The following is a 68,275-nucleotide window of genomic DNA, read 5'->3' as shown; positions in this document are numbered from 1 at the left end:
CTTCTGTTAGTGATTCTGAGTTAAAGTTCTTGAGAAGAGGAAGATGCATGAAGTCTGGAGCAGAAGTGAGGAAGCCATGATTCTCAGCTCTTCTGTACCATCAGGAGACAGAGCTGCAGGGCAGCCTGGTGGCCTGAGCTCCAGCACTGCTTTCTCACTTCTGGCTCTGCCTGTGTGGAACAGCCCCAGTCAGACACATGTTTGATGTTAGTTACCTGCTGGGCAGCAGTGTGGACTCTGCTCAGCAGTGTGGACAAGGCCCCTTATCCTGGGTCCTCTTTGGTTTTCAGGATCACACAATTCCCTGCATGTTCCTGTGGCTCTTTGGGGTCCATCAGGCCACTTCTTCAGGCTTCAGAAGATCCCTCAGTAATTTTTTTCATATCATGTGGCCCTCTTCATGTCCAAGGAGTCTCCTAATTACATGATTTCTGTGGGAAGCATCTTGTTCCTCTAATAGGGGATGTTTCCTTCCTCCATCATGGCAGATGTAATACAGCAGCCACAGATGTGGGAAACCTCTTCCCTGGTTGCACTATTGAGAGGCTGTAATGACACTGCATTTGTTGTTTTGAATACTTCCATAATTGAGATAAGTACTTTTGCATATATTTGGCCCCTGTAAACGTTTTCTCTTACAGCTGGCTGCTCTAAATGATAAACCTACTATGTTTAATAGCTTTACATTTTTATATGAACTCTGCTATTTTCTGTTGTCACATGTTTTCTTCACGTGTATCCTGCTGAGAAACTGACTCACTAGTTTTAGCCATGTCTCAATTTGAAACAAATGAAAAGGGGAATTTATTCCCAATTATAGATTGAGAAAGGTTTGGACCTGGGCCCCTTTGCTGCAGTGCTTTCACCTGAACAGACATCTCCCTGGAACAACAGGTTACAGAGAAACTATATGGGAAACTAAAAATAACTGCACACATGAGCAGTTGGGGCAAATGACCAACAAGATACAAAATGAACAAAAACTCAGCTGCCACTTCTGAGGTGTTGGGGTCAAAAGCAAGGTCCTATGCATGATCCCTGCCCAGGATCCACAGGAGAGACCCACTAAGCCACTCTTAGGGCTGAACTCATGGACCCGCCCCCACCCTGACCCCTTTTAAGGGACCAGCCCACCACCCCTCCAAGATCCATCAAGGGCACCTGTTACTTGTCTTCACTCCCTCCTTCTGCAGCTGGAGTCCCAGTAATTCAGTCCCTTGCCTGAATTCTTCATCTGGCCTAGCAACTTCTGTTGAAGAGTCCAAGGACCTGAATCAGTAACAAAAATAAAAACATTGAGAAAATTGGTCAGAAAGAATATGGTTAAATATAGCACATACAAAGCAGATGTCAGCAACTAATTACATCTTCAAATATAAACTGGTTCTCCACTAGGAGTAATTCTGCCCCTGGGGGGTGGGGGGGACCTTGGCAGTGTCTAGAGACAATTTTGAACATCATGACTGACTGGGGAGGGGCTGCTACTGGAGCGTGACTAGGGGCTGGGATTGCTGCTCCACACCCTACAGTGCACAGGACACTCCCACCAAAAAGCAATCTGGTACCAAATGTTGAATCTAAGAAACCCTGGTGTATAAAAACTGAATCTTAAAAATAACATTGCAAATACTTTCTTGGCAGTCCAGTGGTTAAGACTCCCCACTTACAGCACTTCCAGTGCAGGGGAATGGGTTTAATACCTGGTTCAGGAACTGAGATCCCACATGCCCCATGCTGCAGAAGAATTTTAAAAAAGCATTGCAGGAAGAGAGGGGGGGAAAGCTGGAGGTGAATATGCACAGTAGGATTGTTAACAGCAGTTTTTAAACACATTTAAAAAGAAATCCTATGTACACATAGACTACAAGACAACATGTCAAATTAGAAATGGTCACCTCTAGGCAGGGAGGAGGAGGAATTATCTGTACTGTTTTACAAATGTGTGTGACAAATATGGCTGAAAGATAAAATGTGTAATACTTCTCTGCACTTCTTTGAGTTGTTTCATTAAAAAGCAAATATGTAAATGGTGTTTCATTGAGATTAAAGAATTACTTTGGATCTGAAAGAAAATCATTTCTCTGAAAATTCACAATAATAAGGGGACTCTCCTGGCGGTCCGACTCCACGCGTCCACTGCAGGTGGCACAAGTTCGATCGCTGGTATGGAAAATAAGGTCCCACGTGCTGTCCGGTGTGGCCACAAGAAAAAATAATATGATACCTAATGAATATCTGGGGTTTTTCTAGCGAGTCAATGGTAAAGAATCCACCTGCCAACGCAGGAGACCTGGATTCGATCCCTGGCTTGGGAAGATGCCCTGGAGAAGGAAATGGCAACCCACTCCAGTAGTCTTGCCTGGAGTATCCCGTGGACAGAGGAGTCTGGTGGGCTACAGTCCAAGGGGTCTCAAAGGGGAGGGACACGACTTAGTGACTAAACAATGAATGTCTGCTCCACATCGTGCATTACTTAAACAGGGTGTCTTGGTATCTGCTGTACTAAGCACTGGGGATAATTCTGAGTGGTAAATGCAGCCCCATTCAGTATAGAGTGTTGAGAAGCACCCCTGGCTTCCACCCACTAGATGGGTGTAGTTAGATGCCAGTAACACCCCACCCCCACCTGTCACGTGGGAGAAAATGTCTCCAGATAGTGTCAAGCCTGTGGGTGCAATGGGAAAAAATTGCCCCAGGGATGAGAAGTCACTGCTCTAGACCATTCATTTGATACTACTCTTTTCTCCAAAATACATGGTCAAAACTGCTGTCCTGCTGCCTGCACTTAAGGGGGTCTAAGACTTTAATATGAGGATGACCACCACGATGACGAACTGACACTATAAAGTGTTATACTTTACATCACACTCAGTACTTCCTAAATGCTGGTACTGTTATGTACGTTAGGCATACAAACTACAAGCATCTTATCTTTGTGGTTCCCAAGGAAATAGGACCTGAGTCCACGATGCCCTCCAGAGCCGACGTTAACACGTTTGCACGTGGCTTGCTTTGCTCTGAGCCAACGGAAACTACGCTGTATTTGCATCTCATCTACACGCACTCCTCCGAAATCCTAAAGTAGGTCCGATCCGGGTCCTACAGAGGATTAAACAGTCTCGCTCCCCCAACCAAAACCACGGGGGTCCACTCCCGTGCTACCAGCCTCCTACCGACCAGGACTCGGCAATTCTAACTTCTAACAACAGTTCTGTCCTTTGAACTGTGCCCCGCCCTTTGACGCATTCCCGGCGCAGCCTGCCATTCTTCCAGACTCGGCCGGAGCAGACACAGGGCCAGCTGGCCGGCGAAATTAAAAGCAGTAGCCGCCGCCGCCGAGTCCCAGAACCTGGCTCCTGCTTCCGGCTCCGGGGCTGCTGGTAGCGGGAAAAAAGGCCAGGCCCAGGGCTTGGGATAGGTGGAGCCTCAAGGGTGGGCGGGCTAACCTCGTCCTCCAATCGCCAAGCAGAGAAACTTGACTTGTGGGCAGTTCCTGACTGTGAGCTGTCATCTCAAATCACAGCTCACTGGGACGCGATAGGGCCCAGTGCCCGGCCCCGCCCCTCTCCGCCGCTGTGGGCGTGGTTATTACCGGAACGGTGCAGGGCGTCCTGCATTATCCCTGAGCGCACAGGTTACTCTGATAAGGAACGGTCACTAACAAAAGCAATAAATGTGTATTTCTCCGAACACTTTCTTCATGCTAACACACCCCTATAGAAAACATTCCCATTGTTGGAATGTTTCTTCCCCGAAAATCTATTTCTTCCAGACATGGGGTCATATTTTATTCGTTTCTCTACCTTTTCAGTTCAGTTCAGTTCAGTCGCTCAGTCGTGTCCAACCGCATGAATCGCAGCACGCCAGGCCTCCCTGTCCATCACCATCTCCCAGAGTTCACTCACACTCACGTCCATCGAGTTGGTGATGCCATCCAGCCATCTCATCCTCTGTTGTCCCCTTTTCCTCCTGCCCCCAATCCCTCCCAGCATCAGAGTCTTTTCCAATAAGTCAACTCTTCGCGTGAGGTAGCCAAAACACTGGAGTTTCAGCTTTAGCATCAATTCCTCCAGGGCTGATCTCCTTTAGAATGGACTGGTTGGATCTCCTTGCAGTCCAAGGGACTCTCAAGAGTCTTCTCCAACACCACAGTTCAAAAGCATCAGTTCTTCTGCGCTCAGCTTTCTTCACAGTCCAACTCTCACATCCATACATTACCACTGGAAAAACCATCAGATCAGATCAGATCAGATCAGTTGCTCAGTCGTGTCCGACTCTTTGCGACCCCATGAATCGCAGCACGCCAGGCCTCCCTGTCCATCACCAACTCCCGGAGTTCACCCAGACTCACGTCCATCGAGTCAGTGATGCCATCCAGCCATCTCATCCTCTGTCGTCCCCTTCTCCTCCTGCCCCCAATCCCTCCCAGCATCAGAGTCTTTTCCAATAAGTCAACTCTTCACATGAGGTGGCCAAAGTACTGGAGTTTCAGCTTTAGCATCATTCCTTCCAAAGAAATCCCAGGGCTGATCTCCTTCAGAATGAACTGGTTGGATCTCCTTGCCTTGACTAAACGGACCTTTGTTGGCAAAGTAATGTCTCTGCTTTTCAATATGCTATCTAGGTTGGTCATAACTTTTCTTCCAAGGAGTAAGCGTCTTTTAATTTCATGGCTGCAGTCACCATCTGTAGTGATTTTGAAGCCCCCCAAAATAAAGTCTGACACTGTTTCCACTGTTTCCCCATGTATTTCCCATGAAATGATGGGGCCAGATGCCATGATCTTCATTTTCTGAATGTTGAGCTTTAAGCCAACTTTTTCACTCTCCTCTTTCACTTTCATCAAGAGGCTCTTTAGTTCCTCTTCACTTTCTGCCATGAGGGTGGTGTCATCTGCATATCTGAGGTTATTGATATTTCTCCCAGCAATCTTGATTCCAGCTTGTGCTTCTTCCAGCCCAGCGTTCCTCATGATGTACTCTGCATAGAAGTTAAATATGCAGGGTGACAATATACAGCCTTGATGTACTCCTTTTCCTATTTGGAACCAGTCTGTTGTTCCATGTCCACTTCTAACTGTTGCCTCCTGACCTGTATATAAGTTTCTCAAGAGGCAGGTCAGGTGGTCTGGTATTCCCATCTCTTTCAGAATCTTCCGCAGTTTATTGTGATCCACACAGTCAAAGGCTTTGGCATAGTCAATAAAGCACAAATAGATGTTTTTCTGGAACTTTCTTGCTTTTTCCATGATTCAGCGGATGTTGGCAATTTGATCTCTGGTTCCTCTGCCTTTTCTGAATCCAGCTTGAACATCTGGAAGTTCACAGTTCATGTATTGCTGAAGCCTGGCTTGGAGAATTTTGAGCATTACTTTACTAGCGTGTGAGATGAGTGCAATTGTGCAGTAGTTTGAACATTCTTTGGCATTGCCTTTCTTTGGGATTGGAATGAAAACTGACCTTTTCCAGTCCTGTGGCCACTGCTGAGTTTTCCAAATGTTCTGGCATATTGAGTGCAGCACTTTCACAGCATCATCTTTTAGGATTTGAAATAGCTCAACTGGAATTCTATCACCTCCACTAGCTTTGTTCGTAGTGATGCTTTCTAAGGCCCACTTGACTTCACATTCCAGGATGTCTGGCTCTAGGTCAGTGATCATACCATCGTGATTATCTTGGTCCTGAAGATCTTTTTTGTACAGTTCTTCTGTATATTCTTGCCACCTCTTCTTAATATCTTCTGCTTCTGTTAGGTCCATAGCATTTCTGTCCTTTATCGAGCCCATCTTTGCATGAAATGTTCCCTTGGTATCTCTAATTTTCTTGAAGAGATCTCTAGTCGTCCCCATTTTGTTGTTTTCCTCTATTTCTTTGCATTGATCACTGAGGAAGGCTTTCTTATCTCTTCTTGCTATTCTTTGGAACTCTACATTCAGATGCTTATATCTTTCCTTTTCTCCTTTACTTTTCGCTTCTCTTCTTTTCACAGCTATTTGTAAGGCCTCCCCAGACAGCCATTTTGCTTTTTGCATTTCTTTTCCATGGGGATGGTCTTGATCCCTGTCTCCTGTACAATGTCACGAACCTCAGTCCATAGTTCATCAAGCACTCTATCTATCAGATCTAGGCCCTTAAATCTATTTCTCACTTCCACTGTACAATCATAAGGGATTTGATTTAGGTCATACCTGAATGGTCTAGTGGTTTTCCCTACTTTCTTCAATTTAAGTCTGAATTTGGCAATAAGGAGCTCATGATCTGAGCCACAGTCAGCTCCTGGTCTTGTTTTTGCTGACTGTATAGAGCGTCTCCATCTTTGGCTGAAAAGAATATAATCAATCTGATTTCGGTGTTGACCATCTGGTGATGTCCATGTGTAGAGTCTTCTCTTGTGTTGTTGGAAGAAGGTGTTTGCTATGACTAGTGCGTTCTCTTGGCAAAATTCTATTAGCCTTTGCCCTGCTTCATTCCGTATTCCAAGGCCAAATTTGCCTGTTACTCCAGGTGTTTCTTGACTTCCTACTTTTGCATTCCAGTCCCCTATAATGACAAGGACATCTTTTTTGGGTGTTAGTTCTAAAAGGTCTTGTAGGTCTTCATACACACACACACTGACAGAAGTCGTTCAGTCGTGTCCGACTCTTTGTGACCCCATGGATTATAGCCTACCAGGATCCTCGTTCCATGGGATTTTCCAGGCATGAATACTGGAGTGGGTTGCCGTTTCCTTCTCCAGGGCATCTTCCTGACCCAGGGATCGAAACTGGGTCTCCCGCATTGTAGGCAGACGCTTTACCGTCTGAGCTACCAGGAAAGTCCTTCAACTTCAGCTTCTTCAGCGTTACTGGTTGGGGCATAGACTTGGATTACTATGATATTGAATGATTTGCCTTGAAACCAACAGAGATCATTCTGTTGTTTTTAAGATTGCATCCAAGTACTGCATTTCTGACTCTTTTGTTGACCATGATGGCTACTCCAGTTCTTCTAAGGGATTCTTGCCCACAGTAGTAGATATAATGGTCATCTGAGTTAAATTCACCCATTCCAGTCCATTTTAGTTAGCTGATTCCTAGAATATCGACATTCACTCTTGCCATCTCCTGTTTGACCACTTCCAATTTGCCTTGATTCATGGACCTGACATTCCAGGTTCCTATGCAATATTGCTCTTTACAGCATCGGACCTTGCTTCTATCACCAGTCACATCCACAACTGGGTGTTGTTTTTGCTTTGGCTCCATCCCTTCATTCTTTCCAGAGTTATTTCTCCAATGATCTCCAGTAGCATATTGGGCATTTACCGACCTGGGGAGTTACTCTTTCAGTATCCTATCATTTTGCCTTTTCATACTGTTCATGGGGTTCTCAAGGCAAGAATACTGAAGTGGTTTGCTTTTGTTAATAACTGCGTTGGTTGTAATAGGCCATCGTGGTCACTGGATGGCGACCTAGCTCGTGTTTTCACATTTGTGACTATTTTATTTTTTGCACTGGGTGTACGCCGGAAAAAAATAAAGCATGTGGATTCCTCAAAAAATAAAAATAAAAAAATGCTTGGAGAAGGAAATGGCAACCCACTGCAGTATTCTTGCCTGGCAAAGTCCATGGGCAGAGGAGCCTGGAGGGCTGCAGTCCATGGGGTTATATGACTGAGCACACAGACATGAGGGTGGAGGGAGATGGGCTGGTAGCAATAAACTGATAGAACTAAAAAAATTTTTTAAATTTCTCATTGAGCATTTCTGTATTCCAATCTCTGTTCTCTGCATAGGGGAAGAAGAGTAAACAAAGAAAAAAATCCTTGCCCTCATCCTTCTTAGATTCCAGTGGGAAGGGGCAAAAAAACTAACCATATTGATAAAGAGCATATATATAATAGATATATCTCAGTGTCTACAGGAGAGTGGCAGTGAGCACCTGTCTTTTCTGCCTCCCCAGACCCTGCACAGATCTTTGATTCTCATCACACACAAAGAAGCCTCTACTCTGCCCTAACTACCCCTTCTGAGGACCCAACCCTAGCCTTGTTCCATGTTCTAGGCAGAATGCTTCTGGTACTGGAGGGCTGCCAGAATGACTGAGGTGAGGCTGGGACAGGCCTAGGGACTGTAAGGGTAGTTCCTAGCTGTAAGCCTGTCATCTCAGGCACTTAGAGAACTTCAGATGTGTGATGAATGGTGGCCAGTATGTGCTGCAGTTGGTTCAACTTGCATTAAATTAATAGGCCCCCAAGTCTCCCTCCCACCACATGAAAAAAGTAAGTTAACAAGCTCAATTTTGGAAGAATTGGAAATTCTTACAGGTCTTCCTTTTAAGAGCATGTCAGTCTATTCAGAAACAATAACTTCATCATAATATAGCATATATTTATCAGTTCAGAGTGAATCATGGACCTGAATGTAATAGGTAAAACACTGAAACATCTAGAAATATAGGAGACATCTTTATGACCTTGGGTTAGGCAAATATTTCTTAGGTAGGATACAAAATGTGGCAAATATACACAAAGATCGAGTCGGTCATTAAAATTTTAAAGATTTGCCCTTTGAAAACCACTGTGAAAAGAGCAAGCAAGCAAGCTACAGCAAGGCGCTTTCGTGAAACAGATTCTGTCCAAGTATTTGTATCCACAATATACAAAGAATATGGGATTCCCTGGTTGCTCAGATGGTGGAGTCTACCTGCAGAACGGGAGACCTGGGTTCGATCCCTGGATCGGGAAGATCCCCTGGAAAGGGGAATGGCAACCCACTCCAGTATTCTTGCCTGGAGAATCCCGTGGATGGAGGAGCCTGGCAGGCTACAGTCCATGGGGTCGCAGAGTCAGACAGACTGGGCAACTTCACTTTATACGAAGAATATTTTCGCTCTTTTTCGTGGCGCCTCGGAGGCTGTCGGCCGCTTCAGAATGAAGCTGAACATCTCTTTCCCGGCCACTGGCTGCCAGAAGCTCATTGAAGTGGACGATGAACGAAAACTTCGTACCTTCTACGAGAAGCATATGGCCACAGAAGTTGCTGCTGACGCTCTGGGTGAAGAATGGAAGGGTTATGTGGTCCGAATCAGTGGCGGGAACGATAAGCAGGGTTTCCCCATGAAGCAGGGTGTCTTGACCCATGGCAGAGTTCGCCTGCTACTGAGTAAGGGGCATTCCTGTTACAGACCAAGGAGGACTGGAGAGAGAAAGCGCAAATCTGTACGGGGTTGCATTGTGGATGCCAATCTGAGTGTTCTCAATTTGGTCATCGTGAAAAAAGGGGAAAAGGATATTCCTGGACTCACTGATACTACAGTGCCTCGTCGCCTGGGTCCCAAAAGAGCCAGCAGAATCCGCAAACTTTTCAATCTCTCTAAAGAAGATGATGTCCGCCAATATGTTGTGCGAAAGCCCCTAAACAAAGACGGTAAGAAACCTAGGACTAAAGCACCCAAGATTCAGCGTCTCGTGACTCCACGAGTTCTGCAGCACAAACGCCGGCGTATTGCTCTGAAGAAACAGCGTACTAAGAAAAATAAAGAAGAGGCTGCAGAATATGCTAAACTTTTGGCCAAGAGAATGAAGGAGGCCAAAGAAAAACGGCAGGAACAGATTGCCAAGAGACGGAGGCTGTCCTCTCTGAGAGCTTCTACTTCTAAGTCTGAGTCCAGTCAAAAATGAGATGTTCTAAGAGTAACAAATAAATAAGATCAGACATCAAAAAAAAAAAAAAAAAAAAAAGAATATTTTCAATGGAGAAAAACTGTGACCACAAGAGGGCGCCCTTTCACTAGCAAAACCTTCTAGTTGTATGTTTGGGAACAAGACGCCGAAGTACTTTAGGATGAAAGCCTGTTGTCCAACCAAATTGGGTCTGCTCAGCTGCTGGCAGTAAAGCCAATTTACTGACCCAGGTTATAATGCAAGAAAGGGCATCGTTTATTGCAGGCACCAAGCAAGGCGTCCCAGGCAACCAGTGCTGTAAAGACCTGAACTCACTCCCCAATGATTTTCAGGGAAAGATTTTCGGAGACCGGATGAGAGCGGATTTGTGGAGATGTGCGATCGTCTGGTGGACATTCTTCTGATTGGTTGGTGATGAGGTAATCAGGAGTCAATATCATCAGCCTTCTGATTCCAGCCAATCTGGGGTCTACCGGCTTGTGAGTAGCAAGCAGTTAACTTCTTCCACCTGGTGGGGGTTTCAGTCTGAGCAAAACAACTAAAAGGACCTGGCTTAGAATAATAACTATAGCCTTTGAGGAACTTGACCTTTTTTTTTTTTAAGTCCTTGACTTTGTTTAATGACTAAGTCGTTGTTATTTTGTCTTACTTGACTGTTTTCCTTTCTTTCTGCATTTTCTCACTTCTCTGAATTTATTCTTGGAATTCAAGGAAACCCTAGGAGGTTAAAGGTTTTTTGTTTTGTTTTTTAACAAACAAGAGGCAGGTGGAGGACCTGGGTGGGGGTGCAGTTGTCCTAGGAGGGTCCCCTTGGGTCCTGCTCTGTTCCAGGAGCACAGAATATACCTCCTGAGTTAAGGGGGAAAATATGCATAATTTTTATATATGTATGTATATATACATAGGCTTCCGAGGTGGCACTACAGGTAAAGAACCTGCCTGCAATACAGGCAGGAGATCTGGGTTCGATCCTTGGGTTGGGAAGATCCCCTGGAGAAGAGAATGGCAACCCATTCCAGTATTTGTGCCTGGAGAATCCCATGTATAGAGGAGCCTAGCAGGCAACAGTCTGTGGGGTCCCAAGAGACAGACACGACTGAGCGACTAACACACACACACATATATACACAGGGAAAATGATAAAGCAAAAGGGACAAGCTATTAACATTGGGGAAAGTGGGTGAAGGGAATATTCAGAGTTCTTCATCTGATCCTGTAACTTTTTCATAAGCTTGAAATTATATCAAAATAAAAAGTTACCAAGTTATGCCCTAGTTCATACTAGAAAGCATAGATAGCCAACCAGTGATCAAAGAACATGAGTGATGGGTTTTAATTGTCTGAGACCATTAGCTTTCATTCGTTTTCCTGTATCTCTGGTTTGATTGCTGTGTTTTCCAAGAATATAACTGGTGATACAAACTCATTAAGGAATTTTATTTTATTTTTTAAAGATTTATTTATTTTATTTTTGGCTGTGCTGGGTCTTCGTTGCTGCTAGTATGAGGGCTTACTATAGTCGCAGGGGGCACAGGCTTCTCATTGCAGTGGTGTCTCCTGCTGCGGAGCACGGGCTCTAGGGGTTCAGGTTTCAGTAGTTGCAGCCCATGGGCTCAGTAGCTGTGATTAGGGGGCTCTAGAGCGCAGGCTTAGTTGCTCTTCGTTGTGGTGCACAGGCTTGGTTGCTCTGTAATATGTGGGATCCTCCTAGACCAGGGGTCGAACTGCTGTTCCTGGATTACAAGACAGATTCTTAACCACAGGACCACCAGGGAAGCCCCCTTTAAGGAATTTTATAATAGCTTACTTGCATTGAAAACAGTGGGTCCCAAATGAAGCTGCTACCCCAAGTCACGTGAAAGCTTTTTGTTTTTTTCATCCCAAATTTTCTTCTCACATTTATTTCCATAAAGGATAAATTGACACACAGATTGGGTCAGCGATGGGGAACATTCTCCATCATCACATGGAATTGTCATGTCCCTCACTGCGAATCCATGGAGAATACAGGTTCTTGCAATGGGATGACCAGATCAGCTGCATCAGCCACCACCCCCCCCCCCCGCCCCCACCCCTGGTCCGGCTAGAAGTGCAGATTCTCCAGCCCTACACCAGACCTTCTCACCAGAATCTTCAATGCTGGAGGCCAGCCATCTGTGTTTTAACAACTCTCCCTGTTGTTAAAATCCCCACCAATGATTCTGATTCACACACAAGTTTAAGAACTATTGACTAGGGCTTCCCTGGTGGCTCAGTGGTAAAGAATCTGCCTGCCAATGCAGGAGACACAGGTTCCATCCCTGATCCGAGAAGATCCCACATACCAAGAAGCAACTAACCCCATGAGCCACAACTACTGATTCTGTGCCCTAGAGCTGGGGAGCCACACTACTGAAGCCCAACACTCTGTAGAATTCTGCAACAAGAGAAGCTATGGCAATGAGAAGCCCACGCACCACAACTACAGAGTCGCCCCTACTCCTCACAATTAGAGAAAAGCCTGCTGTCAGCAGCGAAGACCCAGCACAGCCGAAAATAAATAAAATTATATTTAAAAAAAAGAGAATCATTAACTCAAAGATATAAAGGTAAGTACTCTAAGAAAATAAAAATAACACAACAGATTCCAAGGAACCCCACCAAGGACCCAGTAGAAGATGCTCATTTGTCATTTGAGATCTTTGAGTTCTCTTTGTTTTGTTTTATTTTGTGTGTATATTTAATTGAAATCTGGTTGATTTACAATATTATATCAGTATCAGGTTACAGCGTTATGCATGATTTAGTGTTTGCAGACAACACACCATTAAAAGTTATTAGAGAAGAATGGATTTATTTCATATTTAGAAGCAATGCATCAGCGTACTTCTTTGTGGAACTTTTTTTTAAAGTATCCTAGATGCTAAATAATAGAAAGATGGATAAACAGATGAACTGAGCGGTCAGGGGTCCACCCACCACAAGAACCCAGACCCATTTGACTCTCTGATTCTGGTGTCCAGCGTCAGAAGATGGGCAGAAATGAGCTTCAACATCAAGGCTGGAGCTGGACACAGCCTGGCAGCTTATGAGGACAAGCTGGCATCTGGCCACCAGATGTCTTTCTGAGAAGGACAAAAATTCCTGCCACCGGGAATCCCCTAATGTAAGAGTTTTTCCCAATGGGAGGATGTGGAGCAACTGGGTCCTCAGGCTCTGCTGGAGGGGAAAGAAGATGGGGCACCCACCTTGGAAAGAACCTGGCAGCTTCTGAAAAAGTTAAGCAGACACCTGATCCTACCATTCCTAGCTCATAGGCATCCCCCAGAGAGAGAGGAAAGCAAATTCCAACACACATACCTGCACACAGATGCTCATAACAGCTTTACTCATGATCACCCCAAACTGGAAACAATGTCCATCTGCAGTTGATTGGATAAACAGAGCAGTCCATTCATGCGGTAGAATAAATAGCACGAGGCCACAAAGAGGAATCAAGTATGGACCCACACAAAAACATAGATGAACCTTAAAAAAACATGCTCAGTGAAAGAAGCCAGACACAAAAGATTACAACCTTATGACTACATTTAGATGATATTTCCAGAAAAGGAAATATCTACAGAGACAGAAAGCTATGGATGGGAGCGAAGGAGAGAGCAATTCAAGAGGGAGGACTTTTTGGTGGTGCAGTGGTTAAGACACTGCACTTCCAATGCAAGGGGCTCGGTTTCGATTCCTGGTCAGGAGATTAAGACCCCCACATTGCTGTACGGTGCAGCAAAAAAAAAAAAAACTTTTTTTAATTAAAAGAAAAAGTACAAGAGGGAAATTTCTGAGGTGATGGAAATTTGCTGAAATTGGATCGTGGTGATGGTTGTCCAATTGGACAAATTTACTAAAAACCATCGTGGAACCCTATGCTGAAAAACTGGTCAACACACGTTTTCTAAATTACACTTCAATGAAGGTGTAATAAAAAGTTTTGCCAGCAGAGGGTACCAGAGACCACAAATTCAACTCAGAACTGGCCTGGGGAGGGGGTTCTCCTTTACCCGCTGCCTTCTTCTTTTACCACCTCATAGAGGGAGTGAGCGGAGAAGGCAATGGCAACCCACTCCAGTACTCTTGCCTAGAAAATCCCATAGATGGAGGAGCCTGGTAGGCTGCAGTCCATGGGGTCGAGAAGAGTCGGACACGACTGAGCGACTTCACTTTCACTTTTCACTTTCATGCATTGGAGAAGGAAATGGCAACCCACTCCAGTGTTCTTGCCTGGAGAATCCCAAAGACGGAGGAGCTGCCATCTATGGGGTCGCACAGAGTCAGACACGACTGAAGTGACTTAGCAGCAGCAGCAGCAGCAGAGGGAGTGAGGGGACTCCCAGGGAGGTGTTCTGCAGCCTCTCCATGCCGTGGGGGTCTCGCTGGAATAAAGTCACCACCTGCCTTTAGATGAGGCCATGGCAATGAACAACTGGCCATCTAGGGGATTGCCAGGAAGCCCTCAGCAGTCCACCAGCCTTGATCCGGATGAGCCCTAAATTACACCAGGTGGCAGGATGCCCAAGACTCTTAAGCATGTGATGGGGGAAGGAGGTGATGTTGAGACATCCCATGGATCACACCCCTTTACTAAGTCCCAGAGTTAGGGTCCTTACAGGACAAAATATGAATTGGGATGAACTGACACTCTCCGATTGGCTTCCCTGCTGGCTCAGTGGTAAATAACCTGCCTGCCCATGCAGGAGATGCTGGTTTGATCACTGGGTGGGGAAGATCCTCTGAAGGAAGAAATGGCAACCCAATCCAGTATTCTTGCCTGGAGAGTCCCATGGACAGAGGAGCCTGGTAGGCTACAGTCCATGGGGTCGCAAAGAGTTGGACACAACTGAGCGACTGAGCATGCAGGCACAAAGATAGATTTTAGTCCTAACCTGCACCCGCCCCCACCCCCACCAACATACACACATAGCTGGGAATGGGACTGTGTTTGGAAATAGCATCTTAGCAGTGTTGTTAGTTCAGATGAGGTCCTACTAGAGGGGGCCCCTAAATCCAGTGACTGGTGTCCTTATAAGAAGAGGGAAATTTGGGGACTTCCCTGGCTAAGGGGCTAAGGGGCTAAACGTGGCTAAGACTCCACGTTCCCAGTGCAGGGGGCCCAGGTTCTATCACTGGTCAGGGAACTAGATCCCACATGCTACAATTAAGATTGAAGATCCTATGTGATGCAACTAAGATCCGATGCAGTGAAATAAATACTTAAGAAGAAGAGTGAAATTTGCACACAGATGCTGTGTGAAGACAGAAGCAAAGCTCCAGGGGAGATGCTTCTACAAACCAAGGACACAGGAGGCTGGTAAAGCCAGAGGCTGGAGGAGGCAGGAAGGACCCTCCCCTGCAGCTTGCAGAAGGAGCAGGGCCCCAGGCTGCCAAAGCCTTGATTTTGGACTTCCGGCCTCAAGAATGCAAGAGAATACATTTCTGTTGTTTTAAGCCACCCGGTTTGTGGTTATTGGTGACAGCAGCGCCAGGAAACAAATACAAACCTCCTTCCACCAGGTGGCACAAAGCAAACCTCAGTCAATTCTTAGTAATTTGATCAATTCACTTTTCCTGGGGTCAGGCTAAGATCAAGGGGATTCTTGTGGAGGCTGAGAGTGGGGCCAGCTGGGCACATGGGGCTGTGAGCAGACCCTAGCCCAGCCAGTGCCTCGGCTGTTCTGCTGTTCAGTCACTGTTCTGCTGCATCTTGGTCCTTCGTCTGTTGCCTGGACTCGAAGGCTCTTCTACCTGCTCTGGTCACTTGGCCATTGTCTCTGGCCCACAGGGCCCTCTGGGAGGTTCTGGGGATAGCAGAGAGAACATGCAGGGAGGAGGGATTGAAACCTGTCACCACCTCCCTCTGGTCACTCCATCCTGGGCTCTCTCTAGAGCCTTCTGTTGGGTCCGCACCCAACCCAGGTGACCCTGAGGCCTCTGGGCACCCAGGTTGGAGATCTCCAAGGCTCAGGGAATTCCAAAGCTTTGGAAATGCAAACCCGCTTTCTCTCAAATGTTCATCAAACCTTGGTTTTCCAAAGTAAATCACAGCAACTCAGAGCCAAGAAGGAAATCTTTGCTTCCTTCCCTCCTCACTGCTGTGTCATCTGTCCCTTTCCTGAGGGCTCAAGGAGGTTGCGTGCTTGTCAGACAGGCTGGAGCAAGTGGGAACAGTAAAAGGAAGATGCAGGGGTGAGCCCACACCAGCCAAAGGGCCCACCATGACCCCAGCCACGGGTGCAGGGGGCTTTCCACAGGTGAGAATAGAAGTGATGCTATGAAATGCCTCCCATTTCTGCATGGACCTAGGAACTTCTCTCTCTCTTTAAAAAATATTTCTTGGGCTGCGCTGGGTCTTAGCTGTAGCGCTTGGGATTTTTTAGTATGGCATGCAATCTCTTAGTTGCAGCATGTGGGATCTAGTTCCCTGACCAGGGATCAGACTCCGGCCCTCTGCATCGGGCGTGCGGAGTCTTAACCAATGGACCACCAGAGAGCGCCCAGGAATTTCTCTTTTGTTTTTTTAAGAATTTCAGATCTATAAAACTAACACAACATTTAGTAAATTAAATGTTTAGTAAGGAACTAAAGAGCCTCTTGATGAAAGTGAAAGAGGAGAGTGAAAAAGCTGGCTTAAAACTCAACATTCAGAAAACTAAGATCATGGCATCCGGTCCCATCACTTCATGGCACATAGATGGGGAAACAATGGAAACAGTGACCGATTTTATTTTCTTGGGCTCCCAAATCACTGCAGATGGTGACTGCAGCCATGAAATTAAAAGACACTTGCTCCTTGGAAGAAAAACTTTGGCCAACCTAGACAGTATATTAAAAAACAGAGACATTATTTTGCCAACAAAGGTCCATCTAGTCAAAGCTATGGTTTTCCCAGTAGTCATGTATGGATGTGAGAGTTGTATCATGAAGAAAGCTGAGTGCTGAAGAATTGATGCTTTTGAACTGTGGTGTTGGAGAAGACTCTTGAGAGTCCCCTGGACCTCAAGGAGATCAAACCAGTCAATCCTAAAGGCAATCAATCCTGACTATTCATTGGAAGGATTGATGCTGAAGCTGAAGCTCCAATACTTTGGCCACCTGATGCAAAGAACTGACTCATTGGAAAAGACCCTGATGCTGGGATAGATTGAAGGCTGGAGGAGAAGGGGACAACAGAGGATGAGATGGTTGGATGGCATAACCAACTCAATGGACATGGGTTTGAGTAAGCTCTGGGAGTTGGTGATGGACAGGGAAGCCTGGTGTGCTGCAGTCCATGGGGTCGCAAAGAGTCGGACACAACTGAGCAACTGAACTGAACACAACACTGTAAATCAATTATGTGCCTAGTCATTTAGTCATGTCCAACTCTTTGCAACCCCATGGACTGTAGCCCACGAGGCTCCTGTGTGTGTAGGATTTGCCAAGTAAGAATACTGGAGTGTGTTGCCATTTCCTTCTCCAGAGGATCTTCCCCACCCAGGGATCGAACTCATGCCTTCTGAATTGGCAGGCAGGTTCCTAAGCACTAGCGCCACCTGGCAAGCCCGAGTACTGGAGATTTTCTATACTCCAATACAAAATCAAAATGAAAGAGAATCTCAGACCTGCACTAACCAGTGGAACTTTCTGAGATGGTGGGAATGTTATAGATCTGCAGAGCAGCCAGTCGTCCCCAGCCAGGTGCGGCTACTGAGCGGTTGACATCGATTCAGCCCCTGGCCCCAGAGGAACCGAGTTTGAAATTTTATTTCATTTTAATTCATTTAAATAACCACAGGTAGCCAGTGGATATTGTGGGAGACAAGACAGCCCCGGATAATAAACTGGTGTGTCCGGCTGACCCTCTACAACCATGGAGAGGAGTGGAGCACGCAGAGGGAGGCAATTAGCAGGCTGGACCATAAATAAAATACACTTCAATTATGGGCCAGTGAAGGGATGGTGGGCAAAAACCTGTATTTGAGGCTTATACATGGTAGCTCTCACTTTGTCCTCCACAAAAAAGCCACAGAACCCGATTTGTGTGTTTACCTCATAACCTCTGGGGGCTACGCGTCCTAGGATCCGAATCCTCAGTCACCCGTTTCCCTTCCACATCCACCCCATCTCCACGACAAAGCTCGGACTTTGGTGGGGAAGATTTCTCTGGTTTGTGTGAATCCCAAACCTGCCTACCCCCACCCCGCTTCACCACCACTCCCCTGGTCCCTCCTTCCCCACCCTAGTGCCTGTGGCCAGGTGCAGACACATAGGAGAATCAGCATTGTGTGAGTTTTGAACACAGCAGGGTTTAGGGCTACGGAGATTACAAGATTAGCTTCAATATAAACCAGATTTGGAGAAAAATAAGAACTGTGTCCGGGGGATGGATGCCTTCCTGAACTGGTGACCTCTGAGCTAGAGTTGAAGGTGAAGTATCCAAGCGGGGGAACAGCCCAGGAGGGAACAGCCAGGGCGAAGGTTCTGGGGAGGGTACAAACTTGACCTCTCACTCCCACACTCTGCACTGGCCACTTCCCATCTCAAGCAGGCCATTTCACACCAAAAACAGGACTCCTGAACTTCTCCACACACACCCCACCCTTATCTCTGAGGTCACCCCCAAGCTTAGAGTAGAACTAGGCTTCCCCTCTTGGCCTTGAACCTGGAAAAGTGTACCAGTTCCAAGGCCTTCGCAGTTCCTGCCTTTGGTTCTCAGATTTCTCAGAGCCTCAATCCCCGGGCTTGGAGGGTTGCTGGGAAAATTCGCTGATAAAATGCACAGCCCCAGGCTTGCCTCCTAGGAGGCTGGATAAAAGGGAGTCTTTGAATTTTCCCCAAGAAAGGGGACCGAAGCTTCTTTTGCACTGCACGTTATTTAATACTGAGGAGAAGGTGCTTAGTCCATATCTAAGGATCGGAGTGAGAGTGCTTCCATTCCCCGCCCCACCCTCAGCCAGGAGCCGCTCCAGGGCAGGACGAAAAATTGACGAGGCTTCTCAGAAAACAAGAATACACACCTCCCAGTCTCTCCTCAAGCTGCACCTTGTGACCCCAAACCCCTTGCCTTAACTAAATATCCTCATCTCTGCCGGAACCCCAAGTTGCTTACAACTCTGCATGCTGCCCTTCCCCGCCTCGGGACCGCAAGGGTTAAGCGCAGGCGCTGGGCCCGCTGATTGACAGCCCGTCCCGCGGCTGGGGAGAGCCGACCAATAAGAGATAGGAGTCGCGGCACACGTGGGTAGGCGCCCTTACGATTGGTCAGCGCCGCCGGCGGCCGCCTGCGGAGCCCGATCCCACGTGCAGCTGCTGCTAGTTCATTGACCGGCTTCGTGGTGCAAGGGGCGGCGGGGCGGGGCGGGGCCGGGGTGGGCAGGGGCGGGGGCGGGGCGGGGCCCGATGGGTCAATTGGCCTCCGGGGAAGGGGGTGCTTCCTGTCCGCCTGAACTTGGCTGACCCTGGCGGCTTCCTTCTGGGCCACCATCCTAAAAGAGGTGGGTAGGCCTTTGGATCTCTTGGCAGACCCCAGGGTCCCTGGGCTGGGGAAAAGGTTGGAAGGGTGCTGAGGGGCAGAAGTAAAGGAGTTCAGTGCCGCAGAACTGATTAGGTCTCTTTCTTTCTGAGAAATTTCTCATTCACCTAGCCAACTCTTATTCATCCTTCAAAACCCCTTTCCAAATCATGTTCTCCGGTGCTTTAGGAAATTGTTTCAAAACTAAATTGGAGCTTTGATATCTTTCTCTGGGGTTCCTCAAGCCCTGACTGCTCCTAGAAGGAAGTGTATATGTTTGGCACCATACCCTGCGCCCCACCTCATAGAGTGAAGCCCCAGGGGCTCCCCACCAGGAATCAGCACAGCTGGAAGCCCCAGAGAGAGGTGAATGAAGAACATCGGATGTAGAGAATGCAGTGGGGTGCTGGCAGTTAGGGAGGGGATTGGAGGCCCAGGACTCAGTTCTAGAGGGAAGATCAAGGTGGGCCAAGGGTGGGGTGGGGCTAGTTGTGTCTCTGTTCCTGATCAGCCTTCTGCGCTCAAGATCTGTCATCTCCTTGTTAATTTTAGAGTCCTGGCTAAAGTCCTTGTTACTGAAGCCTGAAGAGTGACCTCTTGGGGTCATCTCAGCCCCCACGGGCACCCTCAAAACATGGTAAGGCATAACCCCTGAGGGGAGGGGCGAGGAGCCAGCAGCTCAGCTCAAGTCTCTCTCTCCTGCTTCTAAGGGAGAGACATGGGCTGGCTAGTCAGGCCTTTAAGCTGGGGATACTAAGTCATCATACTTTAAGGCACTTTCGTTTTAAAATTAAACATTTTATCACCCAGGTGATAAACACCTGGCTACATCATCTATTCAGTTAATATTTTACAAGTCCCTTCCCCTTTCCTCCCCTCAACCCCATTACTTCCTAGAGAAAACCACTTCTAACAGTTTAGGCCAGGGGCCGGCAAGCTTCTATAACAGGCCAGAAAGTAAATATTTTCAACTTTAGGCCAAGAATCAAGATGGAAGATACTGTGTGGGCACTTAAGTAATAACAGAGAGAGAGCAAATGACTTTCAGGTCTCAGGAGGTCCCACCATGCCCTCTTTGGGGCTGATGACCTGACAGCAAGTATGCTGGCAGTCTGTGGGTTTTATTCATCCCCCACTTTGACTTCTCCAGGCGCATCCTGAGGCCAACCTTCCAGCCCGGAACTATCAGGAAGCCCTGGATCGGCTCAAGCAGCATTTCCCCAGGTGAGGACAATCCCCGGGGGCTAGAGGCACCGCTGTGGCCGGAAGTCCCATAGAGGGAAAGAACCCCAGCTTTGTCTCCATGGCCCAAAATGCAGGACCAGTGTGGGCAGCAATCATGTGGGAGGGTGAAGCAGAAGAAAAGGAAAACCAGTAATACCAATCCTGGCTTTCATTTCAGTTTTTGACTGTGTGTGGTTCAGTGTGAATTTGCTCACATTCAATTATATTTTATAAAATACTGCATTAAAATCATGTTCGTCTTGATGCTACCTTCAGTGTGGCATGTGGAAGGGACTAGCTCCCTTAATGGAACTGCCCTGCTGGGGGACTGAGGGCAGGGCACATTCTGGGGAAGGGTCTTGAGGCCTCCACTTCCAGCAGGTCTGTCTTCCCCGGCAGGTTCCCCACTCACTTGGCGACGCAGGTGGACCTCGCTTACGGCTTGGTGAGCCCCGCCCCCACCTGTCAGCCCGTCTGGAGCCACCTGGAAAGGCTGTTGTGTTTAGTCTCATAATCCGGGTTAGGGGACACTGCCTCTACTTTGCTTGCTTTAGGCAATGCAAAGAATCCACTGAGCCCCAGCTTCATGTGTTTTTCTTCTTTTAAATGGAATTCAGTCATAGACACTTTTATTTTTATTTTTTTGGCTATGCTGGGTCTTTGTTGCTGCTCTCAGGCTTTCTTTAGTTGTGGCGATTGGGGGCTGCGCTCTAGTTAGGGTTGAGAGCTTCTCATTGCAGAGCACAGGACTCAGTAGTTGTGGGTTTCATGCTCTAGAGCACAGGCTCAGAGCTGTGGCACCTGGGCTCAGATGCTCTGAGGCATGTGGGATCTTCCCTGGCCAGGAACTGAACCCATGTCTCCTGCACTGGCAGGTGGATTCCTTACCACTGAACCACCAGGGAAGCCCATGTGAGTTTTTCTTAATAAAAACCTTGCTGTGAAAACAGGCAATTCCATATTTAAATTAAGGAGATGTCTCTTCAGGCCACAGTTGGTCAGTTAGGAGTATATAGCATATGACTAGAGTCCCTGCCCTTCAGCAGTTTGTATTGCAGTGTGTGCTGTCTTCTGGAACTTTCCACGATGTTAGGAATGTTCTCTATCAACAGGGTCCGGTATGGCACCCACCAGCCCCACGTGGCTACTGTGCTCCTGTAAGGAGCTGAATTTTTATTGATTTAAAGAGCCTTATTTGACTGGTGGCACCCTCATTGGACAAAGCAGCTCTAGGGGGAGGAGGGAGACAAATATGTAACTAGAGAAGCAAGATGTCACAAAAATGTAAGTGCTTAAAAGAAAATAGAAGGTGAAGGGGTGAAAATGAGTCAGGGTTTTGAACTCAGGTAGTCAGGAAGGGCTTTTTGGAGGAAGTGACATGCTCAGCGAAACATCAAAGATAAGGAGTTTCTGTCACCCTAGAGAGAACAGGGAAGGTTGTTTCAGTCAGCAAGCATAGCATACGCAGAGGCCCTGGGGAAAGACTGTGCTTGGTGTTGGAGGAACAGTGAGGAGGCCCGTGTGGCTGGAGCAGTGAGTGAGGGGGAAAGAGGGAGGCGGAGACGGCAGGGAGGGGACAGGGCAGGTCACAGCCCCCTTTGGCCTCCTCTTCATATCTAGAATGACAGTCGTTGCTCAGTCACTCAGTCGTGTCTGACTCTTTGTGACACCATGGACTGCAGCATGCCAGGCTTCCCTGTCCTCCACTATCTCTGGAACCTGCTCAAACTCATGTCCACTAAGTGGTGATGCCATCCATCTCATCCTCTGTTGCCCACTTCTCCTGCCCTCAATCTTTCCTGGTGCCAGAATCTTTTCCAATGAGTTGGCTCTTCGCATGAGGTGGCCAAAGTATTGTAGCTTCAGTTTCGGCATCAGTCCTTCCAATGAATATTCAGGGTTGATTTCCTTTGGTATTGATTGGTTTGATCTCCTTGCAGTACAAGGGACTCTCAAGAGTCTTCTTCAGAACCACAGTTTGAAAGCATAACAGCCAGGGGTCTCCCTAATTACCTCCCACTCTGAGTATGGTTGGCCGTATCCCACTTGATGAGAGCAGAGACCAGAGACGTATCACAACTTGTCCCGGGTCACACAGCTGGGGAGAGGGCCGCACAACACTAAGTCTTGCGCTCTTGCTCATGTCCGTCGACTGCCTCATGTGACTGCTGGTGTCTTTGCAGGTCCTGAAAATCCAGCAGGGGATCCAGGAGCATCTCAAGCAGGTGAATGAGTGACGGGAGCTTGGGTGTCGAGGGAGGGCTGCCCTCCTTGCATGGCAGGAGAAAGGGGGAGAGAGGAGGGCAGGGAGGGACAGGGCAGGTGGTGGAGGGACAGGGCAGGTGGTGCAGGCCCCAGCAGGCTGCAGGGGAAGACTTGGGCTTCCCCCTGCCCCCTGGGAGGTGGGAGGGCTGCAGATAGAGGGGGTGAGGCCTGAAGTGGAACCCCAGGATATGAGGTAGCCCCACATCTCAGGAGTGCATCTCTGATCCTGTGCCTCTCTTTTTGAGCCTGCTCCCAATCCCCATGGGGCTGGAGAAGGCCAGGGGCCTGTCAGCACTTCACAGGTCAGTTACTTCTGCTAGGAAGGGGCCGTTATGTGCCAGGCACAGCCGAATGCAGTCTCCATGTATCTGAGGTTCTCAACGGCCTGGCTCACACTGGCAGGGGAGAGCAGGCCTGCACCAGGCCTCCCCTCCTCCCACATGGGGCGCCTTGCCCAAGCTGAAGCACAGCTTCCACCCCGCCTGTCCTCCCGCCACCTGGCTCCTTTCTCCTGGGCACTGGCAGGACTTTTCCGCCTGTGCCACATGTGACTGGCGGAGGGCCAGGGCCATGTCTGCGACTTAGCAGAGCCTGGGGTGAGAAGCTCAGGGAACAGGGAAAGACAGATCCAGAGTAGAGCGGGGTGGAGGAGGAGGGGCCAGGAAGCAAGCAGAACACGGTTATTCATTCAACAGATATTTATCCATCACCTCCTTGCCAAGTACGGTTGTAGGCGCCAGGGAAATAGCAAAAGAGAACACAGACAAACCGCTGCCCTCGGGGTGAGAGGAACTTGGTAAACAGAAGTGTCAGATGGTGAGGACTGGGCATGGTGGGAGGTGGAATTAAGCAGCCCCAAGGGGATGTGGAGGGAGGGGGGTACCAAGGTGGCAGTAGGTTACAATTCAGGGTGGTCAGGGACGACTCTGGCATTTGAGCAAATTCTTGAAGGAGATCAGAGGAGGCAGGAGGATAGGTATCTGAATGAGGAGTAGCCCTGGCAGAGGCACAGCCTGTGCAAAGGCCCTGCGGCAGGACTGTGCCTGGCCCTCGCGTGTTGGGGGAACAACCAGGAGGGCCCTGTGGCTGGAGCAGAGTGAGCCGGGGGGGTGGGGGGGGGAAGAGGAAGGAGAGGAGGGAGGGAGGGGATGGGGCAGGTCGTGCAGGGCCTTGTGGGCTGCAGGAGGACTTGGGTTTTTGCTCTGGGGAAGGTGGGAGCCCTAGAGGGCTGTGGGCAGAGGAGGGGGCGGGCCCTGACTCAGATGCTCACCAGCACCCTCTGGTGCCTGCTGCGGGGAGGAGGCACAGGAGTTGGGGTCCAGTTAGGACTATCCAGGTGTGGGAGGCTGATCACTGGGAAGGTTTGGTGGTGAGTAACAGGCAGAGTGGGGATGTGTTTGGAGGAGGAAATTCATAGCAGGTGCTGAGCATCGAAGGGTCTGAGGAGGATCCCAGAGGGTCTCCACCAAGCACCTCTCCCCCCACAGAGAGCCCCAGGTAATGCTTACTCCTGGTTCTGCACAGACCACCACCCCCTCTCCTGTTTTCAGTCCCTCCTCTACCAGCTTCCCCCGATGTGCATTTAAAATCCCGAGCAGCAGCAGCAGGGCCCGTGCTCCCCAGCCCGCCTGCACACAGCTCTCCCCAGGGAGGGCCAGCTCGCAGGCAGGAGGGAGCAGCACTTTTCATGCTGAGTGCATTAAAGTGCCAGTAAATTGCGCATTAACGAGCCAGGGCGAATTGGGGAAGGCTCCCCTGGGCCTTGTGCTGCTGGGAGGCCCAGCTGGGGAATCCATCTCTGGCTGCCCTAGGAAGCAGCCGCCTGGAGCTACGAGGGCTCGGGGAGGGGGTCCTCACCCCAGCCTCTCCCTCCCCGATCCTGTCCGCCCCAGTGACAGGCAGGAAATGAGACTAGGCTGAGAGTGGGGACAGGTAAACACAGCCCAGCCACCGCATATCCTGACTTTGGGAAATTGACTTTGAGGCTCTGAGCCTCGTTTTCTCATCTGCAGAATGGGAACCTCAGTGGTGCCCATTCAACAGAACTAAGAGCCATGGTCAGCACCCACGCCACATTCCTTAGCAGTTATTTCTTTCTGTGAATCAGAACATTTCCCCAGGATTTCGGAATTCACCCTGGGCCAAACAGTATCTTGGTATCCACCACGGAGAAGAGGCATGTGCATTGGTAAAGCCCATGGGCACTGCCTCCAAAGCCACAGGCCAAAGACCAAACCCGTGTCCTCCTCTGCAGTAGACATGGGACATGTGTGGCTATTTACATTTTAGTTGGCAATCAAGTGGCACCGTCCACATGTCAAGGACTCAACCTTAGCAGGCAGGTCTAGAACATTGTTAATATCACTATATTTAGTCTTCCTGGACTAAATATAGCTGCATATACGCACATTCTCACAGAGCCTTTTATCAGCCCGAGAAGGTGGGTCTCCACAGCGAATTCCTGGCAGTACTGTAGGGGTGCTTCCTGTCTTGGATGGTTTGTGTCCTCGGCTGGAGGCCAGGAACATTGTAGGAGCTGCTGCCCTTGGTTCTTTTTATTTATTTGACTGTACCAAGTCTTAGTTGAGGCATGTGGGATCTAGTTCCCCTGACCAGGGATCAAACCCAGACCCCTTGCACTGAGAACTTGGAGTCTTAGCCACTGGTCCACCAGGAAGATCCCTGTCCTTGGTTCTTGAGCCTTTGGATGTGGCCGGTGGGCCTCAGGGTTGCATTTTATTTTATTTTTTTGACCACGTCCTACTGCATGTGCACTCTTTGTTCCCTGACTAGGGATAGAACCTGTAACCGCTGGGCCACCAGGGAAGTGCCCGCATTCCTAATTATACTGAACTTTATATTTAAATAGCCACCTGCAGCCTGTCTGTGCAAAGGAAGGAGAGGTTAAAATGGAGAGGTTAAAATCGATTCTAGTACTTGGGCCAGAAAAGCTTTGCGGAGAAAAGCAGTAGAATGCACCATAGGAGGGAGCCTGTCCTAAAGGAACAGATGGGCAACCTTCTGGGAGGGAGAAAGAAAATTTAGGGAGCCTTCCGTGACCACAGAAACTATTGACTTAAACCTGGAATCGGTAGCAGTCACATTGCTTGACTTTTTTTTTTTTTTAGTATTTATTTGGCTGTACTGAGGTCTTACTTGTGGCATGTGGGATCTAGTTCCCTGACCAGGGATTGAACCCAGGCCCCCTGCATTGGGAGCACAGAGTCAGCCACTGGACCATCAGAGAAGCTTTAAAGAAAGAAAGTTAAGTCACTCAGTCATACCCGACTTTTTATGACCCCATGGACTGTAGCCCACCAGGCTCTTCCGTCCATTGGATTCTCCAGGCAAGAATACTGGAGTGGGTTGCCATTTCCTTCTCCAGGGCGTCTTCCCAACCCAGGGATCGAACCCAGGTCTCCTGCATTGCAGGCAGACGCTTTAACCTCTGAGCCACCAGGGAAGCCCCAGAGAAGCCTTGGCTCCACTTTAAATGTAAAATAAGTGACCAGTCAGGTTCCCTGGCTGCCCTGTTGCCAGCCCTGCTCCTGAAGAGGAAACCATTGATTTCTTAGGATCTTTGCAACATTTCAGCAAATTCAAATGTCAGTCCCCACACGGGGGGACCTGGGTAACAGGGCTTTGCTTCTTGAAGCCATTTTAAGTGGCAGTGGCATTTGGGCCCAAGAAAATGTGAGTTTGATGACTTGACCATCTTAGAGTGGTGACTGGTTGTTAGGGCTCGATTTTTGTCACCTGCGGTCATGGCTGCCTTCTGGGTACCAAGAGCTTGCTTTTTGCTGGGTGACCACAAATCCACCCAAAAACGTTCAAGGGAGGTGGTGTACCCCATATTGTCCACGAGGAAACTGGCTTGTTGAAACGGGTTTGTCCTTAAGGGTTTTTTTTCTTTTTAAATTATTTGTTTGACTGCACTGGGTCCTAGTTGCAGCACACGGGATTTTCAGTCTTGGTTGCAGCATTTGTTGTTGGTGTTCAGTCGCTCAGTCGTGTCTGACTCTTTGCGACCCCATGGACTGCAGCACACCAGGCTTCCCTGTCCTTCACTGTCTCCTGGAGTTTGTTCAAACTCACATCCATTGAGATGGTGATGCCATCCAACCATCTCATCCTCTGTCGTTCCCTTCTCTTCCTGCCTTCAATCTTTCCCAGCATCAGGGTCTTTTCCAATGAGTCGGTTCTTCACATCAGGTGGCCAAACTATTGGAGCTTCATCTTTAGCATCAGTCCTTCCAATTAATATTCAGGTTGATTTCCTTTAAAGGGTTGACTGGTTGCAGCATGCTGGATCTTGAACTGCAGCATTTGAACTTAGTTGGAGCACGTGGGATCTAGTTCCCTGACCAGGGATCGAACCCAGGCCCCTTGCATTGGGAGTGTGGACTCTTAGCCACTGGACCACCAGGGAGGTCCCCCAGGGCTGTCCTTTAATGAAGCTTTAATGGGATGACCTTCTCCCCTCCAGGCAGAAAACTTCCTACAGATGATGGAGACCTGCAGCCAATCCCTAGGCTTCCAGCTCGGAGAGGTAGGTTCCTGGGTCCTCCAGGAGGGTGGGGATGGGCTTGGGGCAAAGGGTGCATCCTTGTGTCCCTCACCCACGACCCTGCGCTTCCAGAACCAGGGGAGCCAGCCCTCCCTCAGTGAGCAACCCAGCCAGGACCCCCAGCACCCAGGGGCCACGCCCCCACAGACCTCCAGTCTCCAGGATCTAGACTTCGAAGACGTCCTGGTCATGAGGTCATCTGACTGGTTCCAGCGATCCCCCAGAGTGAACAGTGACACAGTCCGCCAGCGAGACACGCAGCCGTGCTGGGACTTGGAGCCCCAGTTTTCACAGGATATTCTGACGGAGCAGCTCTGGGAGATTTTTGCTGGGACCCAGGACCAGGGAGAGCACCCAAGACACAGGAGTAAGCCTCCCTGGGGGTGAGGGGACAGGGGGGCTCAGGCCACATGGAGAGGCAGCATCTGTTGAACTTGCTTGCCCTGCCTTCTCTCCCTTATCCCTTCCTGTCATCCTAGTGACAGACCAGGTGCCAGGCCATGTAAGTAACTGGAATCCTCAGTACCCAGAGGAGAGGGCTTTGTCTTGACTGGGCTCCCTGGTAGGGACCTCTGGGTGCGTGTGGGATTGGCCTGCCCACCCCCTTACCCCTTGGAGACCCTCAGAGAATACCTGCAGCTCGGCCTCAATGGAAGGATGGGACTTCTGGCAGCTAGAGCATCTTGTCTACACTGCCTGGACCCTCCCACCGTGTTCCGCTTCTCAGACTAACCCCGGCACATCTTTGGTCTGAACTGATTTCCCCAATTCCCATGGGCAGGAGAGCCAGGAGCCAGGACCACGATACTTGGGAGTGAAAATGCTTCCCAAGGACACTCTGGGTAATCCAGGGGGAGAAGGGCAGTCCGCCCTGGGAGGGAGGGGGCATGCTTGCCACTGATTCAGTCTTGTCTCTGCCCAGTTTTCCTCCCACCCACGCCCTCTCCCAGCTCCTCTGAGGGCTCCCGAGAGGGAAGCCCAAGCCTGGGTGCTGTAGGACAGGAGATGCTCTCCCACATGGCCCAGGTAAGACCTTGCACTCCACACAAAAGCTAGGGGGGAGGTGGTCAAGACAGGAGGAGGATGTGGCTCAGGTGTGACCTCATCCACCCACAGGAGCTTGCCAGGAAGACCTATCAATTTCTGAAGCCCATGTAAGTATGTCCCAACCTGTGGTCTGAGGCTAGCGAAGCCCAGATGTAGGGATGAGAAGACTTTCTGGAGGAAGGGGCAAAATGCTTAGGATCTTGAAGGATGAATAGGAGTTTGGGATAGGACAAAGCATTCAGGGCAGAGGGGAGCAGTGTTCCATTACAGGAGACAGAGAATACCTGGAGGAATGTGTGTAGGACCTTGGGGGATGTAGAGTGTGCTGGAGGAATGAGGCTTGAGAGAATCCATAAACCTGAAGAGGAAGGAAGCCCTTTTGGGGTTTGCTGGGTGCCCTACTCCAGGCAGAGAAGCTCTCAGGCAGGCTGCTGATTCTGAGGCCTTCTCTCTCAAGATGCTGGGACCTCGAGGACTTTGAAAACACATGGAATAGGCCTGATGCCTTGCTTTGGCAGTCCAGGAAGCTGGCGGTTCCACACAGAGTGGAGAAGATGCGGAGACTAGAACATGGGGAGCCCGTGCTGGCCACGGCTATCAGCAGCTTCACCCGGCACGCCTTCACCTGCAGCAGGGGTGGCGTCAAGGTGTGGAGCCTGGTGGGCCAGGTGATGAAGGCCAGGTTTCCAGAGAGCTTCTTGAGAGTAGAGGTGAGGGCTCTGGGGCGGGGCTTGTGGGAACTGGGAGTGCCCTGCCCCCTGCAGGGGAGGAAGCTCACCTCAGACTCTGCCCACCCCAGACACCAGGGGCCTACCTGCGCACCTGCCTGCTGTTCTCAAACAGCACAACCCTGCTCACGGGCGGCCACAACCTGGCTGGTGTGAGCCTGTGGGACCTGACGGCGCCTTCCCTGCGCGTGAGAGCCGAACTGCCCTGCGCGGGCCTTACCTGCCAGGCCCTGGCTGCCAGCCCCGAGGACAGCCTGGCTTTTGCTGGCTTCACCAATGGCAGCGTCAGGATCTGGGACCTGCGGGACTGGAGTGTGGTCAGGTATGGCCCAGGGGAGAGCCTCTTCCTGTCTCGGCCCCTGAGCAGGAACCCAGCAGTTTCAAGGCCAAAGCCCCTCTCCTTTGGGAACTCTTACGTTGGAGAGTTGAAGACCTGGGTTCATGTCATGGCTGGGCTATTTGTTTGAAGCCCTATTGTGGGACTTCTTGTCTGCCTTCGTTTCCCCATCTGTCACCCCGATGTGATTGGGCAACATAATTCCCAGTTGGGGAGCTGTGCCAGGCCCTGTGGGGTGCTGAGCAGCATCCCAGCCCTCACCCACTCAATGCTAGGAGCACAGATATCCCCAGGCATGGTCCCCTGGGGCTTAGACTCACCCCTGGGGAGTGTGATTGGGTGTCCCCGGGGGTGCAGAGCTTAAAGTCTGAGCTCTGACCTCCCACCCTATGCCTCTCCTGGGCCAGGGACCTGCCTGGACATCCGAACGGTGCCAAGAGCATTGCTGTTAAAGACCAGCACGTCTGGACGGGGGGTCTGGATGCCTGCCTGCGGTGCTGGGATCTGAGGGCCACTGGGGAGCCCCAAGAATACCAGTTTGAATCTCAGGTGTGCAGCTGGGATGGGTCCTGCTTGGTCAGTAGCAGCTGGGCCTGGGACTGAAGGAGGTTGATGCTGGGGGAAGGGCAGGGGGAGTGGTACCTCAAGTCTCCGTGATGCTGTGAAGAGAGGGTTGCTTAGCTACATCCCCCTCCATTGCCCAGATAACATTGGATGCTTTTGTACTCTGTATCAAGGGATCATATTCTGAGTCTCTGTGATAATCTGGTAAGGTAGAGAGGACCACACTCATATTGTAGATGACCCAACCTAGGCCGGAAATGTGAAGTTGCTTGTTGGTGCCTCCCAGCCAGGAAGCGGGCAGGTGGTCAGGCCCCCAGGGTGGGTTCCTGGGCTCCTGCCACCTCTTGACCTGGCTAGGACCTGACCAATGTTTTCCTTGCTGTCTTCTCCCCAGATAATGAGCCTGTCCCCCAGCCCCCATGAGGACTGGGTGCTGGTGGGCACGGCCAATGGCCAGCAGTGGCTGCAGCCCAGCCTCGGGGGCCAGAAGCGCATGGTGGGGTGTAAGGACGGCACCATCCTTGAACTCAAGTTCTCCCCTGTGGGTGAGTGGCCAGGAAGGACCGGGGAGTCCCCCGTGGGCCCCAGTGGTCCTCAGCCTCCCACAGGGCGCTGCCTCACTCAGACCCACTCCACCCAGCCCTTTCTTCTCTTTTTTTAATATTTATGTATTTGACTGCACTGGGTCTTAGTTGCGGCATAAAAGATCTTTAGCTGCAGCATGTGGGATCTAGTTCCCTGACCAGGGATCAAACCTGGGGCCCCTGCATTGGGAGCATGGAGTGTTACCCCCTGGACCACCAGGAAAGTCTCCTTCTCAGCCCTTTCTGACCCCTCCTGACCAACCCCCCTGACCATGCCCTTCATCAGCAGGAACTCCCCTGAGAGATGCTATCTGCAGGGGCTCACTCTGGGAGGTGTGAGGGGTCCAGTCCTCAGCTGCCAGCTTTCTCTGTGACTGGGCCCCCCTCTGCCTCTTCCCAGGCCAGTGGTGGGTGAGTGTGGGGACAGACAACCTGGTCAGCATCTTCAGCATGCCCGCGGGGACCCTGGCGCTCCAGGTACAAGGGTAGGGCAGGAGGGTGGCGCATGCGTGTCCTGGGTGCTGAGGGGCCAGGTCTGGGGGTCCAAATGCAGAGGCCCCCCACCAAAAGGGACCACGTTTGAATGGACGGGCAGATGTTAAGAACAAGAATGGGCGAGTCCCTCGCTCTGCCCCCCAACCCTCCCAGGTGCCCGAGAGATCCTCTGTCATGTGCTGTGACGTGTCCTCCAGCAACCACCTGATCGTCACAGGGTGCAGGGACCACGCCTCAGTGTACCAGCTCACATACTGAGGGCTCGCCGGGGTGGGCGGGCTTGCACGATGAGCGATCTTTGTCATGTGTAATAAAGCAATTGGAAAAAGCACTGGTCCAGTGCTGTGTCCTGTCCCCTGGCACCTCATGGAGGTTTGAAGGGACTTTGTCCAGCCCAGGTCTCTACATTTGAGTCCACCTCTCCTGAGAGTCAGGTCAGAGCCACTGACCCTTGCCGTCAAGAGAACTGGACATGGAGCCCCCTGCCTTATTTTTTTCCCTGAGTGTGTGGAGGAAATGGCAACCCCCTCCAGTATTTTTGCCTGGAGGATTCCATGGACAGAGGAGCCTGGCAGGCTACAGTACATGGGATTGCAAAAAGACTGAAGCGGCTTAGCACGTGTAGCATGAGGGATCTTAGTTCCCCAACCAGGCATGGAACCCATGCCCCCTGCAGTGGAAAAGTGGAGTCTTAACCTGTGGACTGCCAGGGAAGTCTCTGGAGCCCTTCTTCCTGCTCCACTGAGCTCTTGTGATCTCATGGAGAGATGCTCCCAGCCCTGCCTGCACAGCCCGGGAGTGGCTCCTCAGTCCTTCCCAAGATACCCGTGTCCATATAGACCAGGGCTTCTACTCCCCAGGGGTGAGTCTAAGCCCAGGGGACCATGTCTGGGGACATCTGTGCTCCTGGCATTGAGTGGGTAGGGGCTGGGATGCTGCTCAGCACCCCACAGGGCCTGGCACAGCTCCCCAACCGGGAATTATGCAGCCCCAATGTCAGCTGTGCCGAGGAGGAGAGACTGGTTTACTGGGGGTGGCTCTTGCTGGCCAGCACTTTTCCACCCACTAAGTAAGGTTCTGAAATCACCATTTGCTCACCCTGTCCCTCCAGAATGAGCAATGTCCCCAGTTCCCCAACCCAAAACAAAAAGGCAGTTCTGATAAATACATTTATTTCCCCAAGGTCCTCCTGTGTATCTGGCCCCACATTCAGCAGGGGAGGACACGAGGGGTCAGCCAGAGCATGGATGAGATTTAGGGCTCATGGTAGGAGTAGGGGGGAGGTTCGGAATGACCCTCCCCTGGGAGTCAGGCCAGGGATGCAGGAAGAAGGGGGTCTCAGTAGACCACCTCATACACAGTGGCCTTCTTGTCGCCAGAGCCTGTCACGATGTACTTGTTGTTCCCGGAGATGTCACAACTGAGCACGGAGGAGGACTCCTTGGACTGTGGACAGGAGAGGGCGGGGGAGGGGAGAGTGAGGCGCGGCCAAGGCCAGCACGGTCTGGCTCGTGCTCCTGACCACCTGCACATTCAGAGGGAAGACACAAGGCAACTGGGGCAGCGCCTGTCCCCAGGGGTGAGCTATGGTCAAGGCCGGAGCTGAGACAGGACTTGGGGCCCAACACGGGGAGCCTAGCCATGAGGACAGAAGGAGGGTAACAGTTCTTCCAGAGAACAGTGATGATGCTCCTGGGAAGAGCAGGACCTCAGTTCCCTAGAACAGGAGAACCACCATCTCCTGGGAAGCTCAGAGAGGGTGTGTACCAGACATGAGGTCACACAGCACAGAAGACAGCTAAGGCTTAAAGTAGGATGACCTACACCAGCACTCTGCAAACTGTTTCTTTTTTTTTTTTTTTTTTGAACTGTTTCTTTTTTTGTCCATGCAGCTTAAGGGATCTTAGTTCCCTGACTAGGGATTGAACCTAAGCTCTGGGCAGTGAGAGCACAGAGTCCTAACCACTGGACCACCAGGGAATTCCCTCAGCAATCTACTTCTGAAAAGGGCCCAGTGGTAAATTTTCAGGCTTTTACCTGAAAGCTCATTTAAGTCCAATGAGCTCTGGCCCGTAAGTGCAAGGACGAAATCAGTCAGTGTTACATCATCTACTATTTTTTTTCCCCTAACAACCCTTTAAAAAATGTAAAAACTGTTCCTCATCGAGCAGGATGGCTCTAAGAAAGATGCCAGAGTAAGTGTTGTGGAGGATGGAGAGAAATCGGAACCCTTCCATATTGCCAGTGGGAATGAAAAATTTGGGAAAGATTCTGGCAGTTCCTCCAAAGATTAAACAACTCTCAGCAATTCCATTCCAAGATATCTGCCCAGGAGAAATGAAAACAAGCATGCACAGGAGAATGTACATGAATGTTCACAGCAGCGCAATTCACAGCAGCCCAGAAGTGGAGACAACCCTAGTACCCACCAACAGGTGATGGATGAACACAGTATGGCCCATCCACACAGTAGAATATTAGCCTCTATATATTCCTTAAAACAGAAGGAAGCTCTGACACCTGCTACATCATGGATGGACCTTGGGGATGTGATGCTCAGTGAGAGAAGCGAGACACAGAAGAATAAATTTTGTGTGATCCCACTTACATGAGTCATCAAATCCACAGAGACAGGAAGTAGATGGTGGGGCCAGGGGATGGGAAGTCAGTGTCTCATGGGGACAGAGTTTCAGTATGGGAAGATGAGAAAGTTCTGGAGATGATGGTAGGGATGGTTGTAGGACAGTGTGGATGTACTTAATGCCACTGAGCCCTGCATGTAAAAATGGTCGAGATGGTGAATTTTATATGGATTTATCACAACACTTCCCTGGTGGCTCAGATGGTAAAGCGTCTGCCTACAATGCGGGAGACCTGGGTTCAATCCCTGGGTCAGGAAGATCCCTTAGAGAAGGAAATGGCAACCCACTCCAGTATTCTTGCCTGGAAAATCCCATGGACGGAGGAGCCTGGTAGACTACAGTCCATGGGGTTGCAGAGTCGGACATGACTGAGCAACTTCACTTCACTTCACAACTAATAACACAGTTTGTGCACAGATGTGGCCTTCAGGCTGACCGCCTGCTTTAGTAGCTCCAGGCTGTTGAGGACGCTCCCCTGTTCAACCCCCACCCCTCTCTGGGTCCTGGGGCACCTGGCGTCCTGCAGTGGTGGTGGTGGGGGGCGGAAACCTCAGACATGCAGTACCTGGAAGATGCTGGCCCCGTACGGCGTCCTCCAGGCGTTGAGCAGGTTGTCCTTCCCCGTGCTCACGAACCACCGCCCTGAGGGAGGAGGGTGAGGAGTTCAGGAGCGAGGTGGACTGGAAGAAGCCAGGGCTAGGGGTGGCGGACAGAGACAGAGCAACCTGGTCTGCCTCTCCCTCCCCTTCCTGCACCTCTGCCCTCCCCTGGTGGACAGGAAGCCCCTTTGCTGAGGCTCCAGCCTTACCCCCGAGTGCCAGACAGTGAACCCAAGGTCCCAAAGAGCTCCAACTGACCTTCAAGAAGGGGGAGCCCCAAGAGAGGCTGGCCAGATAAAAATAGGGTGCCCAGGGAGTTCCCTACTTGTCCAGTGGTTAGACCGTGCTTTCACTGCTGAGGGACCAGGTTCAATCCCTGCTCGGGGAACTAAAATCCCAAAAGCTATGTGGCGTGGCCAAAATGCAGGGAAAGAAGCAAAACAAAAAGAAAAACCAGGGTGCTCAGTTACATTTGAACCTAAGATCAACCACGCATCATTTTTAGTACAGGTAGGTCCCAAATAGTTCATTATCTATTTTTTAACACATATTTATTTATTTGGCTGTGCCAGGTCTTAGTTAGGGCATGTGGGATCTAGTTCCCGGACCAGGGATTAAACCCAGGCTCCCTGTATTGGAAGCCACTGGGCCACCAGGGAAGTCCCTCTGTTTGTTTTTTTTAAGTATATGTAAGTTCCATGAACTACTTGGGATATATCAATACTGAAAACAACAAAAAAATTAGTGTAAGTATATCCCATGCAATATTTGAGATCTATCTGCACTAAAATAGTATAAATTATAGCTCATGCATTTTGGGGATATACTTATGCTAATAAATTATGTGCTGTTTAGTGTACAAGTATATCCCACAAGGTGCTTGAGACATGCTAACAAATTCTTTGTCCATTAGAGCAGTGATCCCCAACCTTTTTGGCACGAGGGACCGGTTTCATGGAAGACAATTTTTCCATGGGGAACAAGATAAGAGGGGGTGGCTTCAGGGTGATTCCAGCGCATGACATTTATTGTGCACTATTCCTATTATTGGAGAAGGCAATGGCACCCCACTCCAGTACTGTTGCCTGGAGAATCCCATGGACGGAGAAGCCTGGTAGGCTGCAGTCCATGGGGTCGCTAAGAGTTGGACACGACTGAGCCACTTCACTTTCACTTTCCACTTTCATGCATTAGAGAAGGAAATGGCAACCCACTCCAGTGTTCTTGCCTGGAGAATCCCAGGGACAGGGGAGCCTGGTGGCTGCCGTCTATGGGGTCACACAGAGTCAGACACGACTGAAGCGACTTAGCAGCAGCAGCATTCCTATTATTATTACATCGGCTCTACCTTAGATCATCAGGCAATAGATCCCGAGGTTTGGGACCTCTAGTTAGAGTATGTCCCATGCAGTAGGGACATACTTCTATTAAGCAGTGATGTGCTGTTTATCTAAGATGCAAATGTAATCGGGCATCCTCGTTTTCTGTTGTGAGTTTTTGTCGTCGTTATGTTTTGGCAACCCTGCCCCAGCGCCCCAGCTCCCAGAGGCCCCACCCAAGCCCCAGAGACGCACCACAGGAGGCGAACTTGAGGGACAGAACGCAGCTCTCGTGGAGATGCAGCTGGTATTTCTCGGGCTTCCGGACATGTAGGAGCTCCACACTACTGCTCTCCATGCCAACGGCCAGCCAGTCCTGGTTAGGGCAGTGGCCCAGGGAAAAAATCTAGGGGTGAAGAGAGGAGACAGAAAACCCCTTGGCATGTGGTGGGGGGTGCCCAGAGCTTGGGGGGCCCGGGGAGGAAGGGAGCGGTCCAACGTTCTGCCACTGCAGCTCCTGCATGGAGAGGCAGCTGGCCCTGGGCCTGGAGCAGAGCGCAGCAGGCAACTGCGTGTCGAATCATTAATATTAATCAGAATTACATGGAGCCCCGGGGCCTCACATCCATTATCTTCTCTGAACGCACAACAGCTCTGGGAGGGAGGGAGGGAAGGGGTGAAGCCAGCGAGCACCGCAGCTCCCCTTGAGCAGATGGTGGAAGGGAAGCTGAGGCCATGTCCAGCTCAAGGTCACAGAGCAAGTCCGAGAAAGACCAGGCCTCCCGACACCCAGCCTGGAACGTTCCCTACTTGCCAACACCTCTTTTTACTTTGATTTGAAAGGATGCAGTGGCCTCGTTGGTCTGTGCGCCACGTCAAGCACAGCACAGAGAGCAGTAAGGCCCTCTTCACTCCTAAGCCTTTCTAAGTCTTCCTGATAAATGAGACACATGTGGAAAGAACCATACATTCACAACAGAGAGAAGAGTAGAAGGTTTTGCATGTTCCCGGCCATATAGAAGCATCCCTGTATAAAGAAGAGGGTGGGCTGGGGGGATGGGAGATATTCACCATGGGATCACCAGATATGAAGCCACCCATCTAAGTGTTGGGGACAGGGGATGGACAACTGTATCCACCTGCACTCCTGATGTCCTTATCAAAGGAAACTTTAAACAGAAGGTAAAATGAGTTTGGAAGCTAGTTCCCAGCAGGCTTCAAGGAGACAAATTGTTGATGGGTTTTGAAGGATGGGTAGGAGTTTACCAGTTGGAGGAAGGAAGGGAAAGGCAGGTCAGTCAGAGGGAACAATAAGTGGGAAGATCTCGAGGGGTCACAGGGCACGGTGTGTGTAAGACTAGAGCACAAAGGCCTTAAAAAAACATGCCGAGGAGCTCACAACCTGCCCCCAAAGCAGCAGGAGACAGGATCTGAGTCCAAGGTACCTGAAGACTTGTCCTTGGCTCAGCCCCTGAAGGCTCAGCCCCGGGAGCCCCATGATTCTGTCCAGCTCCTTTACTACATCCTTCAGTCTCGATTTTCAGAGCACCCCTAACAGAGACCTCTCTGTGTCCAGCTCCTACATCAGCTTCTATCTATCCCCTGGGATCAGCAGCTTCTCCGTGATGAGTCCTGGGGTGGGGGTAGGTCAGGAGCTCTCAGTAGGGTCAAGAGGTTGAAGGCTGGGAGGAGAAACCGCTACACAGAAGACAAAGGAACAGGGGAATGGCTTGGCAGGATCATCTAGGAAGATGATCTGAGGGTCTTAGTAGCCTCACAGCTTGGTATGAATCATCTCCTTTGTGTTTCCCTGTGTCTGTCTTTGAAGGACTGATTAAAGAGGAATGACTGTGGATGTGTCTCAAGGACAAGAAAGATGGACACAGAGGGTAGGTGTTTGGTCCTGTCTGGCGTCTGGGTGCCTCAGGGGGAGAGGAAGGGAGGCTGGCTTCCTGGAGCTTGTGTCCCACTTCTGCCAGACCCTGTGTGGCACCTGGGAGCTGAAGTCATGCTGCTGCAGCTGGCGCCCCTCCCGCAGGTCCCAGCAGCGCACGGTGTTGTCCAGGCCCCCTGTCCAGAGCCGAGTGCCATAATCCGAAATGTCGATGCAGCTGGCCCCATCCGTGTGGCCCTGGAACTGCCTGGAGAAAGGAGGGCCCAAGTGTCAACCCTGGAGGTGGTGCTGCTTTAGCGTCTTCCCAGGCAGCACCAACAGAAGAGGGCAGGAGCTTGCCCGAGGTCACAGGGCACCGGCCACCCACCTGACCATGGTCTGGTTCTGCAGGTCCCAGACCACGATGTTGCCATCGCTGCAGCAGGAGAAGCAGACCTTGGCGTCAGGACTGACGGCCAGGGCATAGCAGGCGGGCGCTGAGGAGGTCAGCTCTGCCTTGATGCGAGGAGTGGGTGCCGCCAGGTCCCAGATGGACAAGGTGCTGGCTTCACCGCCCACAATCAGACTCCGGCCGTCAGGCAGCAACTTGCAAGAACGAATGTAGTTGTCCCGGTTCTGGGAGGGGAGAGAAACGAGGACAGTAGGTGGGACCTCCAGCCAAGCCTGCAGGAACCCAGCTGAAGAAATCATCCCACTGGTCTATAAGCTCTGCCCCTGGTTGGCCCTTGAATTCCACCCATTGGCCCATAAACCCCATCCCTGTTGGGCTATAATCACCTGTCGGTGCCCTAAGAGCTCTGCCCCTAACTGGCCAAAAGCCCAACCCTGGTTGGCTTATAAACTCCACCCATTGACCTATAGCGCCACCCCTAGGTGGCCTATAAGCCCTGCCCCTCTGGCCTGCAAGGTCCCCATCCCTTGTCTGCAGGCCCCGCCCCATGTGTCTACAGGCCCTGCCTCGTGTATCTGCAGGCCCCGCCCCACCCTCACCAGGCAGTCCAGCTGGGCCACTGGCATCTTGGCGCCGGGCTGGCCCACGTCCCACACCTTCACGCAGCCCTTGCCACCCGTGTACACGTGCTGTGTGGAGCCGCTGATGGTGACTGCGCAGACCACCTCGCCGTGCGCCAGCGTGTGCAGCTGCCGCGCGTGCCGTGGGATGCCCGCGCCTACCAGTGCATCGGAAGGGAAGGGCACCGGCTGCATCTGCCCGTCCGCAGACACGTGGAAGGAGTAGGCCCTGGACGGGAGGTGGGGCATGAGGCACAAGGAGCCGGGACACTCCTTACCCTCAACCCCCAGGGCAGGGAGGGGTCTTCCCCTGCCTGTGCCTCCATGTGTTTAGGGACAGGGCCCCAGGATCAAAGGTTGACGTGGCATGGTCAGCGCGATACAAAAGAGGAAGTGGTCCGGCTGTGGGCTGGCGCGTGGGAAGCAAGCACTTAGTAGGAGTTGGTGAAACAGAAGATCCAGGAAGATGCCTTGTGAATTTCAGACAACACAGTCCAATAGCAGCCACACAGGGCCAGTTAAATTTAAAGAAATGTAAAATTTCAGTTCCTCAGTTGCAGTGACCACATTTGAAGTGCTCAATAGCCACAGATGGCAGATGGCTCTCAGATCAGACAGCCCTAAGTATAGAATGTTCTCCTCATGGCAAAAAGTTCTACCGATCTTGGGGCCAGCTCATTCTCTGGGGTGGGATGCATTATTGGGTATGGAGCAGCATCCTTGGGTCCCATGCTTCTAGAGGCTAGAAGCATTGGGGTGTGACAACCAAACATATCACCAGACTTCACCAAATGTCCTGGGGGAGGGGCAGCACAAAATCTATGCCCTGCTGAGAACCCCTGTCTAGATCTTGCTTGTTACATATCTCTTTATCCAGACAGCAACTCTGGGAGCCCCAATTATCTTACAGAAGAGACTTTTGCGACAGGCAGAGGGAGAGCCCAATCCCCACCCCACTATATAAGCACCTCAGAGGAGGCAGGGAGTGCCACCCTGGTACTCACGGCTTTCCCCCAGGGATGGTGGGCAGGGAGGAAGAGATGGATGACCCTCGGAGATGTGGGTGAGACTCAAATGCCATCTGCCAAAACACCAATGGGGGTGTCATGGGGAGGGTGACTAAAACCCGTGTCTGCCTCTCCCGCACTCACTTGCCACATCCCTCTATGTTTATCAGAGGACCCCTCCCCACCAATTTGTTTATCAGCCCCTCCCCAAAAAGGGAAGGTGCCCTCTTCTCTACCTATCATACAGATGGGAAAGTGCAGGCTTTCACATGAGGGAACCCCAAGTTCTCTAGCTGGAGAATCCTAGCACCCCAGAGTTGGAGGGATCCTGATGAATCTCCTGTCCAATGCTCAGAACAGGGGTCAGCAGACCATGGCCCCCTGCTTGTATTTGTACATAAAGTTTTATTGGCACACACAGCCATACCCATTCCTGTATTTTTGTCTAGGATGGTTTTGAGCTATGAAAGCAGAGTCAGGTAGTTGTGATAGGAACCAACTGGTCTGCCAAGCCAAAAATGCTCACTATCTGGCCCTTTACAGAAAACATTGCTGACCTCTGTTTTAGAGAGTCACTTGCAAGTGCCCATCCAGCCTCTGGCCTGGGATAACTCTAGTGACAGACATTTTATTCCCTCTGGAGGCATCTACACCCACTTCAGGATGGCTCACTCTAGCCAGCATGCACCCCAGTACTGGGGCCCACATAGACCTTGTCTCCTCCCCTTGCTGCAGCTCAGGGCTCTCATGCCTCTCCTTTAGCTCCTCCTCATGGATATCACTTCTGTCCTCTCCCTGGGCTAGTTCTTTCTCTGCAATCTATCATAATCATTGAAGTCCCTCAAAAATCAGGGCAAACTACTATACACCATCTGCCAGAGGCTGAAGGGGACCCTCACATTCCATGTCTGGGGTTTTGTTTCTCTTAATGCAGCATGATCACAGTTGTCTTTTCCATAGTCACAGGTGCTTATCTGTACTAAGCTTGTGGGGCTACTGAGACCGTCAGATCATCTTCTCACATGCACTCACCAAGTCAGGACGCCCCTCACTTTCCCCATTCCCTGGTCTTTCTACGTGTAACTGGTTTCTCCTCCCAGCCCCCAGCCTCTGGGTCCTGCTGACACCTGGCATCTCTCACCCTGAGGACTCACCATGGGAGAGCGTCCGTACACCACAGAGCCGCTGGCCTGGGGGGACAGGTGGAGGCTGACGTAGGAGCTGGGCACGGAGAGGTCCCCGTTAAGGACACTGTGGGAGCCCAGGCTGAAGGATGTGCTGAAGGGACTGGACAGGGTCAGGGAACTCCTCAGGGCTGAGTAAGAAGAGACAAAGACAGGTTTTCAAACATGTTGGGCTCAGGTCCAACTGCCTTAGGGGAGTTCCAAGGCTCTCATGTTCTAGCACAGCATCCAGCATACCCTGTCCTATCTCTAGACACTTAACAGATGCTGTTCACTCTGGCCAACAAGCCTTTCCCTTTCCTTTTTCAGTTACTGAACTCCTACTCACCCTTCAAAACCCAGACTCAATTGTCCAGCAACATCTCAGGAACATACTCAAACCTCCCCCACTCTACCCCTAACCTCCAACCTTGCCCGTCTTGAGTCCCTCCCTCTACCCCAACCCCCATAATAATGATGGGGAAAGTGAAGCTCAGAGAAGTCAGGTCACTTGCCCAAAGTCACACAGCCAGTAAGTGTCCAAAGCTGACCTCAAATGCAAGCATGTGTAACTCCAAAACTTGTCTTTCTAGGGTACTGGAGCCCCCAAGAAAGTTACTTCCCCTCTCTGGGCCTCAGCTGACCCCTGCCACCATCAAGCCAAGACAATGAAGAAACAAGAGGCCCAGCGTGAGGCAGTGTCTAGCTCAGAGTCATGGAAAGTGCAAGGTAATGCCAGGGCTGTAAGCCAGACCTCCTGCCTCCCCACCCCCATTGTCAAGAGCTCCCCAGCAGGGAGCAGGGACTTACCAATACTGTCTGTGGAAGGGGCAGGCTTGGCTGCTAGCTGGCGGAGGTGACTGACCGAGCTGGGCCCAGGGGTGGATGCGTCCTGGGGCGGGGAGGAGTCGCAGGATTTGGAGGCAGGAGTGCTGGCTGGAAGATCGTTCTGGGGGAAAGGGCAAGACTGAACACCACCAGACACCTGGTGCCTTGCAGCCCAAGGATCTGGGTGGAAGGTGAGAGCAGGTACACTTGGGGCAGACCAGGGCTCATGGCAGGTATACACAGACACCTGGGGACAGGCCCCACAGGTGACCCCCTGAGCACAGGGCCCATGTGAGCATCCGTGCACATCCGAATGCCAGATGGACATCTGAGCATCGGCCCTCGGGGTGCACACACAGGAACCCACACAGTCTTGGGAGAATCGCACGTGTGTGATAAGGTATACGATGCAGCCACAGGGTAAAAAAGGCGGTGAACATTCACACACTTGGGGCAAGTTGGGCCCGTGGGGATCATGAGAGAAGGCAGTACACAGACTTAGAGAGTGTTACATCCTTTAGGGTAGAGGACCAAACTCTAGGATGGGCTCTGCAAGCAGGAGACCACAGCATGTTCCCAAGGCAAGACCCTAGTACTGCTGGTCACCCACTTGCTCCCCATGAGGAGGGGATGTCTCCCACTGCTGTCCCTCCCCATGGGGACCCTGGAAGAGAGGGGAAGCTGAACCTCCATGTAGGAATAAGCTCCATCTCAGCTTTCTGTCATCGCTTTCTTTGCCTTTCAAGAAACTTCACATCCTCATCTTGTGTGGGCTGCACCCTATCTTTCCTTCACAGGATCACACGTTTTGTGACAACCACATTCACACACCCATGGCAGGGAGTAGTTGGGGCCAACATGGGGACAGGGGGGCTACTGGGGGCTTCTCCATTAAAACAGCACTGCCCCTCCCCCTCTGCATCTCCTTGGCATGGGAAGAGGGCACAGGAGATGCCATGGGAGCCCCAACCTTGGCAGTTGCCATAGCAACCTGCTGGGAGGGGAAGCCTAGAAACCGACAGTCTCCCTGGTAAGTGCAGGGCAGGGGTCTGGGGAAGAATTGGGGGCAGGGACAAATCGAGCTGAATTGAGAATGCCCGGGGGGGTTGGGAGGGTGGGGGAGTGCTTTCAGGTGGTCCCCTACACCAGGCATCAAACATCAGGAGAAGCAAGGAGAAAGTTTTTCTGGTATGAATCATCTTTCCTTACAGTTGGGGCTGGTGTGTGTGTCCCCAAGGCCTTAACACTCCCAGGGCTGGAGTCAGCCTGGCCAGTTGCCAATTCTATAGTTTCACTCACTGTGTTTATTTTCACTGACTTCCTATCTATTGCTAGAGACACTTGTTTTCCACATAAGATGGTGAGTTATCTTTTAATATTATTTACAAAGTTGCGGAATGAGTCCACTTAGGAAAAATTACTGGGCTAAGGCAGAGGTGGATTTTTAGGGACATAATAATCAGGAAGGGAATGCTGGAGCACACCAGCCTGGCTCATTTCTCTCATCCCACATCTAACACGGCAGTCTGTTTTCAGGTCCCTGGGATGAATAAAATGAGTTTCAAGGCCCCCCCCCGCCACTTACCAGGACGAGTTCCTTGGCTCTGGGGAGCGGTGAGCCAAGGCTGGAGGCCAAGGAGGCTGGACTGTCCACAAGGTCCCGACGAGCAGGGATGCAGGTAGGTGCCTTTCCACATGGGGTGGTTGCTGGGCTGGGGGGCTCGGAGGGTTGGTCCTGGGTTTGAGGAGGTGACGATGAATGGGGAGGGCACTGAAGTGGCAGAGGAAGGAGAGCTCCTCTCTATACCCTACCTGTGTCCCACCCCGACCTCTAGAATGGACATCTAGGACCCACCTTGGGAGGATTATGAAACCTCCCTGTGCCTCAGTTGATTCATCTGTACAATGGGTTTAAGGACATAAGCTACACAGAGCAACAACTCTATATGGGCTTAGTTTTGTTTCCCCCCATCGAATAGATGAGGAAAAGTGAGGCCAAGGAAGGGGTGTCACTGCCCTGAAGTCACGCAGAGAACCAGGGCATGAAGCCACTTCCATTGCCTGCCTCTGGGTTTCTCTGGGCTTCAGTTTCCCCACCTATGCTATGGACAGGAGGTCAGCCTGGGATGTCCTGGTTTTCCCTACTGCCCCTGGCCCCATAGCATCCCCATCCCAGCCATCCCACAGAGAGGGGAACACAAGGCCCCCCAACTCTCCCAGATAACCCACTGCCTGCTCTGCGCCCAGATCAGACCTGAGGTCAGAGCGGGAAGAGCCTGGACCCTGACTCACCTCGTCCACCACCAGGTTGTAATCGCTCTTGTCCTCGTCACTTTCCTGGGGGGACACGGGGGGAAGAGAGCTCACCCTGGCCCTACCCCTGCCTCCACACCCCCTTACATCTCCTTGGGAGGGTCTGATTGGGATTCTGGGGCTTGTTTCATTTGTTCAAGTACAAAGGAGGCCAGTGGGGGAAATCTCTCAAGGGAGAAGAATGGAGAAGATGAATATGAGCACCCAAGAGGTGCTGTGTGGCCTCAGTTTACCACTCTGTGCAGTGGGGTGAGAGCCAGAGGCCAGGAGCCTTACCTCCTTACCTCCTTCCCAGCTCTCGACCCACAGAGGCAATCAACCTCTCAGGCTGGTCGGCCTCACCCCACCCCCATCTGCCCACCCAAGTCCATGCGCGCCTCCCCCTCTACTCACATAAGGTCCTGACAGATCCTTCTCCTCAGCTCTCTGCTTTCCATTTCCACCCAGGCCACTGGGCCGCTCCTCTTCCACCACACTCTCCGGGGGTGAGGGAGACACACTCTGCAGAGCCACATGGGCCAGGTGGGAGAAAGAGTCAGAGCCCTGAGCCCAAGACTGGGTCCTGGCCCAGCCAGAACCGAGAAGCCTCATCACTGTTATTAGGATCTGTGCCCCAAGCTTCTCATCTGGAAAAAAGGACCTTCCAAGGGCCGATTCAGTGGAATTGTGACAATCACAAATGTCCCCAGATATCACCCAAGGGCCTCTGGGGGGCACCCATGCAAACTGAAATAAGCTCTGAGTGCAAAATGCATTCGGAGCTTGGAGACAGAAAAGATCCCATTAAGACTGTTTTATGTTGTGCATTTGGGTTCTGAGGGAGGCATGAGCCAACCTTGCAGGTCTCTTTGCATGGCCCTGCAATAAACCTTTCTCTGCTCAAAAACAAAAAAAAAACCAAAACAACCTTTTATGTTGATTACAGGTTGAAATATTGTGGATGCATTGTGTTAAATAAAATTTACTGTTGAAATTCATTTCACCTGCTTGACTTTCCTAATGTGGCTACTGGAAAATTCATAGTGATGTTTACAGAAAGTTAAATGTGTGATTGAAAATGCATGGGAACACACACACACTCGAGTGCGTGTAAAACCATGAAGTGGGAATAAGCCCTGTGGGGTGCACCCATGTCCATTTTCTGACTGTGACACTGTATTTTAGTTCTGAAAGATGTTATCACTGGGTGAGGGGTACAAGGGACCTCCTTGTACATTTCTTTGCAACCTCCCTGCACATCTGTAATGATTTCAAAACTAAACAATTTTTAAAAACTACCTACAGGGCTCACGTGATATTTCTGTTGTGCAGCCCTCTTGTAGATGATAAAAATGGAGAGGATGAGGGATAAATTAATGACAGAGGAATGGATGGAATGCTACCCAGGCATGCATTCATTTATTCTATTGCAAAAATTGCTAGAGATGGAAAATTTGAAATAAATAAAACTCTAGTCTTATGGGCAGCCCCCTACCCCCCCCCCAAAAAAGGCTACACAGTGTGAAAGCGGGATGTGGTCTCCTTCTGAGGCCCTAACAGCTCAGAACAAGCAGCTTCAGCCACATGTGAATACAAAGCAAATGTTAGGTAAGAGGGCAAGTCCCCGGAGCCCCTCAACTTACCCTGCTAGGGACTCTCTCCACTGGCAGGCGGGGGTGAGGTAAAGAGAGAGAAAGGAAAAGAAGTGGGGGGTTATATCCCATGGTGCTAGAGTGCTCAGCCGTCCACAGCACATAAAGCCCTCTTCCCAACTCAGAAACTCCCTCCTCCTTCTAACACCCTGGCAAGGAGTGGACTATCCCTTCCCTGCACCATTCAGATAGATGCCCAGAGAGGTTTATAACTTGCCCAAAGACACATAGCCCATGGAGAACAGAATTGAACCTGCAACTCTGCAGCCCCCTCCGTTCCCTCACATTTATTTTTTTATTTTATTTATTATTTCTTTTAAGGCTGTGCTGGGTTTTCGCTGCTGTGTGGGCTACTCTCTAGTTGAGTTACGCGAGCTTCTCATTGCAGTGGCTTCTTCTTGTGGAGCACGGGCTCTAAGGAGCGCAGGCTTCAGTAGTTGTGGCTCCTTGGCTCTAGAGCACAGGTTCAATTATTGTGGCACACAGGCTTAGTTGCTGCACAGCACGTGGTATCATCCTGGACCAGGGATTGATCCCGTGTCTCCTGCATTAGCAGGCAGCTTCTTTACCACTGAGCCACCTGGGAAATCCCATCCCTCTCATTTAGATGAGTTTAGTGGTCCTGCTACCCTCTCCCCACTCCCCCAGCCCCTTCCATCGGGGATGTCCACTCACCTCTGGACCCCTCCGCCTCCACGCCTGCCCGCTCCTCCTTGGTGACTGCGGCCAGCTGAGCCTGGGCAGCCAGGGCTCCCGACAGGGCCAGCAGCCCCGTGGCACTGCTGCCCACCAGCCCCGCTGGGCGAGGGGTGAGGGGCACAGGGGGGGCGTGGTGGGCCAGTGGCTGGAGCTGCTGCTGCTGGAGAGGAGGGGGGTGGGCCAGGGGCGGGCGGGGGCGGGCCCTGGGAGCCCCCGCTTCCCCTAGCCGAAGCCGGAGAGGCTGTGTCTGGGCAGACAGGGCCTGCCTTGGGGTCTCCAAGGCTACCGGAGCCCAGGTCAGCTAGCTGCCCACCCAGCACCCCCAGCTTCACCACCAAGGGCGGGGTGGGCGCCAGATGACTCACCCCAATGAGGCTGTTCAGCTCCCCGACTGTCACCTGCTTGGCCCGCTCCACGGCCTGCAGGACCTGCTGTTGGTGCTGGAGGTAGGGGTGGGGTCAGGGACACTCAGGAGAGCACCCTTATCTGATCAGAGACCCTACCTTTCAGACAACACCCTCTGGGACCCCCCCTTTATTTATCAGTCACACCCTGCAGGCATATGGGATCTTAGTTCCCTGACCAGGAATCCAACCCGCGCCCCCTCCAGTGGGAGCACTGGACCATCAGGAAAGCACCCGCCCCTCTTCTTCTCTCACTTGCTCTATTTTCTTTCTCTCCTTTCAAAATCAGGAAACAAACAAAGCAATGCAGTGCAGTTCAAACCAATACTTAGAAAGCGGAGTTTATACATCAGAGTCCCCGCCTTCGGCACTGCTGACGTCGTGGCTGGGTCACCCTGTATGGGGACCGTCCTGGACACTGTGGTGTGTGGAGCCCCGTCCCTGCCCCCAACACTCACTGGATGCCAGAAACACCCCCAGTAGTGACAAGCACAAAGGTCCCCACCATCACCCAGTGTCCCCTGAGGACAGAATCACCGCCAGTAAAGAACCACTGTACAAATAAGCAGCCATGGACCAATCACCCAGGTCACAAAATACAAACTGGCAGTCTCTAAAGGCCCCCCATGCACCCCACCCTCATCCCGCCCTCCTTCCTTCCTTCCTCTCCCCTCTTTCACACAGTGATAAAACATCCTCAACTGCACTGTTGGATACAGAAGCCATTTGCAGCCACTGAGCACTTGAAATGTGGCTGGTGCAACTGAGGAACGAGATGCCTCCTTTAATCAATTTGACAGAAATTTACATATTAATTTAATGTAATATATTATAAAAGAAATAAAAATTAATACAGATGTAAATGGCCACACATAGCTAGTGGCTCCTATGTTCTCTCTAAGGCCACTTTTGCACCCAAACTACCCAGGATGGAGATTGGGGCTGTTCCCACTAAGGAGGTGTCAGGATACTGATGGGGTGTCCTGTATGGGGCACACCTGAAAGGGTGTGTCCAGGCCAGGGGTTGGTATGTTTTGACTGCAAAGGGCCAGAGAGTCAATAATTTTGGTTTTGTAGGCCAGAGGGTCTCTATGGAAACTACTCAGCTCTGCCATTTTATGGTGAAAGCTGCCATAGACAATAAGAACATGAATGGGCATGGCTGTGTGCCAATAAAACTTTATTTACAAAACAAGGGAAGGGCCAGTGATTTAGCCCTCAGGTTGTTGTATGCTGACTTCTGGTCTAGAAGCATGGAATTTCCTGGGACACATGTGTGTCTTAATTCACTCTTTCCCGAAGTCCTTTTACCCCATTTCCTACTATAGTTTGGCCTCTGTCACGTTGGGCCACCTTGTTCAGACACCATCTCTAAATCCGAGACCAGACAGAATGAATCTCACTCCATCTCAAGAGCCCAGAAACCTTGATGGGGTTTTGATGGGGTCCAAACCAAAAGGAGCATCTTCCCCTTTTGTGGTCTCCAACACAGTAAGGGCCCCCTGTGTAGCCACCTTGTGTCAGAATCTGTCCTCTCATCTCTCTGGAGATAGAATGTTCCAGATGGAAGCAGGAATGGGGGTTGCAAAGGTCCCGAAGAGCTTAGGGCATTTGCACAAGGGCTAACTTTATTTTTTAAGTTTCAATGAAGTGCTCACACTCTCTTGCCTTATCTGTCCCTTTCCACATTTTTGTATTATTGTGATTACAAGTACATAAGAGTTACCCTTTAACCATGTTTAAGTGGCATTAAGCATATTCACATTGTCCTGCAACCATTCCCACAATCATCTCCAGAGCTTTTTCATCTTCCCAAATGGAAACTCTGTCCCCATGAAGTATTGACTCCCTGTTCCCTCCCCCAGCCCTTGGCCCCACCACCTACTTCCTGTCTCTGTGGATCTGACTCCTCCAGGGACCTCCTGTGAATGGAATCACATAGTATATGTCCTTTTGGGACTGGCTGATTTCCATCAGCATAATGTAGGGACTAAGTACCAGGGACAGACTTTTATTAGGTGTTTACTAAACACCAGCATCATCTTCACCACCTTGTATGTAGCCGCTGTTCTAAATTTTATGACGGAGGCACAGAGAGGGCAAGCCACTAGTCCAAGGCCACGTGGCCAGGATTTGGACCGAGGCAGCCTGGCTGCAGGTTTGAGCACCAACCCCCTTCCCTCTCAGCCAACACCTGCCTCCATCCCGAAAGTCCCAGCCCAGCCAGTGCCTAGACCCCCAGGCCAAATCCTTCTTCCAGTTCCCCTCCCCCACCCCCACGAAACCCACTTACCTCTTGAGTCAGGAAGGGGATAATCTGAGCACAGATCCCACTGAGACGCTTCACAATCTCGGCCTGGCAGGAAGCAACGGGGAGGAGGCTTGGAGGGCAGGCTGTCAATCCACAACCTCAACTCCAGGGCACAACAAGCCTTGCAAAGCTTGGGGTGAGGGGCCTATCACCCACAGGTGCAAATATGGGACACAGGCTGAGAGTCTGGCAGAGAGGCTGTTCACCTGATGTCCAGTGCAGCCTTGAGCTGGGAGACAGGACGGATATACCACCTGCCAGACCCACTCAACAGAGATTCCCAGAAAGCAGGTGCAGCCGCCCAGTGCAGACTGGGACCTACCCCCGCTCCCCCAGGAGCTTTGAGTTCAGCATAAACAGAGGGAGTGGAGCCCCCGCCTGAAGTCCCAAGTTCAAGCCCTGCCTGGACCCAGGTCTTTCCCAGGCATGGCCCCTCTCTAGGTTGCCCCTGTGCCCTGTGGCTGCAGTCAGCAGGCCATCCCAGTATACCACACTCAGGAGTGTGATGCTATAAGAAATACACATTGTAGGGGAAAGAATTTGAAAAAGAATAGCTACATGTATATGTATAGCTGTCCCTTTGCTGCATACCTGAAATTAACACAACATTGTTAATCAACTCTAACCCAAATAAAACAAAAAGTTAAAATATATGTATATACATTTGCTCTTTGCCCTGAGCTCCTACAACCCTAGGGATTTCAGAATAGCAGCAGCGAGAGGAGCATCTTTTGTCATTCACAATAAGTCCATGTCACCCACACTTGAGTGACACTTAGGGATGGAACTTCTCTCAGTCCTACCCCCAACCCCCGACCTCCAAGGAGGGGAGAGGGGCTGGGGGTGGCAGAGAGCTTCCTGGTGGGTGGATGCATGTTTGTGCTGGGAGACAGTGCCCGGTGAGGGCATAGAAGCTCCAGGCCCTTCTCCATAACCTTGTCCTGTGTATCTCTTCCATCAGGCTGTTTCTAAGTCATATCTTTTATCATAAATGGGTAATGTAAGTAAGAGCTTTCCTGAGTTCTGCGAGCCATTCTGGCAAAACATCAGACCAGGGAGTGGGTTATGGGAACTCTGATTTATAGCTGGTGGGTCAGAGGCCCAGGAGGCAGGGGCAGTCCTGTGGGGCCCTAATCCTAACCCTGAACCACTGGGGTTTGCACTGACTCTGGGTAGGTGTGTTAGGGTTGAATTGAAGCATAGGGACACCCAGCTGGTGTCAGATTTCCAGAACTGTTCTGTGTAGCGAAAACACACACATTTGGTGTCAGAGAGTGGGTTAGAAATAGTGTGGTTTTACTTGTAGGTTTCATCTGGGACCGGGGCTGGGCAGGGAGTGCCCCATAGAGGCTGAACAGAGGGGAAATATGTGAGTGGGTGGGGAAGGGGGTTTTCTGTCAGTCTGTGCTTTGCCTCTGCCTGAGTTACAGAGCTGCTGGATGCACCTGGGTGAGGCTGTGTCTTCCATCTCATACCAGGAGGGTGGACCCAGGCTCCCGGAGCTGGGATCCACCCCATAAAGAGGTCTAGTTCATGCATCCATAGGACCACACCATGCTGCAGGCAAACAAGCCCCCTCCTACCCACACCAGACCCAGCAGAACCCACAGAGACCCAGAAAAGCATGCCAAGGCAGGCTCCCTCCATGCACTCCCGGCTCACCCTCACTTCTTCCCACTCACCAGAAAGACCCTAGGCTCTGCCGATTTATTCTAATATTCTGATGGACAGAACCCAAGATTCCATCAACCTTAGAATCTCCGGGTCCCTCTCGTCCTCTTAGAAAACTTTATCTTGGGTGCATGGGTGATTCTATGATAAAATTCTCCCCTCCCCTTTAGAAACCATCAAAAAATCTTGAGATCAGCCTCAGGATCTGGGGGTTAATCTCGGGCAAATGGAGCCAATTTCAGAACCTTCAGGTATGACTCAGAACCCTGAGATCACTCTCAGACATAGAAGACAGTCTCAGAACCTTGGATCATTAGCATTAATCTTAGAACCTTCAAAACGGTATCAGAACCTAGGGGTTCCATCTCAGACCCTAAGGATCCATCTCCATATGTCAGATACATTGAGCTGAAAGGGACCTCTAAGACTGTCCGTTTGTCTCCTTCTTAGGACAGAAGTCCCTCCCCACGCTCTGTGACCTGGCTGCTGGCCTCTGCTACAAGGAAGCCTGGCCCCCGTCTGCTGCCCACATCTCTCCTGAACAAGATCTCCAGAAATTCATTTTCAAGGCTGAAATCTGGCCCCTGGTCCCAGAGGTTTCAGGATAAGACGTCTGCTCCCTGGGCCTGTGACTGCTGGAGATCTGGGTCCCTCTCATAGCTTCCAGACCCCTCTCCTCCCTACTGGACACCCTTACCCCCAACACACTGTTACCTGCTTATGCATTTCGATGTTGAGCCCGTAGGACATTTCATAGTACTGCAAAGAAAAGGCCATCTGGCAGTGTCCATCGTAGCCATGGATGTCCAACTGCACTGGGTGACTGGGTCTTCCAACAGCCCCCAGACTCAGGGCATCACAGCAGGACCCAGAGCCTCCCAGCTCCTTGGGGGCCCAGAGAGGGAGCCCAGAGGAGAAAGCAGGACTCTCTTCCCTCCATTCTCTCTAGGGGGTGGGGTAGATGAGCAGTGCCCAGAGACCCCAGCCCCTCAGAGATGCCCAGGAGGAGAGGAGGTATCCTCGATTTATTGTTCCAAGAGCTAGGAGACAGCCTGGAACCCCAAGCAGCCCATTTTACAGATGAGGGAAATTGAGGCCTACAGCCGGCTGGGGACATGTCCCAGAGGGGTACTGGAGTTGGGGTTCATGCCCGTCGTATTTCAACTCACAGACAAGCCATCTTCCCCACTGCCTCCCACCCAGTATGACGACCCCCTCACCATGACATAATGTCGCTGCATTTCTGTCTTCTCACTGGCCAACTTCTCACACTCCAGCTTGAGGCTGGGAAGGGGACGGAACATTGGGATTCCACTCTCCTTGCCCCCCAGCAGAGACACCCACGGACCCCTTCTGGGCCAGTTTCCACAGTGATGAGATTGGCTCTCCCCCATCCCACCTCCACACACCCACCCCTCAACTCCCGCTCCCAGGCCGGCCCCATCCCTTGCCAGGCTCCAAGTGTCCCAGCACTGGACGGGCTGTCCTCCTCACCTACGCTTCTACCTGGAAGCCCTCCTCTCGGCCCTGGGGTCCCTCCGTCCTCCCAGCACGCTGGTGACCCCGCCCCTCTCCCCCAGGCGAGCCCCCTGGGGAGGGGCGCCCCGGTCCCCCACCCCTTACCTGTGGTACTGAGCCTGAAGAAACTGGAATTCTTCTTTGATGCGGTCGCAGATCTCCAAGATCGAGAACTTGAAGGGCTGGCCGGACTGAAGCGGGGTCTTGGGGGGGACGCCCAGGTCTGAGTTCCTGGACGCCCGGCGCCCGCCACCTCCCCGCAGCCCGAGCCCCCACTCACCGGGTGCCTTCCCTGGGGGTACATCCTGCCGATCCAGGAGGCCCTCAGCCACGACTCCGGAGCTTGACGATCTGGGGGGGCCAGGCGAAGGCGGGGTGGGGGAGAGGCTGGGGTGGGGGGTCTGCCCGAGAAAGAAGGGGCAGCGGCGTGGGGCAGGGGACCCTGGAGTTCCCCCGCCCCCCGAGCGAGCGCGCGGTGTCGCGGGGACCAAGGGGCGCCGAGGCCCCCGCCGGGCGTGGGGCGCGCGACCGGCGCAGAAGGTCGGGCGAGCGGCGGCCGGTTTCCGAGGCGCGGGCGGCGGGCCCCGCGCGGAGCCGCCTCCCTCCGGCGGGGCTCGGCCGGGAGCCGCGGGCAGAGCCGCCTTAAGGTGGCGCCGCCGCCCCCGGCCCGCCCACCCGGCCCGCCCGCCCCGCGCGCCGCGGCCCCGGGACCACCCCCTCCCTTCCACCCGGGAGCAGCAGGGAAACTGAGGCTAGCGTCCAGCCTCGCAAAAGTCGCCACTCCCCACTCTCCCGAGGACCCAAGAGAGAAAAACCAGTTGAACACCTAGTGACCCACTGTGAGGGTAACTTGGTGCGGGGAGGACAGGAGGGGGCCAGAAATGGTCTTTCTGAGGAAATGGGCTTAGACTTAAGGATGGGGAAAACAGCCTGCCAAGCGCTGGCTGGAGAACCTGCCCGCAGGGACAGGGTCTAACCTGTAAAAACATCAGAGGAGGGTCGAGCTGGGGGGCAGAGCCAGGCCCCTCCACCCTCACTGGGCCTCGGTATTCGGTATTCTCACCTGTAAAATGGTCAAAGCAGGGGCTATTTTTCCACTACGCGCACAAGAACAGCCCTCAGCCTGCCCTGGAGGGGAGTAAACTTCCAGAGGTGGGAGTTGGGTTCCCATGGCCACACCAGTGGACCTGGCTGTCTCCCCTCTCAGACCATGAGCTCCTAGAAAACAGAGGTCCCACTGAGGACAAATATGAATCTCTGCCATCAGACTGAGATCTCCCTGAGGGTGGGGCTCCATCTCCCATTGCAGACTGCACATATCCAGTAACGTGGGAGGTGGGACATTCTTATTCCCATCATGCTCATGAGAAACTTCAGAGTCGTTTGTTAAATCAATCAACAAACATGTGTGGAAAGCCTAGTGTGGACCAGACACTGCTCCAGGCCCAGAAGTTCAACAGGGAACCAAACAGAGAAAACCCCTGGCCTTGTGTTAATATCTGCACCCATGTCTGTAGATGAGTGAGCAGAAGCATACAAAAGCCCTGTTAAATTTATTGAGCACCTATGACATGCCAGGCCTCCTCCTCGGCAGAAGGAATACAGGATGGAGAACAGATTTCTTGGCTTCTCTGAGATCAGTGGATAAAACGAGATTGTAGCTTGAAAATCATGAAATTGTGTGTGTACAAAGAGGCTTTGCGGGGGGCAATTATGGAGATTAGAGGGAATCTACTTATTTGGGGTGTCTGAGAGAAACCTCTTGGAGGAGGTTGACACACGAAGGATAAAGATGGGGAGTCATGGGAAGAGGAAGGGAGATTCTAAGGATAAAGGATAAAGATACATGTGTATGTTGTGAAAATGTTAGTTGCTCAGTCATGTCTGACTCTTTGCAACCCCATGGGCTGTAGCTCACTGACTCCTCTGACCATGGAATTCTCCAAGCCAGAATATTGGAGTGGGTTGCCATTCCCTTCTCCAGGGGAATCTTCCTGACCCAGGATCGAACCCAGGTCTTCCGCACTGCAGGCAGATTCTTACTGTCTGAGCCACCAGGGAAGCTGGGGTATAAGTATACTATGGTTCCCTATTGCCATCAAGAAAAAACCCAAATTCCTTCCTCTTCCCGCAAAGCCCTGCACAAACCCCCTCCCCACCCTCCCATCCCTCATCCCAACTCACATCACTTTCACCCTCTTTCATTCCCCTCCAGCTACAAGGGCTTCTCCTGCTGTTCTCCAAGGAACCCAGTAGGATCCTACCCCAGGGCCTTTGCACTTCCTGCTCCCTTTCCCTGGAATGCTGTTCCCTTGCTTCTCATTATTCAGGTCTCAGCACCAACATCAACTCCTTGGAAAGGCCCTTCCTAGCCACCCACTTAAGCAATATTCACCCACCCACTCCACCATGTTATTCTCGAACACTGCATCTTGTACTCTCTCTTGCTCTCTTGGCCCTATCAGAGTTTGTTTTGACATGATTGTGTTTCTTTGTGGGTTGTTCCACTCATTCTTCTCCCTCACTCGGCCATGTTGGGACAGAACCTGTCTTAGTGCCTGCAGAACCTGGCACACAGTAAGTACTCAATAAATGAACAGGCAGGGGCGTGAGAAGAAAGAGTGGATCCAGCTAAAGGCAGACATCACTGACCGCACTCCTGCTGGGGAATTCTAAAAAACAGAGAGTGCCAGCATTCCATGACGCCAAAAGTTCATCAGTCCAAGTTTGGGGGCATCTGTGCAGTCCTAATTCCAAAACCTTTCCAGGAGGTAGCTTACCTCCCTGGGAAGACAAAAGCTCCCCACTCTGGGCCACTTCTTCATTCTCTACTGCTTCCACCTCCTGAAGTCCAACGGCTCCTTCTTGACCCTCACCTCGGACCTATGCACAGAGTGGACTTCACCCTCCCAGCCCCCATGCCCTCCCGACATGCTGGACCTCCTTCTTCTCTGAGGCTGGTCTCTTTCCTCCTAGCCTAGTCATCTGAATGTCACCTTCGCCCACACCTCTGGCTGCCCAGGCTCTGAGCCACCATGTTCTCTTAGAGGCTTCAGGCATCACCTTCATGAAGATGGCTCTAAGCTCTGGCTCCACCCCGGTCCCTACCCTGAGGCCCAGCCCTGTGGGTAGAGTCCCCACTAATGGATGTCCCCCAGGCCACTAGATGCAGCAGCTTTCCCCAGACCTGTCTGTCACCTGGTCAGACCCCAATCACCTTGATCCTCCAAGATCCTAGAGCATCATCCTAGTCTCTTCTCATCTCTTCACCTACCACGCAACCTTGCTTCCCATCCCCGCACCCCTTGCCTGCATCAGCCCTCCTTCTTCTCCCGTCTGGACCTCAAGCCACCTTCTCACTCTGAGTACGTTTCACTCTTGTCACTTTCTGAGTCTGGCCTGCCCTCACTTAAAGCTACCCCATGGCTTCCTATTGCCCTTGGGACAAAGTCCCAGATCTTCAGGCTAGCATCAGATGCCCTGCACCACCTGGTCTAAGCCAGCTTTACCTCCCCCTCCATCAGTTGAAACACTCTGCTCAGGCCACACCAGCCAGATTACCTCATCTGTGCTCTTTCTTACCTCTAGGCCTTTGTTTTGTTATTATCTCTTTCTGAAATCCCCTCCCACTCCTTTTCTGCCTGGAGAAAATCCATTCCTTCAAAGTTCAACCCAAAAGGCACCTCCTCCAGGCAGCTTCTCCAAAAGGCATCTCCCACTACACACAAAATTGGCAGGTTCATATTTATTCTCTAACCACCTCCTCATGGGGAAGATGCTGGGGCCTTGGTGAGGGCCAGCCCCAGGCTTGCTTAGGAAGCTCCAAGGGGCAGAGGGCATGAGACAGAGCTGAGGACACCCTGCAAGTCCACATGAGCAGTGCCAGGACAAAGGAGTACCCAGAGGAGGAACAGGAGCTTTGCCTGGTGAGTTCAGAGAAGGCTTCCTGGAGGAAGGAACCTTTACCCATCAGTCTTCAGATCCCTCAGCCAGGCACACTCCACATGGGAGGGTAAATACAGATTTGTGGATTGCCTGAGAAGCCACAAAACCACACACACACACACACACACACACTACAAGTCAGTGTGTATAATTTGCCAGGAAGGAGGAGATGGTTTGTTCTGAGAAGAAGCAACCCCAGCTTTGGGAGCAGCAGCTTTGAGAGTTTGGGGAGGCTCAGCAGAGAGCAGTCTGTGACCTGGGTGGAGAAGACGGTGGGGGGGACCCCTAGGCGGCCGATTACTTGATAACTCGCTGAAATGCCACATCCGGCCAGACAGGGAGGCAGGGAAAGGACTGCCAGGCATGAGTTACAGCCTGGGCAGTCTAGCACAACCTTCTCACTTCACTAGAAAGGCTTTCCTCATCTAACTCATTTGCCATCCAGGGCTTCACGCCCCACCCCTCTGGGTCTCAGTTTCCCCATCTACAAAACCCTGGGAGAAAGGCAACGTTGGGGAATGGGACTTAGCTTTTGACCTCTTCCCTCCCACTGCACAGAAAGACTCAGCCCCGGTTCCTGGCTGGGTTTTTATGATGTGGATGTGGTGTGTGTTTTTTTTTTTTAAAGGAAAAAGCTGAGAAGCAGCACTGGGACCCGGTATTGCTCAGACCACCTTAAATCAGCCTCGCCGCCCCAGCTACTGTGGAAATTCCTTTCTCTGCGGTGGTTGGCTGGGAGCGCCAGCCAATCCGCCTGCGGCGCTCCCACATGGGTCCGTGACGTCACAATGGGAAACGACCAATGGGGATCAGAGATCTGGCAACCAATGGCAGAAAGTGCTAGGATTGGCTGGGCCAATCGGAAGGCGGCAAGGCGCTCCCAGCAGGGTATGGAGAGTGTGCCTCCCCTCCCTGAGAGAAGCCTGAGATCCATGTGGACGCCTGATTCTAGCCCCGGTTTGGCTTTCGGGGGGGTACTCCAGCTCGGTTAGTATCCAAAAAGCGCGGGGAGAAGCGAGCCACCTCCTAAGCCTGGCTGGTCTTCCCTTAAAAAGAAGAGTTCCGTAGTCCAACATACTACCTTGCAAAAAGCCTGGCCAGCTGGCTGGGCCGACTAGCGCTTTTAGCCCTATTTCACAGATGGGTAAACTGAGGTAGAGATGTCAAGTCACTCCAGACGCCTAGGGAAGAACTGAGACTCTCACCCAAGCCCGGAGTCTCCCAGCGCGGCTCAGTTTCTCCCATCAGGTCGGATGGGAAGGGATGGGCCCAGGTGTAGGCGAAGGGAGAGGGTCGCTGGTCCCCATGACTCGGTTTCCCCGGGCGCGAATGGGAGAGGAGACGGGAGCAGGGATTCTCAGAAAGACTACGAGCCCCAGAAGCTCCTGCGCGGCGCCCGCCCGGGCTGTCAATCAAAGTAACGTGGGTCCCTCTCCGGCCCGCGCTCCCCCGCCCGCCGCCTCTCTCCTGCCAGCTCCTGCTCCCTCCCCGCCGGCTCCGGGCCCGGCGCGGTATAATTACAGCCCATTGATCCGACCCGGGCCGGGAAAGCGGCTCCCTCGGGGAGGCCAAGCCTTTGGCTTCCGACTTCGCCAACCTCTGCCTACCGCCCCCCTAGCCGAGCTGCTGGGCCACCAGCCAGGCCTGCCCCCTCCCGCTGGCCAGGGCTTTCGGGTGACCTCTGAGCCTCCGTTCCCGCCACGGTTGGCTGTGAGCCCCCCTCAGAAAAATTACACACGTTTCCTTCCACCCATGAACACAGGGAGCCTTCATGCCCTGTTCTAGCGCCCTGCCCTCTACCTCCTCATGTGACCTAGGGACATTTGAGCGCCTCTCTCTAGGCCAGTTTTCTCACCTGTATAGTGAGACGGTTGCACAAGATTTATTCTTGAAACCAATGCTTTTTGCTGCTCCCAAGCTTGCAGCCAGGGCTAGGCCATGCAGGAGGGGTTCCCAAGTTTGGAGAAGTGGGAGGAGACCAAGCACAAGACTCAGCCCCCTGAGAGTGGTCTGGGCTGAGGAGAAGGGAGGACCTGGGGTGGAGATGGGGGTGAAGGCAGAGCCAGGAGTGAGGTGCCTACATGGAAAGTTGGAAAGGCATGCTAGGTGTCTGGTGGGGTGTTTAAGCTGAGGTTCTGCAGGGTACATAGGAGTTGCCTCATTTGAACTGTGCCTTTATATAACCCTAACCCAACATGGAAGAGGAAAGATGGGGCAACTTTAAACCCTGCCCTGGGATTGAGGAGCCTTGAGGTCTGACCTCTTGCCTTACTGAGTGGGCCTCTGAACACTCTCTGGCTGTGAAGCTGAAACAGGGAGTGAACGCAGCATGAGTATATCACTCTGCCTACTTTCACAAGGGTCTGTAAAATCCCCTTCGGCCCTGGTTAATGGGAGACAGGGGAGACAGCAGCCAGTGGCAGGAGGCACTGCTATTGGCTGAGGGCTCCAAACTCCAGCCTCCCCCTGGGCAAGAACTGGACTGCAAAGGGGAAAAAGAAGAAAGGACTTTTGGGAGTCCAGGATGGACCTGGACTCAGTGGGTATTCTCATCTGGAAAAGGAGATTGATAACAGAATCTTCAAATAAGTTCAGGCCTATAAAGTACTTAAAATGCTTCATAGTAGGGACTTCCCTGGTGGTCCAGTGGCTAAGACTCCAGGTGCCCAATGCAGGGGGCCTGAGTTTGATCCCTGTTCAGGGAACTAGACTCCATGTGCTGCAACTAAAGATCCCATATGCCTCAACTAACACCTGGCACAACCAAAGAAATAAATATTTTTTAAAAATTCATAGTAAATGCTCTAAACAGGGTAGCCATTTACACTTCCTTTATGCCCCAAAGGGCCCTTCTCTACCCAGCCTCATTTCACACCCAACAGCTGGGCTATGCACTCATTTTTCACTTTTCCCACATCTTTGATCACCCATGAAAATGTGAATCCAATCTCACCCTTCCCTCTGCTCAAGAATCTTCCCTAGCTCCCCATCACCCTCAGAATGAAATGCAAACTCCCCACCTCTGTCTACAAGATCTGATCCCCCATCACTTTTCTTCTCTCCTCATCACTCACTCCCCTCAGGCCTCCTCCCTGTTCTCCAACACTGCAGGCATGATGATCCTGCCTCAGGGCCTTTGCACAAACTGTTTCTTTTGCCTGGACCATGACTGGCTCATCTCAAGCTTAGATTAAACATCACCACTGAGGGAGGCCTGGCCTGGCCAGCCTGGCTCTAGCTGGCCCCAACCCCCCTACCTGGTCAGCTTCTCTCATTTTATTTCCTTTGGAAGCCTAGTCACTCTCTGAACATTTACAGCTTCTTCTTTAAAAAAAAAAATTTTGGCCATCTCTCTTGGCATGTGGGATCTCAGTTCCCCAGCCAGGGATTGAACCCATGCCCCTGCAGTGGAAGCGCGGAGTCTTAACCTCTGCACTGCCAGAGAAGTCCTGAATGCTCACAATTTATTTGTTTAATGTTTATGGTCTGTCCAGGCCCAACCGCACCTGTTCCACATGTGTTGGGAAGCTTAGGGGTAGAGCCTCTCCCAGGTCATTTGACATGTGGGACAGAGTCCCAGAGCCCCTGCCAACCTATCCAGTGCTAACCCTGCCAGTAAGGCACCTCTGCAACCTGAAGGTCTGGGTTCAAATCCTACCTTGGCTACTTACTCCTGTGACTCTGTAAAATGGGGATAATGCCAGATATTTTCTCATCAGTGTCACAGAATCAAAGTTTGACAGATGAAACAGCTTCAGTTATTATGATGTCAGGGTGTGCAACTGGGGCAAACAGGGTTGGAGCTCACACTCAAAAGGTATCCCCCCCCTTTTTTTTTTTTTTTGCCAAACCTCAGGGCATATGAAACTTCCCTGGCTAGGGACCAAACCCGTGGCCCCTGCAGTGGAAGTGGAGTCTTAACCATTAGACCATCAGGGAAGCCCAAGGCATCCCCTATTTTTAAAACCCAGGGGTTTCCTGGTCAATGTATCTATCCTAGACCCCACATCACCAAACTCACCCTCCTACCCCACCCCATGCCAAGCCTTGACCTCACCCTCTGGACTTTGCCACGTGGCATCTCTGTGAATTCTACTTCCATCTCTCCCCTGGGGAGGGTGCTCCTTGCTGGACCTGAGACTCCCCCAGCCCCCCTGCACTGCACAGGTGTGAGTGGAACACTGTATCCAATATGTATCTCCCTCTCCAACTTCTGATGTGCAGCGAGTCGTTTTATCCTCCCTGGGCCTCAGTTTGCTTATCTGGAAAAGGGGGTTTGTCCTTGGTAATGGTTCTCAAGACATTGATTACTCTGGGCTAGCTGCTTTATTCACTTGACCTTGTGTCTGATGCTCACAGCTGCCCTGCAAAGTAGGGGATGAGACCCTGCAGTTGACCAGGCTGAACTGCCTCCAGGCTTCTGCCCTGGACTCCCTTTACCTGGAACACCTCCCCCCACCCCATCCCCTGTATGCAGGCTCCTGTAGTTATCCAGGTCTCAGCTCAAATGTCACCTCCTTGGAGAGACCTCCCCCCATCTCCTGGCTTAAGTAGCCTCCTGTCATTCTCTGTCCCCTACTGGATTTTTCTCCCCAGCACCTGACTGTTCTCGGAAATTATCTTATTCACGGGTTTATTTGTTGTCTGTCTTCTCTACATGCTGTAGGTTCCACTAGGGGCAAAGAGGGGTGCTGTCCTGAGTCCAGGGCAGCCACCACAGAGTCTAGCACACAGCAGGTGCCCAATAAATCCCGGTTGCCGGTGGGTGGTGGGTCTCGCTTGGGAGTGGGGAGGAAAGAGATGGAGGCGGCCAGGCCCAGAGACGCCGAGGGACCTGTCCAAGGTCACACAGTAGGCGGCGCTCGGGGTGAGCGCTCGGTGGCTGTGGTCCTGGGTCCCTGGAGCCAGCCCTCCTGCGTGCTGGGTGGCCGCCCGCTTGTCCCCCCGCGCCGCCGCGGCCGAGGAACCACGGGTAACCCCGCAGGCCGGACCGACGCGTCACCCAACTGGCCAGGTCAGGCCCAGCAGGGGACGCGGAGCGAGGGTACCGCCCCTCCCCCGCCTGGGAGGCGGGAAGCCCAGAGGGGAGGGGGAGGAGGAAACGGAGGGGACAAAGCGGGAGGAGGGGCGGGGGAAGAGGAGAGGGTGAAGGGGGCGGAGGGGCGGAGGGGCGGAGGGGCGGAGGGGGAGGAGGACGCGAAGAGGCGGAGGGTCAAGGGCGGGGAGAGGCGGGCTTCTTGGCCTGGCAGGCGCCCAGCAACCGGGCCCAGGGGCCCTGGGTGGGTGGGAGAGGTTTGTAGGGGGAGCTGGAGGCGGGGAGGACCAGCGAGGTCGACTGAGAGGCGGGGATGGCTGTGAAAGAGCACAGTAGGAGGGAGTGTTCGAGGGGGAGGAGAGAGAGATCAAGAAAGACCTTGAAGGACCGCGGAAGAGAGAGACCTAGACCCGGAGGTACCCGGAGGCAGAGGAGGTGCAGAGATAGTCGGAGAAGGGCAGACCCCGCGAGAGCTCTGCAGAGCAGAGTGCTTGGGCGTTTGGCAGGGCCTTGGGGTACAGGCAGCTCCCTCCTGCAGCCCCTAAAGTCAGAAAATACCTAAATTCCATGCGGGCCTCGTCCTGGGGTCCTGCCTCTGTCTCCCCTCCAGACTGGCCCCTCTGCGACAACAGTAGATCCTACTCATCATGGGTGTGGCTGCACCCCTCCTCTGCTCCAACACCTTCCATGGCTCCCGGAAGCCCTGGCTGTCCGACAGGACGCATCCTGCAGGGCTGGCCTAGGCCCGCCCATCCCGCTGGCTCCTTTGCCATCTCACTTTCTTCCTACATCTTCCCTGAACACCTGCTGTGCGCCAGGCAGGAGTCCAAGCCCTAGGGATTCAGGAGTGACCCAAACAGACCCAGTCCCTCTTGTTGAACTCATCTCCGGTGTGGGGAAAAGCAGAGGACGGAATATTTGTTGACCTAAGTTGTTCACAGCGATCAATGCTGTAAAGATAAAGCCAGCGAGCAGGAGAGAGGGGGTGGTGGTGATGGCCGGAGTGCAGTGGCTGTGGGGACAGTGTGTCCCACCATGCAGAGGGTTGCCCAGAGGTGGCACCGGGCTCAGTCACCCTCAGACTGGAAAACGATGCCGATTAGAATGAAGGCCCCGAGCAAGGGGAAGGGCCAGAGCTCTGCCCACCTGCGCTGGGTCCAGGCTAAGATGTGTGTCTTTCAGCATCCTGGTTCTCTGCTATGTGCCCCTACTTGACGCCTCAGTAGGGGTGTCACTTGACGCCTCCGGCCTCAGTTTCTTTATCTGTAAAATGGTCCTTCCTTCACCGGGCATGTTCAAGAATTGTTTGAGAACTGCAGCTGAAGCCCTGAGCCAAGGTCAGAGCATAATAGATGTTCAGTGGATGGCAGCCATCCATGATTTCTGTTATCCTTATGATCTGCATTGCTTTCCCAATTCTTTCTGGTACTGCCTAGTGGGGCCGAGAGCTCTGCCAGCCAGCCAGCAAAGGGCAGGAGACCGGCTGTGGCCCTGTCTTGTCTTGTGACTTTTGACAACTTCCTGCCCTTCCTCAGGCATCAGTTTTCCTGTCTGTACAATGGGGTGAGCATGTGGGGTGGTCATGCCCAGGTCCCTGATTCCACATCACTGCAGGTGCTTTTTGTTTCTCCCCCAAGTCTAATCTAAGTTCAAGGTGCAAACTCCAGACTCTGGAAGGAAGAAGGCCACGTAAATATTTCAGGCAGCAGATGTACCTGGCCAGCCTGGAATGTGAATGTTTAATGTCACATCCTCATTTACAGGATGCTTTTTTTCCTGGGCTGGCTGGAAAATCTGTTAGCCCTTGACCCCTCCTCAGCCTGGGAGGCCGAATCAGGAGGAGGAGGTGAGCCTGGCTCTGGGAGACTGGGGTGCAGGAGGGTACTGGGTCAGCCTCTTGTTACTGGGGCCTGTGGGAGGACATGATTGTATGCACAGGAACATCATGGTTTAGACAGAGTCAGGGACTTGCATACCTTGAAGCACAGGGATCCTCGCTGCTGGAAAGACCCTTAAAAAGGGGGAGAGGGTAGAAAAGGGGAGTCCCAGAAGGGCCTAGGGTCTGGGGGTGGGGTGGGGTAGTCAGAACAGTTGGGTTTACCAAAACTTGTGCCCCCGCAGCCCCCTCTGGGGTCTCTCTGCCCCTCCCCCTTGCCTCCCTCCCCCTCTTCTGATGCTCCTTCACTCCCCGCCTTCCTCCCCTCCCCCACATCCCCACTTCTTTCCTTCTCCCTCCTTTCCCTAACCCCCCTCCTTCCTCCTGCCTCTCCCTTCTCTCCCCTTCCCCCCTCCCTCTCTTCATCCTCCCTCCCCCCCCTCCCCGCCTTCCTTCCTCCCTCCTTTCCCCCTCCTCCCCTCCACCCTCCCCACCGCCCCCTCCTCTCCTTCCTCCCGCCTCATTAGGCGCGGCCGCGGCGCGGGGCCCATTAGCAGATCAATTAGCCGAGGTCGCCGGCGGCGCGGTCGTTAAGCGCGGGAGGCCGCGGCGGGGAGGGGGCCCTGGAGACCGCACCTCCGTCCGCCCCGGCTTCCCGGCTGCGATTGCCTCTCCTCTCCCGCCCCAAGACCCTCTGGTCACGCGCCCCACAGCAGACTCCAGGGCCCTCGCTTTACCGTTCCCAGCCCTATGGGCGGGATGGGGGAGCTTCAAGGCCCAGAGGGACACCCCAGGTCACAACCGTGGTGTCCGTGACTGGGCAAGGCCCCTTTTTCTTTGGAGCAGACCCTCCCCCCCCCCCCCCAAAAAACGCCCTTCATCTGCCAGCAACATCAGTAATAGTACTAATAATATCAGCTGACTTCTCTTGAGCCCTTGCAGGCTTTCTGCTAATCCTCGGAACAATTTCCCAGAAGCAGATCAGACAAGTGACTTCACTTTCCTCCCTGCCTCGGTTTCTATCCACACACCCGCTGACCCATTTTGTGTTTTCCCAACACATGTGTCTATCTGGCCACAAGGGTGGGGACTTAAGTCTTTCCTTTTCCTTCCCTGCTGTCCACAGGGCTCAGAGTAGGAGCTCAATATGTTTTTTTTTTTTTTTTAAAGGAAGAATGAATGAATGGGTGAGGCTGTGCTAAAGCACTTTCTCCGGAGTCCATGATAGGATCTTCATGACAGCCGTGTGATTAAACCCATTTCACAGATAGGGAAAACCAAGACCCAGAGCAGTGAAGCTGCTTGCTTGCTCGAATCACCTTGCTGTGAGAGGAAGCCCAGGCTGGAGACTCTCTGTCCAGAACCATTATGGGATGTATTAGTAACAGCTGCTTTTCCCATCCCAATTGAAATTTTCATAGTACCAGGGAAACTTGCTTTGTGAGGGAAGGTCAGAAAAATGACTTCTGGAGGTTTTGGGGGATTAGAACCCAGGGGAGGGGGGAAAAATAATCACTGTTCCAGAACAGCATGTGCAATGGTCTCTATTCAAGGAAAGGCAAAATGTTTCAACCTGGCTCCAGCCTGCTGAGGAGGAATAATTAGAATGGTGGGTAGCAGATCCTCAGGGTGTCCTGGGCCTAGAATTTATTCCTAGGGTCACAGAGGCCAAAGATAATCTATTCTTTAAAACATTTTTTAAAATTTTGAGGAAAAAAAAAAAAAAAAGATAGCCCCCTGCCGGGATTTACCTGGCAGTCCAGTGGTTAAGACTCCATACTCCTAATGCAGGGGTTCCATCCCACTGCCTGGGAACTAGATCCTGCCTGCCACATGGCAAAAAGATAAAAATTGTGAAGTAGAACACACAGAAGAGTGCCCAGATTATAAATGCCCAGATTATCATTTGATCACTTATCACAAAATGAATACGCTTGTGTAATCAGCCCCCAAGCTTGCATAGTGGGTAGAGTCTGCTTGGGTAGCCCCATGACATGTGCAACTATATAGGTCACTTGGGGCTGTTCTTGATATAAATGGAATCACGTAGCATCTCTCTTTTGTACTTGGCTCCTTCAGTGTTGTGTGTGTGTGCTGCAGGTGTTGAGTGAGGTGGTTTCTGGTTCTTTTTCTGACTGCATAGTATTCCATGGGCAGCTGGCATCACAAAGTACCCTTCTGCCCTTTGATGGACAGCTGGTGGTTTCCAGTTTGGGGCAATAATGATTTGTTACAGCTGCTCTAAACACTCTGGTGGCATGTCTGTTGCATGGATCTAACATTGAAATCCAGGGGGATTGCTGGGTGCTAAGCAGTCTTTTGGAGGCAGATGTTAACAGTTTATATTCTCCAAGTCACAGAGATGAGTTTTGGGTTTTTCTGCTGTTGTTGTTGCAGCATGTGGGATATAGTTTCCCGACCAAGGATTGAACCCTGGCCCCCTGCATTGGGAACACAGAGTCTTAACCACTGGATGACTGGGGAAGTCCCTGCATTAACATATGAGGATACATGTTAACCAGGGAGTGAGTGGCTATGAGGATACGTGTTAACCAGGGAGTGAGTGGTCTCATTACATTGATTTTTGCACGTGATTTCACTGTAGTGGGGGAGGAGGTGGGGTACAGAAGGAGGGTCCCCCTGTCCCCTCTACACCTTCTTTCTCTCCTGAGGGACAGAAGACATTTTCTCTGAAGTTGGCTGTCCATCACCACCCCTTCCCTCGTTCCCTGTGCCCTTGGCTGCCTGGAAAGCCACTGGATCAGGCAGATAGTTGAGAATTCCTTGGTCTCCTCATGCTCCCAGTCCCTTGAGAGTGAGAGCTCTATGCCAAGAAGCCCTGACAAGATCTTGCAAGATGGAAGATATTGCAGTCAAAATGACAGCTCTCACTCTCCAACCGGCTCCCTGCCCTCAGCCCCATATCCTGGCTGGGGAGACTGATGTTCTCTTGAAGTGCCAGGTGCCCCAGGGAACCACCTTTCCTCCTGGCTCCCCCTCCCCAGGTGGTCCAGCTTGGATGCAGGGGCATGAAGGCAGGCTCCAAGTGGTCCTTGGAGAGTTGAGGTCCAGCCAGGAATCAGTTCCCTGATTTGGAAGAAGCCATGTGTGTGTGCGTGCAGTGACTGCTTGTGGTCTTAACATGTCTCTTAAGGGTAAAGAATTTCACTTAGGAACCATCTGGCCTGAGGCTCAGAAACCAGTCCCACCACTTATGCTCAGTGACCCCTTAGCTTTTTTGAGTCCTTTTGCCTACCTGTCAAAACAGCTGACCAGACCTCAAACACCTAGGCTTTGCTGTGTGACCTCGAGCCTCCATCTGACCATCTCTGGGCTAGAGACTGCGTTCAGGAGCTAAATTATATTTACAAGCTGGACTCAGGACTTTTCATATCCAGTCCCATAACAGAAGAGGGGGCTCAGGCTTGAAGGAGGCCCCCCTCCTCCCCTGGGAAGGGGGTCACCGCAGGGCAGCCCACAACACAGAGGCAGAAACACAGCAACCAACCTTCTCACGTCTTTATTTGAAAGGCACAGCTAAGCCCACCCTCGATACAGCATTTTCACTTCTCTCCGTAGAGATCAAACGACTGAACACAACAAAAGCTGACAGTCTAAAAGGCTATATACAGACACAGGTGTGGGTGTTGCTTTTTTTTTTTTTTTTTTTACATTTTTGTCTTTTTCCTTTTTTTAATATCCCTTTTCTTAAAAGACAAGCTAGTATACTGGAAAAGGGGGGGAAAATAAAAACCAAGACAACTTGAGTACCCTCATCTTTATTCAGGAAGGGGAGAAAGGGAATTCTGAGTTGCTGGCCCCACTCTGTTGCCCTGGGGCTAAGCTCGCTGTCGGTGGCCCCTCTTTCTTTTGTGGGTGCAGGCATCAGGAACTCATGGAGGGTGAGTGGGTGGGAAGGGCAGACATGGGGTGCCCAGGGTGGGGAGGGGCAGCTAGCATTGTGTTTGCATGCAGTGCCAGAATGGGAGGCTGGGTGACCCCTGGGGTGGGGCCCCCCCCTGGCGGGCAGACTGTCAGTTACATGTGTGTGAATCAGGGAAATGCAGGGGGTGTTGGACCTCTTGAGGTTTTGCTCCCTTAGGACCTGGCCTCCCACCTGTCTCCAGGCCTCAGCTTGCCTCATCTGTGGTATGAGTGGGTACTGACCCATTCAGGCTACAGGGGAGGAGGAGGGAGGCCAGAAATTGGGGGTAGGAGCCAAGCCAGGGTAGGGCACAGAAGCAGGGCGACAGCCCCAGTAGGCAGCTACCATAAATACTACCAGAGTTTGGCCAATCCCAAGCTATTACTGTGTCTCGTGTGCTGAACCTTCCTCTCTCAGTGTTTGTCTCCCCTCTGTCCCACCCCCCACCCTCCCCATCCCAGCCGCCCACTAATCCGACTTCTCGCCGTCGTCCTCCTGGTGGGTGTCACCATCATGCCCGTTTTTGTCTTCCTTGGAGAGGTGGGCCTGGGAGCCCAGCGCCGACAGCGAGAGGAGGCCGGTACCTGCGCTGACCGCCGGCAGAGAAGGGGGCTGCAGCCCCACAGGCAGGGGGGTCAGGGGCAGGGCCAGAGCCTGCAGCTGAGACAGCTGGTGGGCTTGGAGCTGCTGCTGCAGTACACAAACAGGGGAGCATTAGCCCCCTTGAGCCCACCTGTCCCTCCCCCATCCCCCCACAAGACCCTAGACGTACTCGGATGATGGAGTTCAGCTCAGGAGCAGTGACCTGCTTAGCCCTCTCAATGGCTCCCAAGACCTGCTGCTGGTGCTGGAAAGTGGGGGGGGGGGGTGGGGGATGGAGAGGTGTCAGATGATTCACCCCATCTAGTTGGGATTTGTGGCACAGAGCCCAGAAGAAGCCCCACTCCCATCTCCACTATTCGAGCCCTCCCTCTCTATGATTTCCCATCTCTCCCCTCAGGAAACGCCCCTCTCTCCAGTTGATTCCTTTCACCAAGCCTCAGTCTCTTCATCTGGAAAATGGGATACATACAGACACACAGAAGACCCAAAGGGCTTCGTACCAGAATCTTAGGAAACTGTGGACTATGACCGATGCCACAAGCAAAGAAGTCAAAACTTGTAAGAGCTCAGAACAGGACTGCTAATGGAAAAAATCTGAGGTCTGCTAACCCAAGCTCCTCTTCCTCCACAGCTGGGAAGGCCCAGTGAATTCTGGCAGGGCTGGGGTGTGAGTCAAGGTTTGGGGCAATCCCCCAGCTTTCACTGAAAATTTGTCTCTCTGGCTATCAGATGCTAAAATCTGCCAAGCTCCTTTGTGCCTTGGCTACCAGGGAGCCCCTGCTATGAAAGGAAACCAAAAGCTAGATCTTCAGGGTCCTAAGAATCCCCCTCTCTGGGGCTTCCATGGTGTCCTCTTGAATTGTCCCTGGGCATCATCCCCTGTGGGA

The 68,275-nt window shown here is 52.0% G+C and overlaps 3 protein-coding genes, 2 long non-coding RNA genes and 1 pseudogene across 17 annotated transcripts in view; 2 read left to right on the top strand and 4 right to left on the bottom strand.

The window, feature by feature from the left end:
* The window catches only part of LOC147368855 (uncharacterized), a 4,677-nt gene extending 1,221 nt beyond the window's left edge, over positions 1-3,456 (bottom strand). The window contains exons 1-3 of the long non-coding RNA XR_015166867.1: positions 2,958-3,456; positions 1,162-1,269; positions 1-546 (exon numbers count right to left, since the gene is read on the bottom strand). The exon at positions 1-546 is cut by the window's left edge and continues 1,221 nt beyond it. This is a non-coding gene — a long non-coding RNA (uncharacterized LOC147368855). The remainder of the gene's footprint in view (positions 547-1,161; positions 1,270-2,957) is intronic.
* Positions 3,457-8,868: 5,412 nt separating this feature from the next.
* On the top strand, positions 8,869-9,739 carry LOC147368854 (small ribosomal subunit protein eS6 pseudogene; annotated as a pseudogene). The gene has a single exon (XR_015166866.1). The product of XR_015166866.1 is annotated as a small ribosomal subunit protein eS6 pseudogene (transcript).
* A 1,340-nt stretch (positions 9,740-11,079) lies between these two features.
* On the bottom strand, positions 11,080-11,637 carry LOC147368853 (uncharacterized). The gene is made up of 2 exons (XR_015166865.1): positions 11,471-11,637; positions 11,080-11,396 (listed from the first exon to the last, which is right to left on the bottom strand). It is a non-coding gene; the product is annotated as an uncharacterized LOC147368853 (long non-coding RNA).
* A 7,389-nt stretch (positions 11,638-19,026) lies between these two features.
* TLE6 (TLE family member 6, subcortical maternal complex member) lies at positions 19,027-31,325 on the top strand. 8 transcript variants are annotated; one of them, XM_086410240.1, is made up of 18 exons: positions 19,027-19,166; positions 19,736-19,820; positions 20,334-20,407; positions 20,807-20,852; positions 22,591-22,632; positions 23,368-23,454; positions 27,159-27,221; positions 27,312-27,606; positions 27,719-27,741; positions 28,021-28,081; positions 28,162-28,265; positions 28,356-28,393; positions 28,744-28,996; positions 29,086-29,336; positions 29,759-29,900; positions 30,310-30,460; positions 30,900-30,976; positions 31,148-31,325. In XM_086410240.1, the coding sequence occupies exons 2-18, from the start codon at positions 19,818-19,820 to the stop codon at positions 31,250-31,252; spliced, it is 1,815 nt and encodes a 604-aa protein (XP_086266366.1). In that variant the 5' UTR covers positions 19,027-19,166; positions 19,736-19,817; the 3' UTR covers positions 31,253-31,325. The 8 variants fall into 8 exon arrangements, with proteins under 8 accessions (XP_086266366.1, XP_086266374.1, XP_086266368.1 ...); XM_086410241.1 differs by lacking the exon at positions 19,027-19,166 and adding an exon at positions 19,410-19,549; XM_086410248.1 differs by lacking the exon at positions 20,807-20,852.
* An 824-nt stretch (positions 31,326-32,149) lies between these two features.
* TLE2 (TLE family member 2, transcriptional corepressor) lies at positions 32,150-61,692 on the bottom strand. 3 transcript variants are annotated; one of them, XM_086410237.1, is made up of 21 exons: positions 61,543-61,692; positions 52,285-52,355; positions 52,110-52,207; positions 51,707-51,770; positions 51,201-51,245; positions 48,798-48,860; positions 46,466-46,540; positions 46,077-46,260; positions 45,393-45,412; positions 44,164-44,271; positions 43,750-43,794; positions 43,043-43,192; positions 41,440-41,578; positions 40,621-40,781; positions 39,464-39,540; positions 38,439-38,688; positions 37,816-38,063; positions 37,548-37,695; positions 35,810-35,960; positions 34,202-34,278; positions 32,150-32,440 (listed from the first exon to the last, which is right to left on the bottom strand). In XM_086410237.1, the coding sequence occupies exons 1-21, from the start codon at positions 61,631-61,633 to the stop codon at positions 32,333-32,335; spliced, it is 2,373 nt and encodes a 790-aa protein (XP_086266363.1). In that variant the 5' UTR covers positions 61,634-61,692; the 3' UTR covers positions 32,150-32,332. The 3 variants fall into 3 exon arrangements, with proteins under 3 accessions (XP_086266363.1, XP_086266364.1, XP_086266365.1); XM_086410238.1 differs by having other exon boundaries at positions 46,077-46,257; positions 61,543-61,688; XM_086410239.1 differs by lacking the exon at positions 61,543-61,692 and having other exon boundaries at positions 46,077-46,257; positions 52,285-52,625.
* Positions 61,693-66,364: 4,672 nt separating this feature from the next.
* TLE5 (TLE family member 5, transcriptional modulator) overlaps positions 66,365-68,275 on the bottom strand; it is an 8,282-nt gene continuing 6,371 nt past the window's right edge. For all 3 annotated transcript variants that reach the window (XM_086410249.1, XM_086410250.1, XM_086410251.1), the window contains 2 exons: positions 67,558-67,632; positions 66,365-67,475 (listed from right to left, as the gene is read on the bottom strand). In XM_086410249.1, coding sequence (XP_086266375.1) covers positions 67,254-67,475; positions 67,558-67,632 — 297 coding nt within the window. In that variant the 3' untranslated portion in view covers positions 66,365-67,253. The remainder of the gene's footprint in view (positions 67,476-67,557; positions 67,633-68,275) is intronic.

Source organism: Bos grunniens, chromosome 7, assembly GCF_055505025.1.
Source record: "Bos grunniens cultivar Pamir isolate PY7600 chromosome 7, Bosgru_T2T1.0, whole genome shotgun sequence".
Lineage (NCBI taxonomy): Eukaryota > Metazoa > Chordata > Mammalia > Artiodactyla > Bovidae > Bos > Bos grunniens.
This window is presented reverse-complemented; position numbering and strand designations above follow the sequence as displayed.

Coding starts and splice junctions, on each gene's coding strand:
- TLE6 (XM_086410240.1), top strand. Junction 22,633..23,367: donor TCCAGGAGCATCTCAAGCAG/GTGAATGAGTGA, acceptor TTCATTCAACAG/ATATTTATCCATCACCTCCT. Junction 29,901..30,309: donor AATACCAGTTTGAATCTCAG/GTGTGCAGCTGG, acceptor TCTTCTCCCCAG/ATAATGAGCCTGTCCCCCAG.
- TLE2 (XM_086410237.1), bottom strand. CDS start 61,633: ATGATGAGTAGGATCTACTGTTGTCGCAGAGGGGCCAGTCTGGAGGGG. Junction 44,272..45,392: donor TGGAGAGAGTCCCTAGCAGG/GTAAGTTGAGGG, acceptor GTGGCTCTGCAG/AGTGTGTCTCCCTCACCCCC. Junction 38,064..38,438: donor TGGCCCAGCTGGACTGCCTG/GTGAGGGTGGGG, acceptor CTCCCCTCCCAG/AACCGGGACAACTACATTCG.